At 45.8% G+C, this 72,089-nt stretch overlaps 1 long non-coding RNA gene across 1 annotated transcript; it reads right to left on the bottom strand.

Moving 5' to 3' along the window:
* Nucleotides 1-2,225: 2,225 nt before the first annotated feature.
* LOC141270977 (uncharacterized) lies at nt 2,226-29,399 on the bottom strand. The gene is made up of 3 exons (XR_012321787.1): nt 29,131-29,399; nt 5,092-5,214; nt 2,226-2,872 (listed from the first exon to the last, which is right to left on the bottom strand). It is a non-coding gene; the product is annotated as an uncharacterized lncRNA (long non-coding RNA).
* Between the last annotated feature and the right edge of the window lie 42,690 nt (nt 29,400-72,089).

Consider the following 72,089-nt stretch of genomic DNA (forward strand, 5'->3'; position numbering starts at 1 on the left):
TTTGGCTGCCAGTAATCTAAGGAGCACAGGCATCTTAGAAGGATAAGCGCTAGTCCCCACCTCCTATAAGTTACTGAGTTTCACATAGTTCTGCCGTTGCTGATGTAGGATTATAGCATTGGGCAAGGGACTTGGGCTCCTGAGGACAGTTCAGCTTATTAAAGAGGTTGTCCACTACTGTTACATTGATGACCTATCCTTAGGATAGGTCATCAATGTAAGATTGGCCGGGGTCCCAACCCGGCACCTCCTCAGATCAGCTGTTATTGGTGGCAGCCGCAGGCCATAAGTACTCACTTGCTGAGCTGCTCCGTCTACTTGTAGTGGCCACCGCTGGGTACTACACATCCGCCTCCTATTGATTTGAATAGGAAACGGATGTGCAGTACCAAGCCTCAGCCACTACAAGTAGATGTCATCAATGAAAAAGTAGTGGACAACCTCTTTACGGGTCAGGTAATGCCAGAGTATTAACAAGACTTTTTCCAATAGAAATTGGTGCCATCACCTGTATGTGGTTCTATTATTTCACCAAGCATGTACAGTACAGACCAAAAGTTTGGACACACCTTCTCATTTAAAGATTTTTCTGTATTTTCATAACTATGAAAATTGTACATTCACACTGAAGGCATCAAAACTATGAATTAACACATGTGGAATTATATACTTAACAAAAAAGTGTGAAACAACTCAAAATAAGGCTTTAATTCAAGGTTCTTCAAAGTAGCCACCTTTTGCTTTGATGACTGCTTTGCACACTCTTGGCATTCTCTTGATGATCTTCAAGAGGTAGTCACCAGAAATAGTTTTCACTTCACAGGTGTGCCCTGTCAGGTTTAATAAGTGGGATTTCTTGCCTTATAAATGGGGTTGGGACCATCAGTTGTGTTGTGCAGAAGTCTGGTGGATACACAGCTGATAGTCCTACTGAATAGACTGCTAGAATTTGTATTATGGCAAGAAAAAAGCAGCTAAGTAAAGAAAAACGATTGCCCATCATTACTTTAAGAAATCAAGGTCAGTCAGTGCGAAAAATTGGGAAAACTTTGAAAGTGTCCCCAAGTTCAGTTGCAAAAACCATCAAGCGTTACAAAGAAACTGGCTCACATGAGGACCGCCCCAGAAAAGGAAGACCAAGAGTCACCTCTGCTTCTGAGGATAAGTTTATCCGAGTCCCTAGCCTCAGAAATCGCAGGTTGACAGCAGCTCAGATTAGAGACCAGGTCAATGCCACACAGAGTTCTAGCAGCAGACACATCTCTTCAACAACTGTTAAGAGGAAACTTTGTGCAGCAGGCCTTCATGGTAAAATAGCTGCTAGGAAACCACTGCTATGGACAGGCAACAAGCAGAAGAGACTTGTTTGGGCTAAAGAACACAAGGAATGGACATTAGACCAGTGGAAATCGGTGCTTTGGTCTGATGAGTCCAAAATTTGAGATCTTTGGTTCCAATCACCGTGTCTTTGTGCGACGCAGAAAAGGTGAACGGATGGACTCTACATGCCTTTTTCCCATTGTGAAGCATGGAGAAGGAGGTGTGATGGTGTGGGGGTGCTTGGCTGGTGACACTGTTGGGGGATTTATTCAAAATTGAAGGCATACTGAACCAGCATGGCTACCACAGCATCTTGCAGCGGCATGCTATTCCATCCGGTTTGCGTTTAGTTGGATCATCATTTATTTTTCAACAGGACAATGACCCCAAACACTCATCCAGGCTGTGTAAGGGCTATTTGACCAAGAAGGAGAGTGATGGGGTTCTACACCAGATGACCTGGCCTCCACAGTCACCAGGTATGAACCCAATCGAGATGGTTTGGGGTGAGCTGGACCGCAGAGTGAAGGCAAAAGGGCCAACAAGTGCTAAGCATCTCTGGGAACTCCTTCAGGATTGTTGGAAGACCATTTCCGGTGACTACCTCTTGAAGCTCATCAAGAGAATGCCAAGAGTGTGCAAAGCAGTCATCAAAACAAAAGGTGGCTACTTTGAAGAACCTAGAATATAAGACATATTTTCAGTTGTTTCACACTTTTTTGCTAAGTATATAATTCCACATGTGTTAATTCATAGTTTTGATTCCTTCAGTGTGAATGTACAATTTTAATAGTCAAGAAATCAAGAAAATACAGAAAAATCTTTAAATGAGAAGGTGTGTCCAAACTTTTGGTCTGTACTGTATATACTCCCTACGTCTTTTTCGTGTTGTTCACGCCAATTAATCCAGAAAACAGGGATGACACAGGGTCAGTTGCAAAGATTTACTTGTGTACACAAGCACATCCAGTTTATTGGTTATTTATGGAGATTCAATTGTTATGCAGCAAACACAGTTGCTATCCAGTGAAGTGGCGGGTCTCAGAAAAGGCCCTGGTGCAAGTATATCTATGGTGCAGTGATTCCTCATCCCCTCTTATTAGCATATACTCTATGCACAATCCTTGTCACACGACTGTCTGAGACTGGGACCTTGTTTCCTCAGTATATGGGAGCTCTGGCCGCTCTCCTACCTGCTCCCTCAGCTTCTCCAGGGCCACTCCCAGTACAATGTATCCTTCCCTTTGCTGCAAGACCCAGAACTAGGTCATGTGGTTTAACCATGTGACCTTAGTTCCATATATGGATTATGGAAGGCAGAGCTGCTTCATTAACTCCTATTACCTAATGGCAGAACATAAGTACATTACTTTGTGCATTACCCATAAAGGGAGATATTAACACAGTGCAAATATAATAAGGTAGCTGACAGCTCTGCTACATCTTAAAGGAACATGGATGTACAACATTGAGGCAGCATAGCACAATTTACCCACTTTAAAAACATGCATGTCCCATTGCATCTGGAACTTCTTACTGTGTCTCGAACAGCCTATAAGAGAAAGACAAATAAAATGCAAGCAGTGAAATGTTAGGAGTCTATGAGTCTCTGGATAAGTGCTGAAATCTGGAACAAATATAACATCATCCAAAAGTCTTTGGAGGCACATCACCTGAATGTTGCATAAAATGAGGGAAATGAAGAACATGGGGACGGTTGTATCGCAGAGTCTCTCGTACTGGGTTCATTTCTCTTTTAATAGTCCCAGTGAAAGTACATAGAGTAAAGCAGTAACTCCGTCATTCAAAGTATCTTGCTGGCACACAGCCCTTGGTCACTCTCTCTGACCTTCTCAATGAGTCAATTGTGATACCTGAAGAAGGCTCATTCTGAAGGGATTCTGAGTGAATAAATTCAGTGAGGGGTGGCAGAGAGTCAACAAGTTCATACTGAGGGTAAACAGGTTGAGATATGGACCACAGCAAATAAGGAACCAATGGCCAACCAGCTGGAAGTACAGCGACTTGCGAAAGTGTTCACACCCCAGGGCATTTCATTGTTTTTTTTTTAGGGTTTGCATCAGTGTCCTTGTATACAGCATGAATACAAGCTGTGAGCATTTGGTTTTCTTTTTACTGTGAAGCAAACAACTGAAAACTTCAGTGTGCATAACTATTCACCCCCACCCATCCAACATCAGTACTTTGTAGAGCCAATTACAGCTGTAAGTCACTTTACATAAGTCTCTATGAGCTTTCACTGGGATTTTTACCCATTCCCCAAGGCAAAACTGCTCCAGCTTGTTCAAGTTAGATTGTTTCCTCCGGTGAACAGCAATCTTCAAGTCTAACCACAGATTCTCAATTGGATTAAGGTCTGGGCTTTGATTAGTCCACTCCAAAACATTTACACGTTTCTCTGTAAACCACTCAAGTGTTGCTTTAGCAGTATGCTTTGGGTCATTATCTTGTTGAAAGGTGAACCTCTATCTTAGTGTCAAATTACTGACTGACTGACACAGGTTTTGCTCAAGAATATCCCTGTATTTCATACCATCCATCTTCCCCTTAACTTGGACCGTTTTCCATGTCCCTGTTGCCAAAAAACATCCCCACAGCATGATGCTGCCACCACCATGCTTCACTGTGGGGGTTGTGTTCTTGGGGTGATGAGATCTTTTGGTTTGGCACCAGACAAAGTGTTTACCTTTGTGGCCAAAAAATTCAGACCACAGCACCTTCCTCCATACATTTACGGAGTCTTCCACGTGTCTTTTGGCAAACTCAAAACGAGCCTTACAATTTTTGTGTGTAAGTAAAGGCTTTTTTCTGCCCACTCTACTATAAAGGCCACCTCTATGGAGTGTAAGGCTTATTGTGGTCATATTGACAGGTACTCCAATCTCTGCTTGGGAACTCTGCAGCTCCTTCAGGGTTACCTTCAGTCTCTATGTTGTCTCTCTGATTAATGCCCTTCTTGCACAAACTGAGAGTTTTGGGGGGTGGCCCTTTCTTGTCAGGTTTGTTGCGGTACCATGTTCTTTCCATTTGATAATAATAAATTTTATGGTGCTCCAGGGGATCATCAGAGATTGGGATATTTTTTTATAACACAACCCTGACTTGTACTTCTCAACATCTTTGTCCCTGACTTGTTTGAAGATGTCCTTGGTCTTCATGGTGTTGTTTGGCTCGTGGTGCCTTTTGCTTAATGCTTCATGGTGTTGCAGCCTCTGTGGCCTTTCAGAAAAGGTGTGTGCATACTGACAGACGTGACATGTGACCCTTAGATTGCACATAGATGGACTTCCTTCCACTAAGCATGTGGCTTATGAAGGTAATTGCTTGCACCAGAAATTTGTAAGGGATTCATAGCCAAAGGGGTGAATACATATGCACATGCAAAGTTTTAGTTATTTGATCCCATAGATTTAATGCATCACACATATGTTACAAGGACGCTGCTAGCAGGGGTGGATTAAGGGCAGCCAGGGCCCCAAGCAGTCCTGACTGTGTGGGCCCCACCCTCCCTCATTATGTGACAGGTCATGTGATGGTCCAAGTACAGTAACGTGACCAATGTCATAATCATATACCTGAAACTGATTATTTCTGAAAAATAGCTGCTGAGTGAAACTATAACCTAACCTGGGTATTCCAAAGGGGAAAGAAGTGTTACACATAGTTGTAAGGAAGAAAGCAGTACAAAACAATAAGGGATAAGGGAGGTGACTGTATACATTAATAGGGTACTAAGCTGGCTGTCCTTACTGTGACTGGGGAAGGTGGTTTGTACAGTTCTGCTGTTCTATAGCGCGCAGCTGCTCCAGGAGCTCTGGGCGCTGTACGTACTGTTCAGCGGTTGGTGGTCCAGGTGTTCTGCCCTCAGGTAGCCTGGTAGTAAGAAAATATTTAGGTTAAATGGTTATGCAGACAAAGTTACAGTATATTAATAGGAAGACACTCATGTATGCTGTCAGACGGGGGCCAAAAGGACACTCTTTTGGCCTCTGTCTAAAGGACCCATATGCACAGTGTTTTTTAGGAGGTTCTCAGGTGTATATGCCAAGCTTAGGGCAAAAATGCTGTGACTGCAGACTTGTAAATCCTCATATGGTGCGCACTGTGCACTGTTATGATTCTGTGCTGCCGGTGGCGGGTGCGTGACTGCAAGTATGCTATTTGCATACTCCTTCCAGCCACATTCTCACTAGATTTGTGTGGCCTTACTCAATGCAAGAATATTGAGCAAGGCCGGAAACAGTCTAGGCGCATTGTGGCTGAGAGTATGCATATCGTATACTTGCGGTGACATGACCGCCATTGCCAGCACCGGCGAATGCTCACAGCATGCAGTGCATGCCATGTGAGGATTCACAAGTCTGCAGTCACATAGAGTAAATGCAGACTTGTATCTTAAGACCAGACTACCACTTTAATATCTTTATTTTTAATGGGAGAAAATGGGTAGTGATTAGTGTTGAGCGAGTATGTTCTGTCCGAGTATGCTCGGGCCGAGCTCCGAGTATTTACAGCTGCTCGGTGATAAGGTTAAATCGCTCCCATGTGCATGATTTGCAACTGTTTGACAGTTTTATTACATGTGAGGAATGTGTAAGAAATAGACATTCCTCACATGTAATAAAACTGTCAAACAGTTGCAAATCATGCACATGGGAGCGATTTAACCTTATCACCGAGCAGCTATAAATACTCGGAGCTCGGCCGAGCATACTCGCCGAAAGGGTTAATAGAACATACTCGCTCAACACTAGTAGTGATTTTAATTTTTTTTTTTAAATATATATTTTTTAGAATATTTTTTTTACTTTGTTAGTCCCCTTTGGGGACTTGAACCTGTGATTGTTTGATCACTTGTACTATATACAGCAGTACTTTTGCATTGCTGAATATAGGAAACATCACTATTGTCTGTGAAGCCTAGCCACAGAGATTGACAGTGATTAAAGAGATTAAAGAGAACCCATGTTGTTATTTTACAAGGGGGAAACATACGGATTGAGATGGGGTTGTCTGAGTAATAGACAACCCTTTTAAAAGGGAACCTGTCACGTTCCCAAACGCCGTTAACCTGCAGATGTAGGGTTAATCTGCAGGGTAATAGTGTTAGAAAGGTGCGGCTCACGGGAACAAAATGGACTTTATTCATCCCAGGAACCGCCTGCTTTCAGTCACACTGGTGTGTATGAAGCATCTACAGTTGCCGTTCACAGCACTGTGAGTGACTGCTATAAGCACGTCCTGGTAATTTGACTGACAGCTGGCTATGCAATGATGCACTGCACCGGGAGCTGTCAGTCAAAGTGCCAGGACATGCTTATGTGGCACCCCAGGGGTCTGGTTTCCACAGTAACAGCAATGTTATGTCTGAGAGCAGGTGGGAGGTCTCTTGGTCAGGGATCCTGTGCATGCCACACCTCCTGCCCAGTCCTGGGAGGGGAAGAACTTCCCCTATATAAACCTAGGGCTGAGGCAGGGTTAGTGAGTAGAGAAGAAGTAGAGACAGAGAAGCAGATATAGGAAAAGAACATCAGGAGCTCTGTGGGAGCAGTGCTACAAGGAGTCAGGGGCTGGCAGCTGCAGAGCTCGCCCTGACTGAGAAGTTATCACCAGACCCGGAGTCCGAGGCTGTGGGGACTAACTCCTATCCAACAGCAGAAACCGACCGGCAGGGGATTGCAGGTCCTCTGGCCCAGAAACCCGAAGGCACGGTCACACGCGTGGGACCAGCACCGCCGTCGTGGAGCGGAAGCTACTAGAAGGCCCCGAGTCACCGGCCATACGGGTGAGCACCACACGGTACACTCAGGGACGTGGGCTACTTATACCCGCCTCTAGCAAGGTAGCCAGAAGAGTATCGTTAGTTTGGGAGGCCTACAACTCCGCCTGGCCAGGGGAGATCCCATCTGCTCAAGGACTGACCAGGCCCCAATCGCTAGCCAGTACTCCGGGAGGGTCTATCTTTGTCACCAGTAAAGACCCTGAACTACACCGTACCGTCTCCGAGTGGTTCCTGCTACCCCCATCATCCACGTCGGCTGCCCTGAGGCCATACCCCTCCCGTTGGGGGTTATACTATCACGCTGCATAATCCTACCACCGGCCTCAGCGGTCTGCCCTGCAGCAGCAGCTCCTTAGCTATACTCAACGGGTGGCGTAGTCGTCCAACATCTACCGCTAATACAGCGCCACTTAGTCTGACTCCCTGGGCACGGACCGGATCACCGCCACGAGACTACAACCCTCAAAAGATCCGGCTCCGGGTAAGCTCCCGCGTGCGCAACGCAGCGCAACACAGGCCCAGGGGCGCGTCAACTTTTGGCGTAGTCGGCAGGATTTCGTGCCCGCAACCACCGGGTACTGCGTGCCTGAAAAAGACTGTTCAAACTTACCAGTGGTGAAGATTCCCGCCATCCGGCGCCATCTTCAGCCTTCTTCCCGCCATCGGTGAAGATTCCCGCCATCCGGCGCCATTTTCAGCCTTCTTCCCGCCTTCCGTGGAGTTTTCCCGCCGTTGGACGCCATCTTGAAGACGCCGCGCTGGAAGAAGAGGGGCGTGGACTCCAAAAGCGCGCGAGAACTGAAGCCCCGCCTCACGTACAGACGTCGCGTAAGGTCCTGGAAGGAGCCCAGCAGACGCTGACGTCACAGGAGCGCGACGGAAGGTCCTCAACCCTGACGATCCACTGCGGAGCCGCGGCCTACGGAAGAGGATCATCGCAAGGTAGGCCACGGTCCACTAGGGGGGAGAAGGATGTCGGATACGGAGGAGAGCTTCACCGCTTCAACCCCCGCCAGCGCCACCGCCGTTGCGGTCATGCCTTTCACCATGCCCTATATCCCGGGGGCAGCCTGGCTACCCCAGTACTCAGGGGAGTCACATACCCTGCATGACTTTAGAGAAAAGCTGGATAGCCTCTTCCAGGTGTATCCCCTCACAGAGGAGCAAAAAGTGAGCATCCTGGTGGCCCAATTAACCGGGGCAGCCCAAAGGGAGGTAAAGTCCTGGCCACCTGGGAGGAGGACTGTCGCAGAGATACTAACCCGGCTGAGGGACACCTTTGATACCCGCACCTCAGCCGAGATCAAGCTTAGATTCTACGGGTGCAAACAGCGGGCACATGAGAGTATAAGGGACTATGCCCTGAACCTACAAGAGGCCCTGAGAGCCATTAAGCAGACCGACCCTGACGGCGTGGGAGACGAGGACAGGCTGTTGACTGAACAATTTATAGAGGGTTTATATTACAATGCCCACCGAACCCAGTTGCGGGCAATGGCCTTACAGGACCCTCATCTGGGATTTGCACAGTTCAAGGACAGAGCCATCCGGGTGCTCCGAGAACCAGCACCAGGTGGCGTTGTGACCCACAGACGCCCCACTACCACTTACCACCAGGAGGCGGCGCCCTTGTCGGCAGGGCCTGTGGGAGCTGATGCGCAGGCTTTGAACAATGACCCGGCTCCAGACCTGCACCATTAGGTCCAAGAGCTAGCTAAAAGCGTTGCTGCGCTAACCCGAACTGTGCAGTCTTTACAGGTTTCCACTCCAGGGAAGATCCAGCTGGCATCCGGACCGGAGGACATCCCGTGGCGTCGACCAAGGAGGACCCCACCGGCCAGAGGAAGACCCAGCGACCGATACAACGAGGACGGACAACCCATCTGCCGCCGCTGCAATCAACCCGGACATATGGCAAGGTACTGTCCTTTAAACTGGCACAACCTGGGGTAGAGGGCCAACCCCCAGGAAAAAGATCATCAGGCACATCGAACTGGTGCGACAGATATGTGGGAGGACGTCCAGTCTTGCCTGTGGTACTGGATGGCATCCCTATGAGTGCCCTATTGGACACCGGGTCACAGGTCACCACTATCCCGTACGTGCTCTTCAAGCAGTACTGGAATGACTCGGATATCACCCGCTACCCTGACGACGACTTGAGTATCATCGCCAGCAATGGTCAGCCCGTGCCACAGATTGGATTTAAAGAGGTGACCATTAAAATCGGTAGAGTCGAACTGGCAGCACAGGGACTGATAATTGTAGACATTGACAAACACGAGAGTCACCCAAAGATAACTCTAGGAACTAATGTAATTGAAAATTGTCTTGCAGAGGTGATTTTCCTTTTACAACAGGTTGCCAAGAACGCCAGCTCCGGCCAGCAGCGAGTGCTCCAGAAAGAGATCCGGGCACTGATGCGACGGCAACAGATAGAACTCTCCGGTGGTGAGATTGGTAGCGTAAGAATGTGTGACCCTTTCCCTATTGCCATGCCCCCAAAAAGTGAAATGATGATTTGGTGCCGGGCAGCTATTGGTCTGAGAGGTAGAGATTACCAGGCAATGGTAGAACCAGTTTACTCAGACAGTAGGCCCACCATTTTGACAGCACGGGGGGTGGTCAATGTACGCCATGGGAGGGTGCCCGTTCGCATAATAAATATCGGGAAGAGGGAAGTGTACCTGCACCGGTATGCCACGCTAGCCAAATTGTATGCCATCAATCAAAATTCCATACAGTCCGTAGAACCCTTGCCTCCATCTTCCCCGGAGGATGATAACGGCTCTAAGGAAACAATGGAGGACTGGTGTCAGCAACTACATTTGGGTACTGACTCCACTCCCTCACACCAGAAACAGGGAGTCTATCGGGTGGTTCAAGAGTACGAGAGAGTGTTTAGTAAACACCCGTTAGACTTCGGGCGAGTCAAGGGGGTAGAACACCGCATCCCCACGGGAGACCATCCTCCAATAAAAGAGAGGTATCGACCCGTACCCCCTGCACACTACCAACACGCCAAGGGGATGCTTAGAGACATGAAGGAGGCTGGGGTAATCAGGGATAGCTGTAGCCCCTGGGCAGCTCCACTAGTCTTAGTCAAAAAGAAAGACAACACCATGAGGATGTGTGTAGATTACCGGAAAATCAACCATATCACACACAAGGATGCGTACCCCTTACCAAGAATAGAGGAGTCTTTGGCTGCTTTAAGATCTGCTAACTTCTTCTCTACCTTGGATCTCACTAGTGGGTACTGGCAGGTTCCTGTAGCAGAGGCGGACCGGGAGAAGACCGCATTCACCACCCCGATGGGACTTAGCGAGTTTACCTGCATGCCGTTCGGACTCTGCAATGCACCAGGAACCTTCCAACGATTAATGGAGTGCTGTCTGGGCCACAGAAACTTCGAGACGGTCCTGTTGTACCTGGACGATGTTATCGTATATTCCAAGACGTATGAGGACCACCTGAAACACCTGGCGGAAGTGTTCGAAGCTCTGGCAAGCTACGGCCTAAAGGTGAAACCCTCCAAGTGTCACCTCCTGAAACCAAAGGTGCAGTACCTGGGACACGTGGTGAGCGCTGATGGAGTGGCTCCCGACCCTGATAAGATCACCGCAATTAAGGAATGGCCAAGTCCCTCCAGTGTAAAGGAAGTGCGGCAGTTCCTCGGGTTGGTAGGCTATTACCGCAGATTCATCCCCGGTTTCACCAAAAAGGCAGCTCCTATGCAGGACCTCCTGATAGGCCAGTCCCGGAAGGCCAAGAACCAGAAGCCACCCTTCAGATGGGAGAAGTTAGAAGAAGAGTCCTTCCGCCAGCTGAAGATGGCCCTCACGGGGGATGAAATCCTGGCGTACCCTGATTACAGCCAGCCCTTTATCCTCTACACCGAAGCAAGTAACATCGGGCTAGGAGCCGTACTGTCCCAGATCCAGCAGGGGAAAGAACGAGTAATCGCTTACGCCAGCCGAAAACTGCGACCCACCGAAAGAAACCCTGAGAATTACAGCTCATTTAAGCTAGAGTTCCTGGCAGTGGTGTGGGCAGTCACCGAACGCTTTAAGCACTACCTCGCTTCTTCCCGGTTCACCGTGTACACGGATAACAACCCGTTGACACACCTGGACACGGCAAGACTCGGTGCCCTAGAGCAGAGATGGATGGCCCGTCTGTCCAACTACGAGTTCACAATCAAATACCGGGCAGGACGCTCCAATACCAACGCGGACGCCCTGTCCAGGATGCCAAACCTACCGGACGTAGGAGAAGATCCAGAGGGACTGGAAGAAGTCGAACTCCCCGCGTTCCACCGTCATGGGACTGTCCAGTATTCCCATCGGGTAAGGAGTAAGCAAGCCGCTACGTTTAACCCCTTGCCTCACTACAACTGGGAGGAAACGCAAGACAGTGACCCTGCCGTCCGGCTGGTGAAGGAGATGCTGACTCGGCCAGAGGCTCGCCTTGACCCAGACGCTCCGGAGGAAGCCAAGCAACTGTGGGCTGAGAAGAGTCGACTGTTCCTTTACAAGGGGAAGTTGTGCCGCAGAATGGTTAACTCCCGGACGCATGAACTAATCTGGCAAGTAGTGGTGCCACGGAGAGACGCAGCCATGGTGATGGAAGCATACCACGACGGGGCTGGACACTTCGGATGGAAGAAGCTGGAGTTCCTGCTGCGTGGGCGGTTCCACTGGGTAGGCATGAGGGGAACCATCGAGAGGTGGTGCAGAGACTGTGGCCCGTGCAACCTAAGAAGGAAGGACCGTGCCAGCCAGAAGACTCCCCTGCAGTCCATCGTCACCCGGCAGCCGTTGGAACTGGTAGCCTTGGATCATGTAAAACTGACCCCAAGCAGAAGTGGCTACGTCTACGCGTTAACCATTGTGGATCATTACTCCCGGTTCTTGGTTGTCGTCCCCGTTAAGGACTTAACGGCTCAAACAGCAGCTAGAGCCTTCCAGCAGCACTTCTGCCGTCCACACGGGTACCCGGACCAAGTGCTGACGGACCAGGGACCTGCCTTTGAAGCGGAGGTCTTCCAGGAATTCTGCAATCTGTATGGCTGCCGTAAGATAAGGACGACACCCTATCATCCGCAAACTAATGGACTTTGTGAGAAAATGAACCAGGTGGTAATGGATCTCCTGAAAACGTTGCCCCTGGAAGAACGCAGTCTGTGGCCTGAGAAGCTGCCCGATCTGGTGGACCTATACAACCACATCCCGGTAGGTTCCACCAACTGTACCCCGGCTTACCTAATGAGGGCGAGACCTGGTAAGTTACCTGTTGACCTGGAAATGGGAGTCCTGACACCCGAGGACACTTCACCAGAAGCAGACTGGGACACAGAGAGGCAGCAGCAGTACCGGAAAGTACAGGAGAGCGTGGAGCGAAGTCTCTGTCAGGCTAGGGAAAGACAAGAGAAAACTTACAACCAGTATGCTCCCGCTGTTCCCCTGGTACCCGGAGAGCAGGTCTTGAAGAGGAAAAGACGGCTCCACAAGTTGGACGACCAGTGGGAGAAGGACCTGTACATCGTACTGCCCTCAAGCCACGAGAACCCGAAAGTCTGTACCATCAGTAAAGACGGAGGGGAGACCATAGCCATTGTATCCCGGGATCACCTGAAGAAGTGTCCTGAACAGCTACGGAACCCTGAAGAGGAACAAGAAGACCATCGACCCGTAGAGGAAAGGGAAGATATGGTTAGTACTGTGCTCGGAGACTTCCCTCGGTCCTGGACTCAAGTCAATGGTGCAGTTGTGGTACCCGTCCTCACGTTCCTCCAACCAGCATCCCAAGTGCCTACGGAGCAACAGGTAGAGCTGGAAGAGCAGCCGGTCCAGGAGGCAGAAGACTCCACACAAGCAGAACAGGAGGATCAACCCTCTGCTTATAGTGAGCCTGCCGTACCCCTAGTGAGCCAAAGAGCCGGTAGACAGCTGCCCAGTTTACCCTTGACAGCTCCTACACCCTGTAGTTCAGGGCTAGACAGTCAGCTCCGTAGGTCCACTAGGGCCACTAGAGGCCAGTTACCCGCACGTTGGAGGATTTGAAGTGTATAAATTGTTTTATTTGTGGTTACCTGTTTTTCTTGTTGCTTGTGTATAATTATGTGTTTCTAGCTATTTATAGGAGTCCTTGGTGGATTTACCGGGAATCCTTGTACAATTGGTTGGAGCGTAACCCAGGAATGGACTAAAGACTGTTAAGGAATCGGGGCAGGACAGACCCCTACCTGGTTACGTCTCCCTGTTTTGGTGAAATGGACACCTTTGTTTTCTTCAAAGACTGCACCCGGTTGCGGACACGCCGTAACCATCTTTATGTGTTTTTCTTATTGTATTATTATTGTTTATACCTTGTTATGTTTTTCTAAAAATATGTTTAGTCCCGGAGTACTAAATTTCACTAGGGGGGAATGTGGCACCCCAGGGGTCTGGTTTCCACAGTAACAGCAATGTTATGTCTGAGAGCAGGTGGGAGGTCTCTTGGTCAGGGATCCTGTGCATGCCACACCTCCTGCCCAGTCCTGGGAGGGGAAGAACTTCCCCTATATAAACCTAGGGCTGAGGCAGGGTTAGTGAGTAGAGAAGAAGTAGAGACAGAGAAGCAGATATAGGAAAAGAACATCAGGAGCTCTGTGGGAGCAGTGCTACAAGGAGTCAGGGGCTGGCAGCTGCAGAGCTCGCCCTGACTGAGAAGTTATCACTGGAGTCCGAGGCTGTGGGGACTAACTCCTATCCAACAGCAGAAACCGACCGGCAGGGGATTGCAGGTCCTCTGGCCCAGAAACCCGAAGGCACGGTCACACGCGTGGGACCAGCACCGCCGTCGTGGAGCGGAAGCTACTAGAAGGCCCCGAGTCACCGGCCATACGGGTGAGCACCACACGGTACACTCAGGGACGTGGGCTACTTATACCCACCTCTAGCAAGGTAGCCAGAAGAGTATCGTTAGTTTGGGAGGCCTACAACTCCGCTTGGCCAGGGGAGATCCCATCTGCTCAAGGACTGACCAGGCCCCAATCGCTAGCCAGTACTCCGGGAGGGTCTATCTTTGTCACCAGTAAAGACCCTGAACTACACCGTACCGTCTCCGAGTGGTTCCTGCTACCCCCATCATCCACGTCGGCTGCCCTGAGCCATACCCCTCCCGTTGGGGGTTATACTATCACGCTGCATAATCCTACCACCGGCCTCAGCGGTCTGCCCTGCAGCAGCAGCTCCTTAGCTGTACTCAACGGGTGGCGTAGTCGTCCAACATCTACCGCTAATACAGCGCCACTTAGTCTGACTCCCTGGGCACGGACCGGATCACCGCCACGAGACTACAACCCTCAAAAGATCCGGCTCCGGGTAAGCTCCCGCGTGCGCAACGCAGCGCGACACAGGCCCAGGGGCGCGTCACTTATAGCAGTCACTCACAGTGCTGTGAACGGCAACTGTAGACACTTCGTACACCTGTCTGACTGACAGCCGGCGGTTCCTGGGATGAATAAAGTCCATTTTGTTCCCTTAAGCCACACTTTCAGTTCAGCAGTCGGGCACCTTTCTAACACTATTACCCTGCAGATTAACCTTACATCTGCAGGTTACTAGCGTTATCCGACATGACAGGATCCCTTTAAAGGGGTTGTCCACTACTTGAACAAACCCATCGCAATCTGTATGCTTCCCCCTTGTAAAATAACACATACTAACTGCTGGTAACGTACTAACAGCACTGTTGATATGGTGGCAATGGTGAGTATAAGTGTTGTTATTTTCCAAGGGGGAAATATAGGCATTGAGACGAGGTTGTCTGAGAAGAGAAAAACCTCTTTAAGGAGTTAGCAGTCGCTGGAGCTCAGCTCCATCCACAGCTGCGAGACACAGATCCTGGCTGTAACCACGCTCCGGCACTGACAGCCCGCTCAGCATTAGAGACGGTAGTCAGTCAGGGCAGGAGCGCTCACCTGCGCTGCGTCCAAACCACTGAGTTGTACATTACAAGCACAGTGGATGGATTTATAGAAATCCCATGCCCACTGTGCTTCTATTTGCCGCTCGTAAACTCACCCGTGGCGCTGGTTTACGAGCCGGAGCATGTCAATTTTGTGCTGCAGAGACACTATCTCCACAACAGAAATGTCCCCAATACAATGTATAGGATGCGGATTTACCTGCGTGATCGGACGCAGCGAAAATAGGCTGCGTTCAAAGTATAGCCTTAGTGCAGTGGCCGCACGACTTCAGAAGGCTATTAGCCTGCAGATTAACACCATATCTGCAGGTTAATAGTGTTATTTTACTAGCAGATTCCCTTTAGGGTATGTTCCCACGATCAGGATTTTCAGTGGTTTTGACTCTGTGTGTTTATACAGTTCCAAACCTGCAGCGTCCAGATGTTACAGCATAGTGGATGGGATTTCTAAAAAATCCCATGTCCACTATGCGTGCATCTAAGGCTGTGGATCACCCGCGGACACGGACATGCGGCGCGTCTTTCAGGACCACAGCATGTCAAATTCTCTTGCGGAGTCGCTAGTCTCCACAACAGAAATTTGACCACTAGTAAGTATTCAATGTGGTAAATCTGCAAGGTCCAGAGAACACATGTGGATTTACCCTCGTTCAATACAACGCAGCGTTTTGGACGCAGCAAAAATATGCCGTGTTCAAAACGCTGCTACGTCCGGAGCGTGGGCACAGAGCCTTAAAGGGCTTGACTGGTTTTCTAACATTAATATGCTGCCACGCTATGTGACTGAAGACCATGAAATAGTGACAGTAGTATGAATGTTTAGAAGCAGAATTTGCAGCGACGCTCTGTATCTAAGAGCAAGGGGTCTTTTATTGTTGTGTATAAAATGTGGGGGATGGGAGTAGACTGAAACTACATGGGGAAAATGCCACTGCACACTGTGCCCTCCACCTTGGAAACTGTGCTAGCACTATTTCAAATGCCCTTGCACATTGTGTGCCCCTCCAGCTTGGAAACTTTGTTTGTATCATGTATGTATATAAATACATGATGCAAGCAAAATTTTCAAACTGCAGGAGCACACAGTGTGCCAGGGCATTTGCTCCATGTAATTTCAGTCTACTCCCATCCCTCACATATTATACACATTTTAAAAATTACAATAATGATCATTAAATACATAATGCTGCCACATTATACATACTTGTACTGGTAGACTCAGTGCAGGCAGCAGCTTTACAGGATGCTTTAGGAGGGAGACCTGCCAGGCAGGCGCAGCAGCTTGTCCCTCAGTCTTCAGGCTGCGCTCGAGCCGGCAGAGCTGACAAGCTTCTGGCCAGCAGACCAGACAGTAGGCATGGCTTCAGCAGACGTGCCCGAGCTCTGCATGCTAGGTACGTCCTGCTGAAAGTCATGCTGACCGTCCAGCATTATTTAAAGGAGCTGCGGCCACGGCGGTCATGTGCACTGCGGGTTATAATGAGGGCAATTACTTTTAGGACCATGGGCCCCCTGGAGCCCAGGGCCCCGGGCTGTAGCTCAGATTGCCTCTATTATAATCCGCCTATGGCTGCTAGGTTCAGATAGGGCGAGACGGGTTTCATGAATTCATTGGAATCCTGGGGGAACCGTTACTCAGGGCGACCTTAGGCTGCAGCTTCTCTCAGGCACACGATAGATTCAATTGCTGACCAGACACATCTGACAAGAGTCTTTTTCAACAGTTTAACAGTGGAATTTAATCGGATGCACGGCCTGTACAATTCAGGGATATTACAGCAACAATCTTCATTACAGTACAGTCTGAGTTTCTTGAGCAACTGGCTCCAGTAACAATACAGTACTTTCTTCACAAGGCACAGTATTACAGTTTCTTCAGTAGCACACTTCTATGCATACACAACCACAGGCTTTTCCTTCACAAGGACACAATAGTACACAGCATTCTTTATCCTGCATGGAGATGGAGTGGGAGAGGGTTTGATGAGGGAGATGATCCCTGTGACACAATTCCTTCCAGTCCTTATCTTTCTGCCCAATAATACTCTGCACTGTTAGTTCAGGGAGTTTATCTGATCTGTGTTTAGCTTCTCTCCAGATCTGAATCCTGTTCAGTTGCCTTCTGTCAGATCCAGATAACACACCACCACCTTTCTCTTCGGCTTCAGCCAGACTACAATAGCAAGTTCCCCACAATCCCACTGGGGCTCTGCTAAAACACTCCCTGTCTCCTGTGACTGTGTTAACCCCTCTAGTTACGGGATGCTTCTGAAGCACAACATTTCCTGTCTACTGTGCTTATGTTATTTGTAACAGTTGCTGGATGCTTTGGAAGCAGCAGGACTACTTCTGCATGTCACACACAAATCGGATTACAAAAATATTTAAACACAGGCTGTAATGTAACAAAATAGGTAAAAAGCCAAGGGGGAGAATACTTTTGCAAACCACTGTATATTATCTTTATGTCTTGTAGCTTCTCTGACCTTTTGTCAAGGGTACCTCATCTGGAACAGCACTCTCTACTGGATTCTCCCTGGGATCAGCTCTGTAGTTGTTCTGCTGATGGTTAATGATGTCATCTCCGGTGTCATCTCTGTAGGGATCTTGAATGTCATCTGTCAGGCAAAGCTTTAGCTGACTGCGGTGTACCACCAAGGTTGTCTTTTCATTCTCTCTAGAAATCTTATAGATTTCTACTCCAAGTAGAGGGATAGTTTGAATGATGTATGGGCTAGTCTCCCACTTCTCATCTAGCTTGCTGGTGCAATGATTCTTCTTAACCCAAACTCAATCTCAAACTATCAGGGATTTTGCTTTGGCATTCATGTTGTGGCTCTCCTCTTTTGTTTAACGTGCAACTTTCACTCGCTCTCCACAATGACATTAGCTTCTTCTAGTCGTTGCTGATATTCTGAAATCCAATCTGTGTGTGGCAGAGGATTAACTGAAACTCGCACATTCAAGGCAACATCAGCTGGTAGTCTTCATTGTCGACCAAACATCAGATAATAAGGCATATATCCGGTAGAACAATAGACATTGTTATTGTAGAGATAGATCAGCTCTGACAGTAGATTTGGCCAATCAGTTCTCTGCTGAGCAGGTATGGCACACAGCATGTCAATTAAAATCTGGCTCATCCGCTCACACAGGCCATTACACTGTGGATGATATGCAGTTGTTAGCATTTTCTTAAGGCCATAGAGGGAATACAGTTCTTGGAACAATTCAGATTCTAATGCAGGACCTCAATAAGTCAGGATCTTTTCTGGATATCCATAAGGTTGTACAAAGGTCTTCCAGAAGATTTTGGCTGTTGTTCTCGCTGTAAGGTCTTTGACTGGCACTGCCACAGCAAATGTTTGTATAGTGGTCGTTGATAGTCAGGGCATGGGAGACTCCACCTGTACTAGGCTTTAGTTTCAAGTGATCCAATGCAACCAACTCCAATGGTTTGCTAGTGACTATTGGGTGCAAAGGTGCTTTCTGGTCAGAACTTTCTCCGCTTCTCAAGATACAAGTAGTACAATCAGGACTGTCTTAAAGATATTGTGACCTAGGCAGTATTCCATTAGCCGTAGGAAGGTCCCTAGGGCATTGCACAGACAAAATAGCATACAATTAACTTCAAATAGACCCATAGGTGTTGTGAAGGCAGTTTTCTCTCGGTCTAATTGGACTACAGACATTTGCCAATACCCGTTAATCATGTCCAGTGTTGAGAAGAATGCAACTGATTTTAATGCTGTGAATGACTCCTCAATATACTTCTATAGTCCACACAGAAGTAGATGTTCCCATCCTTTTTCCTCAATTGTACAAGTGGAGCTGCCCAAGGACTGTGACTGTCTCTGATGACATCTGTGCTCAGCATGTATTGGATTCATTTCTTCACAAGCTGGTACATTGATAGGGGGATGGTGTCACGGGTGTGTCAGGTGTAATAGACAGTCGCTCTGGATCTGTCTGTAGAAGGTCACTGCTCTTGGCATTACAGACGCCTTCTTAATCCTTCTTCCTTTTGGATCCAGCGGCGACCTCCCTCCTGCTGCTGATTGACACACCCTTGCCTGGGAGTTAAAAACATTCAGTTTGCTCCAGGGAATCACTGGTGATACTTCTATGTACCTTTGTGCAGGCTTGGAGCATTAGCAGTCGGCTAGCTTCTTCTCTGATGCCTTTGGAGGACAGTTGGCATTACTCCTCTGGTGTCTGCTCAAGCTAAGTTTATCACCTTTGTTTGTCTACCTTGTTGTCTTTAGTTTGTAGTGGAGCCTGACCAGTGCTTACCCCTACCCCTCCCTATCTAGGCCTAAGCTCTAGGGACATCGAGAGCTTAGGGTCCTGGTCCGCGATAGGTGTGGAACCTATATAGGGACAGTATGGTAGGCAGGGTGATATTAGATCTGCCTAGGGGTCTCTACTCCCTCTTTCCCTAGTGTTTGGGCTTCCTCCCCCACTTCCCTTCGTGTTGCACTTAGTCTTTCCCACACCTTGCATGACATTATCACCGGCTGACATTTGGTTTTATTTGTATGTATTTTTTTTTTCGGGTGTGTTTTTTTTTCTTTCTCCTTTGGTTCATGGATCCTGTTGCAGAGCTGGCAGAGCAGCTGTGCAGGTTGTCTCTGGAGGTGACTGATCTCCGCTATGAAGTTCAGCAGCAGGAACAACGGCTGCAGGTCCCTAATGTTGGGGACTCTGCGGGTAGGCCGGTCCAGCTTGAACCCAAGGTTGCCCTCCCAGACAGGTTTTCAGGAGGTAGAGACAAGTTTTTTGTGCCCAAGGAAGCTTTCAATCTGTATTTTAAACTTTGTCCTTACTCCTCTGGAGATGAGGAGCAGCGAGTGGGGATTGTGGTCTCACTACTTCAAGTAGATCCTCAATCCTGGGCTCTCTCTTTGACACAGTGTTTGGTTTGTCTTCAGTCTGTGGAGGGGTTTTTCAGGGCTCTAGTCCTCATCTATAATGATCCTGACCAACTCTCCTTGGCTGAGTCCAGGCTGCATCACCTTCAGCAGGGGAATCGGTCAGTAGAGACGTAAAGCTCCAAATTCCGCACATGGGCAACTGATACAAAATGGAATGACCCGGCTCTCAGAAGCCAATTTTGTCAGGGCCTTACTGAAAAGTTGAAAGATGCTTTGGCAGTGTATGAAACCCCGGAGTCCTTGAAGGCTGCCATGTCTTTAGCCATACGTGTTGATAGACGCCTTCGGGATAGGTGGGTGAGACCGCCTTCTCCGGAGCCCTCTTTTCGGGGTAATGCCCCTTTGCCGGGGGAGCGGCCTGGGGGTGAACCAGTACTGGGGGAGGTGGAAGAACCCATTCAGTTAGGGGGTGCCTCTGCATCGTACGTTTCCCCTGAGATCCGCAAAAAAAAGGGGCGTGTTTTTTTGTGGAAAAAAAGGGATATTTTTTGGGGGCCTATCCCTGGATTCCTAAGCTAAAGGAAACCCGATTAACCCTTAGTAGTCTGGAGTTTGATAATCAAGGAGTGCGTTTATCATCACCCTACAGTTCTCGGTTTGTCCTGACAACAGAGGTGGTACTAGAGAGCAAGACTGAGAAAATTTGTGTGTTTGTTGACAGTGGAGCTGGAGTCGGCATAGTTGAAGCTGAGTTTGTGAGAACTCATGGTCTTGCTTGCTATACTTAAGCTAAGCCCTTTCCCATCTTCACCATGGTGTCAGTGCCACTTCCACGGAAAGCTCTAACTCAGATTGTACATAATGTAAGACTGAGGGTGGGGTTAGTTCAGTGTGAGATAATCCCCTACTATATCCTGGATGGTCTTCCCACTCCACTTGTACTGGGTCTGCCCTGGTTGCTGAAACATAACCCGATAGTGGATTGGCAATCCAGAGAGGTCATTGAGTGGGGAGATTACTGCCATGAGAACTGTTTAAACATTTCCCTTTCTACAGTCTCTACAGAGACCTTATCTGACTTTTTGTCTGGTTTTGAGGACGTTTTTTCTGAGAGGGGGTGTCAGGATTTGCCCCCTCATCGTGCATATGACTGTCCTATTAACCTGACCCCTGGAGCTAAACTACCAAAGTTCAGACTGTATAATCTTTCTGGCCCTGAGAGACAAGCCACGAAGGATTTCATTGAGAAAAGTCTGGAGAAGGGACATATCAGACCCTCATCTTGGCCCATGGTGGCAGGGTTCTTCTTCATGAAGAAAAAAGATTGCGGTCTACGTCCCTGTTTAGATTTCCGGGAATTGAAAATTACCATCCGAGATCCGTACTCTTTTCCTCTGATTCCAGATGTGTTCAGCCAGGTTATGGTAGCTAAGGTGTTCTCCCAGTTGGATTTAAGGGGATGAATAGAAAACAGCGTTCAGTACCCCTGAAGGGCATTTTGAGAGTCTGGTTATGCCTTTCGGCTTGACCAATGCACCAGCGGTGTGCCAACATTTCATTAATGATATTTTCCATCATTTGGTGGGCAGGTTTGTGGTGGTCTATCTGGATGATATTTTGGTTTACTCACTTGATTTTGAGACACATCGGGGGCATGTTAAACAGGTGCTTCAGATATTAAGGGATAACAAACTATATGCCGAACTAGAAAAGTGTGTTTTCGCCATCCAGGAGGTGAAGTTTTTGGGGTACCTGTTGTCATCTTCAGGTTTTCGGATGGATCCGTGCTGTCCTTGATTGGGACCATCCTGAGAACCTGAAGGCTCTACAGCGTTTTATGGCCTTTACTAATTTTTACTGGAAATTATTCGGTAATTGTGAAACCCCTCACTGACATAACAAGGAAGGGGTATGATCTTTTTAAATGGTCGGATGCCGCTCTGCAGGCTTTTTCCTCCCTAAAGAGCTGTTTTGCCACTGCATCTATACTCAGTCAACCCTATGTTTCCCAATCCTTTATTGTGGAAGTTGATGCATCGGAGGTGGGGGTTGGAGCTGTGTTGTCTCAGGGTCCATCCCCCGGTAAATGACGTCCATGCACTTTCTTTTCTAAAAAATTATTTTCGACTGAGAGAAATTATGGCGTGGGTAATAGGGAACTTTTGGCTATTAAATTGGCGTTCGAAGAATGGCGACATTGGTTGGAGGTGGCTGTCCGTCCTATTACTGTCATCACAGACCATAAGAACCTGTCATATCTTCAATCGGCTAAACGTCTCAACCTTAGCCAAGCTAGATGGTCCCTTTTTTTTACTAGGTTCAATTTTGTTGTCACTTTCCATCCAGGAGTCAAAAAAGTCAAGACTGATGCTTTGTCCCGGAGCTTCCCTGGTGGTGATTGACGCGCCCAGGGGATGGGGACAACTCGGCGCCCGGGCCTTGTTCTTGCCTGATCTTGGGGGATGTCGCGGTGGTCGGCTCCCAGGCCCGTACCCTGGCGTCACTCTTAAAAGAAGGGGGGAAGTTATATGGGATAGGGAATGTTCGTGACGCCACCCGTGGTGACTGGTGAGGATCACCAGCGCTGCGACAGTCCTCTGAGGCCAGTGTTTAGGCAGCTTAGTTGGTACGACTCCCCACAGGTGGAGCGGGGCCTCAGGGCAGTGTAGGAGAAGGATACAGGACAGAGGGGACCCAGCCGGGTCAGAGGAAGAATAGGCACACACAACAGTCCACTTCAGTACCTTTACTGGTGGTGTTTCTGGCACGGTCCAGGGTACTTCAGGGTGAAGGGTGCATATCAGGACTCTCCCCAGTGAGCGGGTGTGGGGCCTCCTGTTCCTTGCCTTTCCTTGATAAGTTTCTGACCTGCCTGGAGCTAGGCCTAACTTGGTCTCTGTCTTGCACCTGCTGACCTGGTGGTAGGGCCTTCTGTTGGCGATCACACTCCCTGGTCTCTTGGGCCTCCGTGACTCCTGACCCTGGTACGTAATCAGCTTTTGGTGTTCCTGGGACATATAGTTCACCAGGGGTTCCGGTTGTTTCTGCTGGATGTAAGGAATCCCTGCAGACGCGGACCCGGTGTCCGGTAAATGGTTTTGGGGTGAGCTGGTTAAGCTCCTCTGCCCCCTATGTTGCTTGCTTACTCCACTCACCTTCGGCCACGCTCGGGGTCCTCTCTAGGCTCCACACGGGCAGTAGGCCTCGCTACTCTTCACCGCTCTTTTGGCATCGGCACGCCCTAGGCTCACTAACTCGAGCTGAGTCTGGACTGAACTGACTGAGCTCCACTGCAGGCTAGCTTCTGCAGGAGCTCCTCTCAACAGACTGTGACTGAAACCAAGACTCAGACTTCACTGAACTGCTTGGCTCCACCTTCCCTTTAAATATCCCTAACGGGCTCCCTCTGCTGGTCTGAGGTGGAAGGTGGAGGTGTGTGAATGCTATGAGGGCCTCTTGTGGAAAAGTCCGTCCATGCACCCCTCTGGGATCTGTGGCACCAATGCGCAGCAGGGTGCCACATGGTGACCATAAGAGCCCTGCCCCTATTTTGCAGAAGGGGTAGTCATTTTGGCATTGTACCCTGAACTGGAGGGTGAGGTGTTGGAGGCTCAGGGGGACGCCCCTGCCTCCAACCCTTCAGGACGGTTATTTGTACCATCTAATCTGCACCGCAAAGTAATTAGGGAATATCACAACTCTGTGCTTGCTGGTCATCCAGGTGGTAAAGCAACTGCAGACCTCCTTTCTCATCGTTTTTGGTGGCCGGGGTTGCATCAGGATGTGATTGAACACGTGTCTGCTTTGTGGTGTCAGATTGGGGGACCCAGTTTGTTTCCAAGTTCTGGAAAGCGTTCTGATCTCAACTGGGGGTGCAACTATCCTTTTCCACAGCCTTCCATCCCCAGTTGAATGGGCAGACTGAACGCATTAACCAGAATCTGGAGACTTACCTCAGGTGTTTTGTCTCCGGAAACTAGGAGGATTGAGTATCTTGGGTATCGGTAATGCTGGCAGAATTTGCTATTAATAATCATCACCAAGAATCAACCGGCAGGTCACCGTTCTTTGGTGCATATGGCTTCCATCCACAGTTTGGTACTTTTAGTGGGATAGGGACTTCGGGATTTCCTGAGGAGGAACATTTTGCTTCGTCGCTCTCCTCAGTGTGGTGGGGGGGTTCTGAGTAATTTGAAGATCATGGGAGACAGGTACAAACATATGGCTGACAGGAAATGCTTGCCAGGTCCGGACCTGAGTGTGAATGACTTTGTGTGGTTGTCTACCAGGAATATCAAGTTGAAGGTTCCTTCCTGGAAGCTGGGACCTAGATTTATTGGTCCCTATAAAGTAATCGCTGTCATTAACCCAGGAGCGTTTTGTCTTGAGCTACCTCAGGCCCTTAAGATCCAAAAGTCTTTCACAGGTTTCTGCTCAAGAAGTATGTAGAACCTCTTGAGTCCTCTCCCCTACTGCTGTCCCCAATCATAGTTAATGGTAATTTGGAGTTTCAGATTTTGAGAATTGTAGATTCTCGTCTCCAGCATCGTTCACTACAGTATTTGGTGCACTGGAAGGGTTAAGGTCCAGAGGAAAGGATGTTGGTTTCAGAATCAGAGGAGAATGCCCTAGGTTGGTTTGTGCACACCTCTTATCCTGAGAAACCTGGTCCTGAGTGTCCAGAGGCCACTCGTAAAAGGGGGGGGTACTGTCACGGGTGTGTCAGGTGTAATAGACAGTCGCTCTGGATCTGGCTGTAGAAGGTCACTGCGCTTGGCATTACAGACGCCTTTTTAATCCTTCCTTTTGGACCCAGCGACGACCTCCCTCCTGCTGCTCTTTGACACACCCTTACCTGGGAGTTAAAAACATTCAGTTTGCTCCAGGGAATCGCCGGTGATACTTCTATGTACCTTTGTGCTGGCTTGGAGCACTAGCAGTAGGCTAGCTTCTTCTCTGGTGCCCTTGGAGGACAGTTGGCGTTACTCCTCTGGTGTCTGCTCAAGCTAAGTTTATGCCCTTTGTTTGTCTACCTTGTTGTCTTTAGTTTGTAGTGGGGCCTGACCAGTGCCTACCCCTCCCCCTCACTATCTAGAGTCAAGCTCTAGGGACATCCAGGGCTTAGGGTCCTGTTCGGCGATAGGTGTGGAACCTATATAGGGACGGTAGGGTAGGCAGGGGGATATTAGATCCACTCCCCCTTTCCGTAGTGTTTGGGCTTCCTCCCCCTCTTCCCTTCATGTTGCACTTAGTCTTTATCACACCTTGCGTGACAGATGGACCAGTATCTTTACCAGATAGGTGGATATGAATCAGTAGGGATGGTGTGCTGGATGATCTCCACTTTCCCAAAATCCATGGAATTCTTACTGAAGACTTGATGTTGTCCTTTCACAACCTTCAGAACTCTGCTCCTCCACTCATCTGGAGTGTTCTAATCTCCCACATGAATCTCTTCCCACCATGAGTTTTCACAGGACTACCTTCTGTCTGGGCACCTTGTTGGTAGTTCACCGCCTCTTGACTCAGGATATCTTAGAAAGACAATATTGACAGCTTGGCAACAGTGCAACACTTTCTCAGCTTTACTTGTTGATTACTGAGATTCAGCAACTATAGCTAGACTCCTTGTTACCAGAATTGACAATTCACCATTCAGCGGGACAGATTACACCAGGACATCTCAGTTTTGATCTTACAGTCTTACTCAGGTTTTGCACCAAATCACAGTCTCAATACCTGCAGGTAAAAAGCTGCGATATCTACTCACCACCTGAGTTATGCAAATTGCTCCATCTGGGCCAGCAAACCTTTGTTGCCCATTCAGCAGGCAGGTGGTCCTCTAAATCACTTCTCTCTCTCTCTCTCTCTCTCGAGATGAATCCAGAGTCAATTTGGGCTTCAGAGCATCAAACATCTTTTCCAGGCTGTTTTACAAAATGTTCATTCCCAGGACAACAGGGAAAAATCCATCTTGGATGTCAACAACAATTACTGTAGACCTTGTCTTGGGAGTTCTGCTTGGCTGATATTTACGTTGGGTTGCTAGTAACCTTGCTGGGGAACAGTTTGTCCATTGCTAGAAATAACATTAATCCAGATTTCTGTAAATGGGCAGTATTCCAGTAATGTTCATAATAGGAGGCTTGGATGATTTTGACTCGTGAGCCTGTGTCAATTAAAGCTGCAGAAGGAATTCCATCAATTTCAATGGTAATTACAGGACACCTTCCAATGTATCTAGGGGTCCATTCTGGGTGGTCTGGACCTAGACATTCTTCTCCCGATTGCTGGTCCTCTCCCTCGGGGTTTTCCAGTTTAAACGTTCGCACCCTCATTCAATGTGGCCACTCCTCTAGCTCTTCCTGCAAACAGGCCTTCCTTGAGAGTCAAACTAATCTGTTGGCCATCTTCCAGGATTACCATAGCCACTTTCTCTAGAATTATAACACCATCTCTCCCTTTGAGACCAGTAATCTTCAGGATTTTGATATTGCAGCTTTAAATCCTTTACCTCCTTACCCATTACTGTCAGTCTCTTGATTAACTCTGCAAATTGCTCATGCATGTCTCCTGCACCATCATGGGCTTGAACTTGGGCACAGTTGGTAACAGTCTCTTTGAGGCCAGTTGGTGGCATTATTCTGGGCTCAGGGAAAGCACTATTTTGATTCTTAGGCTGGTCGCATGGGTTACTAAAAGTAAGAATTTGGCTGGAAGCTGCCACCATTTCCAGAACTCTAATGACCATCTCCTTAAAGTTCAGGACCGAACCATCTGGGTTATGTAAGGAAGGACAGTATTCTCAGCTGAGACTTGATGGATTCTGTCCTTGCCCCTTCTACAAACTGGTTACTCAGGGTGGTATGCGCATTCAGACCTTCATGAGGGTCTATCTGACGGAAAGCATGCAGTGCCTCTTGCAAGCTAAGAGCAAAATCTCTGAGTAACTCATCAAGTTGCTGTTTTTTGCCAAACTTGATGAGTCAATCAGTTTTAAATCTGAGACAGTTTGGGTATCAAAGGTGGCACTCAGTATGTTTGTTCCTCAGTATTGCGCCAGGACTTCACCTCCCTTACAGCTGCTTCACTCAATTTCCCAATTAATATTTCCACTTTCTGCTCTGTGGACACTGGATAAAGTCTAAATATAGCCTGCAGCTTTTCTCTGAAGTCTCTTAGTTCATGGGCATCCCCTTTATAGCTTGGGAGCCATGGTGCTCCAAGAGTGAGACTCTATATGGGAGCTATGGCCATTCTGCTACCTGCTCCCTCGTCTTCTCCAGGGCGACTCCCTGTATAATATCTCCTTCCCTTTGTTTCAAGGCCCAGAACCAAATCATGTGGTTTAACCATGTGAACTAATTTTCATATATGGAAGGCAGAGCTGCTTCATTAACTCCTATTACCTAATATCAGAACATAAGTACATTACTTTGTGCGTTACCCGCAAAGGGAGATATTAATATAGTACAAATATAATGAGGTAGCTGACAGCTCTGCTACATATTAAAGGCACATGCAGTACAACTTTGGGGCATTATGTGCCTACCAAAATAGCCAGTTCAGTCAGAATGCACTCGTCCTGCAATGTCCTATCTCCTCCTGGGAACACGCTCTGCCAGGCCTTAGCCTTTCTCTTTCACTTCTCTTTCAGACAATTTCTCCTCTGTAACTCCTGCTCACTCTACTTTATCTCTGCAACTGATCCAGAATGGCTGGAAACCTGCCCTAAATAACCTAGGTTCCCTAGGGACTCCCCTGTCAGCCGGACTCTTTGTGAACTGTAGAACTCTGGGGAGGAGAGAGAGGAGAGAGAGGCTTGAGTTTTACATTCACTTCCATTATACTTGCTACTCAAGTTGAGCACATCCGAGTGTCCGACGTGCTCAAGTACCGAGCACTCGAGCATTTCAGAGCTGGATCAAACCTACTGAGCACATATGCTTCTGAACTCAATAATAAAATGGCAACCGTTGTTCTTCTAACATCACTGGTCTGTGACCCATAGACCTCTGCCTCTCGACACACACAAGAATTCTCTGTATATGCCTTAATGCTGTACACCACACACATCATGCTAGTGCAATAAAACCATTAAACATTATATTATGTAATACATAGTTGATATTGTGAGCAAAATAATAAAAATATAAAAAATCCAACTCCATAAGATTGCCTATGGATATAGAATGAGATGTCATAAAAGCTTCTCTTGGTATAATGTGTAGGTGTTCCAATAATTTGTCCATAAAGTGTACATTATATAGGGTTTTTATGTAGAAACAATAGTGTTTTCATCTTTAGTAATATAGCTTTATTAAAAGTGATGATGTCATTGAGCAGGATCATGTCATTGAACTTTTTTCCATTAGTTTTATACCATAGTGGTCAATTGGCCACCCTGACATCGGGCCCCATTGCAGCTGCCACCTCTGCAGCTTTTACAGTTACACCACTTATCGCAAGTGCCACCAATGTCCGGTTGGTGGGGAAGCACATACTTTTCCCATAAGACACTAACACTTCCTTTCAGTGCAGAGGTCAGTAGAATTAAGTAAGTGAAAGTACTGGGAAGTGTTGTAAAGTAGCTCTCCCAGCAACATTTGTATTCCCTAACCCCTTGTGAATTTGTCTTCTCTGGTTTCCAACGCTGCTCCGGTTCTCTTCTGCACCACGTGACCTCAAATCAGTCTAGCCCGCTCACACAGGGGTTTATGTGTGGACCAGAAGTCACTTTCAAAATGTAAATCTATGGAACCTTATTCTGCATCTCATGCGTGTTACATGCATGCCGCTAAGGTTAGATAGGGGCGAGACAGGTTTCATGAATTCTTTGGAATTCTGGGGGACCTGTTACTCAGGGCGACCATACGTTGCAGCTCTCTCAGGCACAAGATGAATTTACTTGCTGGAACAGACACACTTGACAGAGTCCTCATGAACAGGTGAACAGTAGGATTTAATATAGCAGTATGTCCAGTACACTCAAGTCTTTTAAAGAAACAGGCTTCATAACCATAACAGTTTCTTCACAAAGCACCGTAACTAACAGTCTCTTTAACAGCACAGTTCAGCACACCCATGATCACAGTCTCTTTAGTCCCACTACTCAGTGCACCCAACATCAGTCCCTGTCCACAGTGCCACACGCTTTACCTTGGAATGCAGTGAGGTACGGGGGGGGCCGGGTAGATCGGAAGGATGAGTCCAGTCCTTAGATGTGGTGTTCAGTCCCTTCTTCTGCTTAAGAACAGTTAACTCCTGCTTCAACTTCTTTCTGGTGTAGATACTCCTAGCAACTAGCAGGCAGTCGCCGTAAGAGAGTTCCAGGACCCTCATCAGCCTGGAGAAGAGGTCTGCATACTTTAAGCTTGCTCTTCAGCTCAGCACTGACACTACCCAGTCCAACTGGGGCAGGCCTGACCACTCCCCTTAGCTGCACCCTGTTAACCCCTTTAGATGCTTAACAACATTATATGCAGTATCTACCCATCACATACACTTACATACAAATGTTACATTGCCCCACACATTAAGCCCTATGTGAGCCAGCAAAGCTGAAGAGTGGTCACATGTCAAGAAAAGGCCTAGAGCAACGCTGGAAACAGGGGAACATGGAGATAACTGAAACTATTTTAATAAACTTACACTACATTACCTACATATATATGAGGAAGTAATAGAAAATTACTTGGGACAGCAAAGACATGGAGTATTCTGAAAAGGTATGTACCATAGAGAAGAATAATAATGCTGCTGTACGGCATCGGACGGAAGTGGTGGTCAAGGACAAGAAGGACTCAATTATTAGCAAATTAATGGCTAGTGAATTGGTCCAAGGGCCATAAAAAGGGAAACAAACATGAGATTCTTCTGTCCAGCGTGGCCAAAAACCGCCAGTTCATGCCACTTTGATCCATGCTATGGGACCCCTTCTTTATATACACCACTGCCCCCCATTGGGTGGAGGTAGAATGGCCTACTATAGCATTACATAAGGCAAAGGCTCTTCCTTTCAAAGGCTTTCAGAGTGCCACTTGTCTAAGGACAAGCAAAAGGTCAAATTGGCCACAGACGAGGAGCTCAGCATATAACAGATTTTACATTAGGGTCAGGGGACTTCATATTACACCTTTGCCTCTTGTAGCACAGTCACCACTGTCTATCCATTCTTGTCTAGTACAGTTATATGCCAGCATCATGATGTTTGCGGTATATGATTGCCGATAGGCTGTGTTCAATAATATTTCCAGTTTTTGGTAAGTGTTTGAAGCGGATTGCATATATGGTTCAATAACTACTGGTTGTTGATATACTGTATCTAGCACTCAGATCCAGATGTCTCAAGATAAAGCATCTTATAGTCGCAATATTCATCAACGTCTAACTGCTGGTCTATAGTTTCTTCTATATTCCCAGTAGTAGGGTGCATGTTCAGCTCCTTATTCCTATTGACCAGTGATTCCATTACTAACTTCACCATGTAAAAAATACATGTAAGATATATAGATTTCATAGTGTAGTTTAGGGAGGGATAAAGGTGCTATTTCCGGCCCTCCTAAATCCTTAATCGGCCTCTCCCTATCTCGCTGCAGGGGTTGGCACTCTAATAGTAATAAACCAAGTGGCACCCCACTTCTCGTCATCTGGACCTGCTATGATCAATTATTGACCCTATTCATTAGCAGTCTAAATTGGCAATCAAAAAGAAATTGTGATAGGAAATAAATATGCAAGTGCAACAATAGCCTCACACGTTAAAGTGCACAACTATTGCAACAATATATCCAGTTATAGTTTCATAGTTTTTAAGGTTGAAGGTAGACTTGAGTCCATCAAGTTCAACCTATAGCCTAACATGTTGATCCAGAGGAAGGCAAAAATCCCAGGGGGCAGACACTAGTTATGCAAAAAAAATGCCTCACACATTAAAGTGCTCAGTTGTTTTAAGCCACTAATGTATCCACATATATATGCCTAAACTAGATAAATAATGGTGCTTGAAAATACAGGATCTGAAACAACGGATACTGGAAACCTGTGCTAGCATTTCTTCTGCGGTGTTGCTATCAGTGTGTCAAGAGTGGGAGAAGAGGGTTGCATTGACAATCCAACACAATGGGCAGCACTTTAAACACATTTTATAAGTGATCATAAACTTGTAAAAAACTCATGAAAGAATAAAGTTATGTTAAAACCAAGCACACCATGAAAGTCTGAATAAGTTTGATGTGTCACATGACCCTCTTCCCACTGAAAAAAATAAAGTTGGATCCAAAATGGCCAACTTCAAAATGGCCACCATGGTCACCACCCATCTGGAAAAGTTTTCCCCCCTCCCATATACTAATGTGCCACAAACAGGAAGTTGATATCACCAACCATTCCCATTTAATTTAGGTGTATCCATATAAATGGCCCACCCTGTAGTTTAAAGTGCAAATACGCTTTGTGCAAACAAAAATTAACTAACAATATAGATGTGCACAATGCCTCAACTATCCCTGTATACTCATGTTAGTCTGCAAAGATAGGAAGGGATTGGGGGGGGGGACAACTGAAACAAAATATATGTTCAAATATTTTTTTATTAAATTTTCAAGTAGAATGAAAATATATATATATATAGATTTCATACAAACAGTACATATATAGTGAAAGAGAGGTACACAAGTAAACAAGGTGAATACCGTCGTAAACCTGAAATTATTCGGTTGGTGATATGATTCATAGCTTTAGATACGTAAGCTATATCTTATAGGTGCATTTTATAGACGGGTAACTTGGTTGATTCGTTCATAACATAAGTTGCCAAGGTATACAAACATAACTATTTAAATATATGGAAGTACACAGAAATGTTTCAGGAAAACAAGGGGGAAGGGAAAATCGGATGGTGATATTAAGACACGATATGCCCGCTATGACTATCCTGTAAGTTAGATACAATTAGATGAATGAGGATGATGAGTCGAGTTAGACTGAGAAGACTAATATAGTCTTAAACAACGCTAAGGTCTCTACGGTGAATGTTTTGGAATCATAATAGAGTTCCAATCCTTCCATTTTCTGAAGTATTTTTTAAAAGATTGTTTCTAAGGGCGTATGTATATTCATACGTGTTGTGGCATGCTAATTTTTCTATCGTTTTTTCCACAGTTGGGGGAAGAGGGTCTTTCCAAAGGGCGGCAATATTGCTTTTTGCTGTAAGGAGTACAGTCATGGCCAAAAGTTTTGAGAATGACACCAAAATTATATTTTCACATGATCTGCTGGCCTCTGGTATTTATTAGTGTTTGTCTGATGTTTATATCACATACAGAAATATAATTGCAATCATATTATGAGTACCAATAGGTTATAGTGACAGTTAGAATGAGTTAATGCAGCAAGTCAATATTTGCAGTGTTGCCCCTTCTTCTTCAAGACCTCTGTAATTCTCCCTGGCATGCTCTCAATCAACTTTTGGACCAAATCCTGACTGATAGCAGTCCATTCTTGCATAATCAATGCTTGGATTTTGCCAGAATTTGTTGGTTTATGTTTGTCCACCCGTCTCTTGATGATTGACCACAAGTTCTCAATGGGATTAAGATCTGGGGAGCTTCCAGGCCATGGACCCAAAATCTCTATGTTTTGTTCCATGAGCCATTTTGTTATCACCTTTGCTTTATGGCAAGTTGCTCCATCATGCTGGAAAAGGCATTTTTGGGCGCCAAACTGCTCTTGGACGGTTGGAAGAAGTTGCTCTTGGAGGACATTCTGGTACCATTCTTTATTCATGGCTGTGTTTTTAGGCAAGACTGTGAGTGAGCCGTTTCCCTTGGCTGAGAAGCAACCCCACACATGAATGGTTTCAGGATGCTTTAGAGTTGGCATGAGACAAGACTGGTGGTAGCGCTCACATCTTCTTCTCCGAATAAGCTGTTTTCCAGATGTCCCAAACAATCGAAAAGGGGATTCATCAGAGAAAATGACTTTGCCCCAGTCCTCAGGAGTCCACTCCCTGTACCTTTTGCAGAATATCAGTCGGTCCCTGATGTTTTTTCTGGAGCGAAGTGGCTTCTTTGCTGCCCTCCTTGAAACCAGCCCTTGCTCAAAGAGTCTCCGCCTCACAGTGCGTGCAGAAGCACTCACACCAGCCTGCTGCCATTCCTGAGCAAGCTCGGCACTGCTGGTAGTCCGATCCCGCAGCTGAAACAGTTTTAAGATACGGTCCTGGCGCTTGCTGGTCTTTCTTGGGCGCCCTGGAGCCTTTTTGACAACAATGGAAGCTCTCTCCTTGAAGTTCTTGATGATGCGATAGATTGTTGACTGAGGTGCAATCTTTGTAGCTGCGATACTCTTCCCTGTTAGGCCATTTTTGTGCAGTGCAATGATGGCTGCACGTGTTTCTTTAGAGATAACCATGGTTAACTGAAGAGAAACAATGATACCAAGAACCAGCCTCCTTTTAAAGTGTCCAGTGATGTCATTCTTACTTAATCATGACTGATTGATCGCCAGCCCTGTCCTCATCAACACCCACACCTGTGTTAATGGATCAATCACTAAAACGATGTTAGCTGCTCCTTTTAAGGCAGGACTGCAATGATGTTGAAATGTGTTTTGGGGGTTAAAGTTAATTTTCTGGGCAAATATTGACTTTGCAAGTACAGTAATTGCTGTTAAGCTGATCACTCTTTGACATTCAGGAGTATATGCAAATTGCCATTACAAAAAATGAAGCAGTAAACTTTGGAAAAATTACTATTTGTCTCATTCTCAATACTTTTGGCCATGACTGTATATGAGTGATGATAGGTCTGTATCTGCATGGGAGGGTTTCAAGGCCCAAAAGGAGGACCACCAGTTCTGGTGAAAGATGTATGTTTAAACCTGTGATGTTGTTAATTAAGGATTCAATTGCAGACCAGTTACAGCTCCAAAAGATGTGAGTCAGACTGCCAGTAGCATTACAATTCCTCCAGCAAAGGGGGGAGTTAGTGTTCTGAATTTTATGAAGTTTAAGCGGAGTAAAATACCAGATGGCAGCTGTTAGAAAAGCTTAGATGGCAACTGTCGAGGGACTTAAGATGGCGGACGAAGGCATGAAAACTGAAGGAGGCTCCGCCTGTCGTCGTCATCATCTGTGAAGCAAAATGGCGCGAAAGCCCATCCAGCCCAAGATGTGGTCTGCCTGGAGAAGAAGTTCCATCAAGAGTGGTGCCCACCCCAGATGGGCATGGAGGAAGAAGAATAAAGCTTGCCCGTTGCTGCGAGTAACTGGAGAACGAGTGGGGACTTGCACATAACGGGCAGGTGAGCATGAAGAAGCCCTTCCCCGGAAGAGGCAGAGCATTGGAAGAGTGCGCCTCAAGCATAGCGGGCCGGCGCCATTGTTGGTGAGAGAGCAGAAGAGTGAGCAGATAGAGATGTAGCATCATGGATTTCCTCTGGAGAGAATCAGCCGGCGGTATGGCCTAGCACACCGTGGGAAACCAGGAAGGTTCGAATGGAAGCGGCAGCTGGCGCAGCAGTCAGTGGAGATACGGCCCATAGGACTTAAGAAGCTGGAGTTCCCACCAGAGGTGCCGAGTAAGGAGCAGAACCCCAAGGTAGAAGCGGCCGTGTCGTTGTGGCCGAAGACCGGCAGCAGGGCGGAACGTCTGAAATCCCTGATGGCGACATGGTCGGTGAGTACCTCACAGCCCCCAAAGAGGTAAAGGTCCAGGAATCCGTGCGGCCGCAGCCGGAGGCCTCCCCTCAGGCGAGAGCCACCTCCCCTAGGCCCCAAGACACAGTTCCCCAGCAGGCGGCACCAGAGGATGTGTGGCGCCCATGAGGGTTCAGTCACCACAGAGTTACTGCATCTCACCCAGAGGTGTGGTATCTCACTCTCAGGTAAGGATAGAGTGCTGCCCGGGACCCTAACACCTGCATCCAACACATCCACTTCAGTAGGGCAGGGCGAGATTGCTCCTAAGGGAGAGCACAGTCCCTGGTCCCTGGCTGGAGTGGAGGGGAACCAAGTGAGGGGGAACCATGTAGTGGGTGTGGGTGGAGGACGTAGTTCAGAGGAGCACAGGAAAGGATGTGATATAAAAGAGGGAACCATCTTGGGAGTTGAGTTCAGTCAGTCAGTGGAGTTGAAGGGAGCAGGAGCTCTGCACAAGCTCTGCTCCAGAGGAGGGCCTAGCAGAGAGGCCCAAGACTGAGAAGGAGAGAGGAGCAGGAAGGAAGGCTCCAGGAAGAACGAGGGGATCCTAGGGGTACGGGCAGTGCTGGAGGCCACCAGTACGCCCGAATCTACCAGGTGTGGAAGGATCAAGCCGCAGAGGGGACCGGCCCCTAAACTAGTGGAGAACTACAAGGCTCAACTAGAAACCGGAGGCTTCTGTACTTTTAGGGTGCAGTTGCCACAGCCACAATTACATCACCGAAAAGGTGTTCACAGAGGGTCCAGGGGACTGCAGGTTGCCCGAAAAGACCCGAGGATACCGGATTGGGACACTGATTGTGAGGCGCAGGGCAGGAGGGTGAGAGCCAGCGCAGGAAGACGGCTGAGGAAGGCACACAGAAAGGGGTCCCGTTAAGTGCTCTGGAATTACCTGAGGGATTGCTGAACCCCTGCCTGGTGAAAGGAGTGCGACGTGGGAGGCTGTAACCTGTACAGTGCAACCTGAGGAACTTAACAACTGTGAGTAAACTCTGAGGACTGCACCCCACTGTCTCTGTGAATTACTGCTGTGCCATCACCCCCTGCACTACACTACCCAGTATCATATACAACAACTATAACAACATCTACACTACCCTGGAGCTAAGCTCTACCTGTGGAGAGCTAAACCAACTCTGCTGCATCAACAACAGCTCCAGAGGATCTGCACCGCAGTGGCACCTCCACATAGCCGCATACCACAGGTGGCGTCACGAACTATATATAAAACTATAAATCCTCTGTAAATTTTCCCCTTTTGATTGACCGCCCTGGGTCACGGACCGGGTCACCGCCACTGTGACATCTTCCCTAGCAACGACCGGCCCGGCACCAAGTACCCCACGGGCCCAGGGGGCGCGTCAGATGCGCCTCCAGCAGAGGCCCAAGTGAGGGCCATACCCAAGTGGCAGAGTCAAACACTCCCCAGAGAGAGAGTCCTGAGTGTGAGTGGGGAGTCAACATCCAGTGACTCCTCTACGGCCACATTTAGCATCTGCCAGTGCCCGGGAGAGGCCACCTATGTCAGCCGTGAGTATAATAAAACCCTTGTGTAAGTACGACCGCTTTAAAGTGGCAATTTGAATTTTGCAGTTGTGCTTAACTGCACAGAAAAATAAGAGTGGGACTGTTCTGCATCCCTTAGGGCAAGAAGCCCTGAATGTACCAAATGATACCGGTACTGGCCAGTGTGGCCAAAGTTTTTGTTTGTGTGCAGTAAATTGTCCCCCCCCCCCTCCAAGTTCGTTTAGCGCACGTTTGCACACCCCCTGCTGTATTTCGGGACTGAGACCCTTACAGGGTCAACCACCCTTTGTGACTGAAAAGGACTGTGTGTAACTACCCCATGGACTTTGTCCCAATGTGCCATGAACTTTGCTTTTATCTAACCTTGAACTTTCTCCAGGGAGTGATGGGCAGCACACCTCTCTTTTAAAGGGACCGTACTCTACGAAAAGGAGGGAGGGGAAAAACTGTACAGGAAGACCTGAGGATCAAGCTGGGTGAGGACTGCACATAGAGAGGAGGCCATACAGGGATGATGGGGATTAATAGGAACCAGAGGAGGGATCAGGGCTAAGTGTAGGGAGGAGGGAGCTGGGGTAGGAGGTGGCCATATAAATACCCTGGTTATGTGCTAGCTGGCAACCATTTTAGGTGGCCACTGACACTGATCTGATCTCCCACCCTCCTTTTTTTGAGATTTGTCTATTTTACAGTTCTGGGGAATTATTAACGAGGAGTCTTTATTAGGCATAAGAATTATTTTATTAATAATTCATTACTGTTTATTCTTTAAATTGGTCATGGCAGCTTGGCATGGGGGGAATTCCTCGAAGTTGGTGGAACTAGATAATGGTGGAACGGAGGGGGGGGGGATCTCATGAGGTTCTGGACCCCCCCTAGTGTAATAGAGTGGTGACGGGTGTTTAAAGAATCCCGGCGAAGGCATTTCCAGGGCCCGTGGCTAATGGTTATGTTCAATGGCCTGGTTATTCAATAGGTGCCTCTGAACTGGTGCATAGCGGCTATAGGTAAATTATGACCTGGGGGCCAAGGTGGGCTTATGGGATTTGTTTGTATTATGGTTTGTTGGGGCTTCGAGGACCACCCATCTTTACAGTTGTTATTTGTTTACTGTTTTGTTATTGTTTGTTAATAAACGGCTGCTGTGGCCATTTAAAATCCATTTTGGCGTATTGAATTTTGTTTCGCAGGTAATGGAAGGGGAGGGAGCTCCAGGGTTTGCCAGTAAATGGGGTTGTTTTTTTTTCTTATCTAGTCACATGACTCGCAATTACCCTTGTTATGAGCTCCTGGATGGTAGGAGCTGGTGTAAGTTGGCCAACGGGCCTGTTTTGTTTAAAAATGGAGATGCAATGTCAGGGTCCCTGGAGCAGTGGGACTGGGGTCATGCAACCCGTGTTTAAAAGGAACTTGGACACTTTGTGTCGGGTCCCTAGTTCTGTGGGACTGGGGTCAAGCGGACCCATGTAACAAAACGTACGACCCGATGTGTGTTTATGCGACTATTTGTGCCGGCCAAGGGGCTGGTTTAATAAAAGGATTTGAACTTTGTCGTTCCGGGGTCAAGGTTGACCAATAAAGGACTCTAACTAAGAGACCATTACATTTTATGTGAATTAAGTGTAAACATGTCCGCTAAAGTTTAAGTATGAAGGTCTGAATGTTTTGGTGTTTTACAGGTGCCGTTATGGTCAGGACGGACATATTTTAGGAGGGAGGAATGTAAGAGGAATGTAAGAGTGTGACCAGAATGGTCATGTGCTTCTCATTTAACAAGAAAATGGTTATAACATGTGTATGGGAAAATCTGTTTTATCATTCATAGAACCTTATAAGCACCAAGGTGCATGGTAACTGTATTGCTATAATATGTGGATGACTCAATACGTTCTGATAAATGTATTAGATATAGGGAAAGGATGAGATTAGTACATAGGACAGAGATTTAGCTATGAGATAGGATTGGGTGGCAGAGATTATAGTTAATGGGGGGCACAGTGCTGCTCATCACTTTATATTTTGATTGGTGCGTGGCTAATAGTATATTAATGGTGAGTACATATACATATCTGTATTCAGGGGTGCAGTGCGGAGGAGACACATTTATCTATACAATATATGTGACCTTGTTATTTTCAGTGCGGCAATGATCATCGTGACAACACGAGTCGTGACTGGAAGATGTCAATATGAAGGTCTGACCAGATGGAACACAGTTGTCACTCGCTCATAAGAACCGCCCTGTGCACCTTACACAAAGAGCATCATGAAAACCGAGGAACACACCAGACAAGTCAGGGATAAAGTTATGGAGAAGAGTAAACCAGGTATTGTGCTCCCTAAGTCAGTAATAATGCCTCCTGGGTGCTCCCATAAAACAAATAACAACATGTGGGTGCATATTAAATGTACATGTGGTGTCCCTGTTAGAATTCAATAGCACATGGTCAGCACACTGATCCTTGCTCAATAACTCCCACTCTGTGATGCACTAGCCCTCCCTGGGAAATGGGGTACCCGGAGCCGGGCCTCTTGCTGATGTTGAGGGGGATGCAGTCGTGGCCTAGACCCGTTCTGTGCCCAGGGCTGTCACATGAAAATAATGGGCTTCTTTTAGGATGAGTGGTATTTCGACTACGCCACCTGTGGTGTCTGGTGAGGGCCACTAGCGCTTAAACAGTCCACTGAGGCTGGTGTTATGGGCAGCTGAGATGGGACAGCTCCCCACAGGCGGAGCAGGCCTCAGGGCAGTGTGAGAAGGGATGGTGGGTGCAGTGCCGCGCAGGAAATAACAGGCTGAGGCGGTGTGTGAAGTTATCCAGTTCTTTACTCACGTTAGATGAACTCTAGCCGCAAAGCTTCCCTCTGCTACACACGGCGTACTGCGGCCACCAGGAAGGGGGTTCAGCACTTCCCAGGTAGATCAGGAGCACCTGTCGAGAACCCTCTGGTGTGTGTTCCTCTCCTTGGTAAGTTCTCCCACTAAGTCTCCTCCTGACTGTGTGTGGAATGAACGTGGTGTAAGGCCGGGTCCCACTGGATGAACGCAGGTAGAGAGGTATGGGTGGCGTAGGCCGCTACGTCCGTATCCCCTTGGGATCCACTAAGCCTCCGGGCTTTTCTGACAGAGACGTGAAGTAACAAAGTCAGATATCGGGGGCCGGTCACCCCTCTTGCAGCAGGAATCCCTCTGACTAGGCCAGAGTAAAGAATACAGGTGGCGACTCCGCTCCGTCCGTATGCCCCTGGGATCCTTTTGCCTGTGGAGCCTATCTCCTCTGCTCCCCTCCGAGGCCTTCTTAGGTCAGGACCTTGACAGGGTAGAGACAGTGGTTAACTCTGACCCGCTCCTCGTCTCAAGGCCAGAGTACGAGGACCGTGTATCTTCAGTCAGCTGCAGACTCTATCTGGACTCTAGCAGAAGGCCACAATCAAAGACGAAGATCACAATCAAAGACCTTGAACTTAAGATGGCTGTTGGTTATATATGAATCTATAAGTGTTTCCTAAAAGTGTGTCCTCCACCCTCACCCACTACATGGTTCCCCCTATCTTTAGTTCCCCCCATCTCTTCTATCCCGGGACGGGGCAGCACCTTGGTGCATTTAGGCCCCCTACAGGACCGGAGTGGTGTAGTGTTGAGTGGTAAAGTGGGGTCCTGAGAGATGCTCCATCCTTACCTGGAAGAGGAGATACCACACCTCGAACTGAGGTGCAGTACCCCTGTGGCGACTGAACCCTCAGGGGCGCCACAACTCCACAAACCAAAAATGGAACTGATCAGCAGGACATTAACCCCTGTGTTCTCTGCAGCATTTCTACAAGACACAAAAATACTCGAGGTTAACGGTGAGAGCAACTACATTTCTTGTTTTCTTTATTCATTTTCCGGTTTAAAGTTCCTTTCGGACCCTTCCTACAGACTGGTATCTCATAGCCATTGAAATTATTACAATTCACTTATCAGCAGAGAAAGAGGGCCGCAGGAAGCCTCTCACCAAGGAAAATGTACCAATACAGCCCTCTAGTGTTCGGAAAGGAAACTACATGTTCTAAATCGTGCCATCAGGATGTGATCCGCAGATTGTCCCTTACCTGCCTTTTAGTGTACAAATGTTTCATCAGTGACCGGTATAAATGGCACTGGATCATCACGAACTAGACACTTCATCCTTGGGTTACTAAGATTAATCATAAAATAACTATTAACAAGAAGCCAAAACAACTCCAATGATCCACCAGGCATGCAAAACTGTGGATTACAATAGATAAAAGTCACTATTGAGTGAGAAAGGTTTACTGAGCCAGTAGAGACCAGATATAATGGCACTAAGCCACTGGGGACAGAATAAAATGCTACTGAGGCACTAGGGACTAAATACAATTCCACTGAGCCACCAGGGACTGAATACAATGCTACTGAGTTACTAGGTACTGAACACATACCTCCCAACATTTGAAGAACATGAAGAGCAAATTTTGCCACACCCCAGTCCACACCCATTTACTGTTTTTTTCTACCCTGGCAGGAGGAGATGTCAGAGGGGCGGTGGCCATGAGGGACATTTAGAAGATGCCCGAGGCTGCAGTGCATATATCCAAATCCAGCATTGTCAGGCAGTATCCGGGACAGTTGGGACTAGAGATAAGTGGATCGATTCACTGGACTCCGGGGCAGCATCCAGGTCAGTGGCACCTGGTGGCTAGACAGGATGCCCATGAATCTCTTACCTTCCGACATTCCCGGCGCAGCTTTTGATCACCCATATGTCTCTGCTTGGGCTTTAAACCTACAATGTATGGGCTGGTAGAGCTAGTTAAAACCACCTGGTCAGTTTTTTGCTTTACTTAACATTGAGGTTTGACAGCCTTTTTTCTGACCATGTATCCCTCCCACTCATTCACAGGTGGTTTTAACTAGCTCTACCAGCCCATACATTGTAGGTTTAAAGCCCAAGCAGAGACATATTGTCCATACAGGCTTACAGCCCAAGAGTGGCATATCCAGTGGTAGCGTAATTACCCATCAGACGGAGGTTACCTTGTCATGGTTGATGGGCACACATGAATTGGCCAAATTATGCGCAAAAAACCTTCATTTTGTAAGTATATTTCATTAAGTGACAAATTAGTCTAGATGCAATATTTCCTATGTATTCATGTATTTTGACCTCTAACACAATATATTGCCGCTGCTTTTCCATTATATAGTGGGAGCTATATTGATCATAATGTTACTGAGTATACAAGGATGACCATGGTCTACTTAACCCCACCAGAGATTAAAGGGCCTCTGTCAGCTGACTAACTATTTAAACTAAGTTCTGCCACTCGGTGCTTCACGGTGGGGCCAATCATTCTCCACCCCCTCTTCTTTGATGATAGAGATCGAGGTAAACCAAGCAGGTGGGAAGGTGTGTATATAAATGATTGGCCACGCTGTGAAGGACCGAGCGCCTGTACTTGGTTTGAACAGTCATTCCATGCTTAAAGTAACTCTGCCAGCACTCCTACACCCCCAAACTAATTATATGTGCAGGTAGCTCTTTCGAAGACAAATCCAACAATACCTTTACATGGCCAGTCCTTTCCTCTGTTACTGAGAAATCATTGTTTTAATGGACATGAAAATGAGGCTGAAGTGCTTTGGACATGTGGAAGCTCTTCCCAAACCTCTGTAACTCCAATTGTATTCCCCATCCAACTTCTTGACAGTCAGGCTCTATGTTGTGACTTTATGCAAAGGAGTCATCAGTCAAGCAGGAGGAGGCAGCACTAGGCAGGGATTAGAGCTGGAGTGACAGAAGTTTCAGATCTATAATAGCTCTTCAGCCTCATCTGCATATCAATTCAAACGTTGATTTCCCAGTAAAAAAACAGAATGGACATGTAAAGATATTGCTGGACTTGTTTTTGAAAGAGCAACATGTACATATAAATAGTTTTTTTGTTTGGAGGGGGGAAATTCTGCTCATAGATTCCCTTTAAAATGTTATTCAGTGTGGATCAGACCACTGTGCTGTCAGCTGTTACGGATCCAGGTGGTGGAACCTCTGTGCTGCGGTGCAAGGAGAGACCAGAGGGGCGTAACTAGGTATCAACTCGGACTGACCAAGGTCGCACGGTGGCTCAGTCGACTCCGTGAACCAGGGAAGGACCGAGCAGAGGGACCAGGTGCAACTTTGGACCAGTCCTTGTATGAGAGCTGGTGAGTCTCACGGGTCAGAAGGCAGGGACTGACCGGTACAGCGGATGAGCACGGCAGGCAGGCTGACAGGTGATCCGGGTAGATGGACTGGCAGACACCACGGGTAGCTGGCAGGAGCCTCCATGTAGGGTGGCTGGTAGGCACGGCAGGTAACTGGTACGTTCTCCGGGTAGGCAGGCAAGCCTGGCCCATAGACAGACTGGCTGGTTTGGACCGTAGGCAGACCGTCGGGCTGGAGAGTGTACTTGGCTGGCGGAGACAGGTAGCAGGTAAAGGCTTCGGATAAGTGGACTGGCCAAGCCCATAGACCGACTGGCGGGCTGGGCTGTAAGCAGACTGGCGGACTGGACTGGTAGTCAGGCTGGCGGACTGGGCTGGTAGTCAGGCTGGCGGACTGGACTGGTAGTTAGGCTGGCGGACTGGACGTCAGACTAGCAGCGGGACCTGAGGGCTGAAGCAGAGTTAGTACACAGAGCTACAACCTTGCACGGGCACCTCCATTTTGGAGGAGGTGCCTTTTATATGAGAAGTCCTCCGGCCATTGGCCGGGGACTCCTTAGGATGGCGCGCGGCCCCTTTAAGAGGGAGGGAGCGCGCGCGCACGCACCCTAAGCACGGTGCCCGGGAAGCAGCAGCAGCAGGAGAGCCGGAAGACGCCGGGCCAGGAGCGCGGCGGTAAGGGGGACGGCGTCTCTGCCTGTCATGGGGCAGAGACGCCGATGCTACATCAGCAATCCAATATATCTTCACTCAGTTCTATGATGCTGACGAGGCCTCGTGGCATCACTTAAGTCACTGCCAATATGATTTTTAAAAAAAAAAAAAAATCTGAAGTGAATTTGATTTGCCTTGAATCAATTCCCTCATCTCTACCCATATATTTTACACTAAAAACACCACTAAAAAGAACACTAGTAAAACAAAAAAATGAAACACTAAAAAAACTGATACGCTGTGCTATGTCAAGTGCAGGTCTGCGGGGATAAAGCATGGCAGATGGAATTATAGCACTTCAAATCTGTGCCTCAGTCCCTGTACAAGGCATAACAATTGTAACAATTATAGGCTTGCCCTGGTTACTGTCAGCATGAGGGATATAGTATGAAAGCCTATGCAAAAGTTAACTGTACAGTAATAGAATTAGTAATAAAAAAAAATCACACTGAGCACCTAGGATTTCTACTTCGAAATTTCTCTCTAAATGAACCAAAGCAAGAACTGAGAGCAGTTATCACAGAACTTCTCCTTATCAAGATCTCCCCCTTGTGGACACTACTATTATTACAATTGTCTAAACTCAATCTTTTTTTCAGTGGGACATCTACAAGCAGAACATGGTGATGTCTGGGACTTACCACTGCACCAGATCTAACTAAAGACCTAAGCGGACTGAGACTGTGAAAGCAATTTCTTCCTTCCACTATGCTCTCCATGTGGAATTACTAGTACTAGATGCTGGTTTTTATGAAGATTTCAGATACAGAGAAATGAAAGGGATGTTCTGGGGAATAAAAAAAATATATACAGCTTCTGTGACCTTTTAAAAATAAATTCAATGAAATGACACTCACTCTCCCTGATCCACCCCAGGTTCAGTTCTAGCTCACACCTTGTTCCTGTTGGTCTCTGCATCCCAGTCCTGTCCTCCACACCGCGGGAAAAGACGGAAACGTACGATCAGGCAATTGTTGGCCGCTAGGGTCGCCTGCCTCAGTAGATTGTCTATTTATAATCTCACAAAGGAGAATGCTCCCCAAAATTCATAATTGTTTCTAGACAATAAAGTAATCTACTTTTCTATATAAGCGCTGGGACCTTGTTTTTTTGTATTATTATTTATATATTTTTTAAATATACAAATAATCAATATTTCACATTTCCAAACATCAAAAACCAATGAAATGAAGGCACATACCTGGAGGGACCTGCTCGTTTTTACTAAATTCTGATGTGATTTCAGCGCTAAAAGCAGTTGTGGCGTATCACAACCCAACAAACATTTTATCTATCTTTTCAGCAGCCATGATGTTACCACCCTACATGGCGCTATGCATTATACACCAGTACTTCAATAGGAAAAGTCTAGAAATTCAGAAATGATCTTATAAGAATTAAACATTTTTCTATCATGGTAAAAATACAGGAGCCCATGAACTGGTCGATGTGATCCGGCAGGTTATACCTTAGGGTATGTGCGCACATTCAGGATTTGAAGCAGAAATTTCTGCAGCGTTTCTGCATCTCCTTGGCAGGAAAACGCTGTGGAAAAAACGTGCAGTTTTGCCGCGTTTTTGACGCATTTTTTGAAGCGTTTTTGTACATCAATGAATACTTTTTGGAGCTAAATAAAGTTATTTTGGTGGGGCATTGCTTTAATCATTGGATTACCGTCAGAACGGTGTTGAGTATATTGGTTAATTTAAATGATTAAAGAATGTGTCTGTTGTATTTCAAATAAAGTGTTTACTCTGGGTCTGTGTGTTTATTTAACTCTTTACTTTAATTAGGTTTAGTGATGAAAGGGTCTGATTAACACCTTGTCATTACCAAACAAAAGAACTAGGTGTCAGCTAATCCTATATACCCAATCTTCATTAGCATTCCCATTCATGTAATTTCTGGGGCAGCTGTGAGCTGCTATTTTTAGCCTAGGAAGGTGCCATTAGGCAAACATGATCCCTGGCTATTATTAACAGCTCACAGCTGTTTTGTTAGCCACCACGTCCCCACAAACAGCAACAAGCAGCGCTTTGGACGCAGCGTATTTTTGCTGCGTCCAAAATGCGGTGTTCTAATGCTGCACTTTTGTTGTCGGTACATGTGAATCCACCGCATATAATGACACTTCAATCAGTCAAAATCTGCAGCGGAGACTGGCGTGTCCACTACAGAAATTGATCTGCTGGGGTGAGTTTGGGTACGTGGCCACGATCAGGAGCCACTGCAGGTTTAACGCTGCGTGTTTATACAGCGTCAAATCCACAGCATCCAGATGGTACAGCATCGTGGATGGGATTTCTAGATGTCCACTATGAGTGCATCAGAGGCTGCGAATCACCCGTGGACACTGACATGTGTTGCGTCTTTCAAGACTGCAGCATGTCAAATTCTCTTGCGGAGTTGCTAGCTTCTGCAACAGAAATTTGACCACTAGAAAGTATTGAATGCGATAAATCCGCATTGTTCAGTCAACACATGTGGATTTACCTACGTTCGATAGAACGCGTTTTGGACGTAGCAAAAATATGCATCCAAAGCGCTGCTACGTCCGTAAATTTTTTAAAAAAATGGCATGGGCTCCCGCGTCATTGTTATAACCAGCAGAGGGAAAGCCGACCACTGGAGGCTGATATTAGTAGCCAGGGAAGGGGCCATTAGCCAACAATGTTCCCTGGCTATTAATATCAGCCCACAGCTGTTTGTTTAGTCTTTACTGGCTAGATTACAGGGGAGACCCCAGAAATTTTTTTACGTAGGGTCCCCCTATAAAATCTAACTAGAAAAGGCTAAACAGACAGCTGCGGGCTGATATTAACCGCCAGGGAAGGGGCCATGAATACTAGCCCCCTCCGCGGCTAATAATATCACCCCTCAGCAGTCCCAGAAATGACGCTTAGCCTCTGCACTTCCCACTGCCCTGTAGCGGTGGCAAGTGGGGCAATGGGGTTGGGGTTCATGTCTGCCTTGTATTGGTGGCTGACGTGAAGAGGTTAGTAATGGAGGGCATCTATAAGACGGCCCCATTATTAACCACATAGTAAAGTTTTCGCTGCTATTTCAATAAATACACGGCCAGAATAAAGTATTTTAATGAAATAAAAAACACACGGTTTAAAAAAAAATGTTTATTAGACTCTCAGTCCCCAAATCCCTTGATCTACATAAAAAAAGTAAAATAAAAAACAACCATATCCCTCACCTGTCCGCCGTCACGATGTAGTCCACGATTGTCCCTCGGCGATCCGGGTCACTTCTACAGCAGTGACATCAGCAATCACTGATGTCACTGCTGTAGAAGACAGCAATGTATACTGACAAGAGTGTAAAATCACTCCTGTCAGTGTACATGCTGCTGCAGGAGTGAGGTCACGGGTTCATTAGCTGAAGATCAGCTGATCAGCCCTGGTGACCTCAGCACCAGTACTGGTGGGAACATTCTTCAAAGTGTTCCCACGCAACACCAGTGCCGTAAATTGAGGTCATGTGAGCTTTCAGCTGATCTTCAGCTGAGAGCACATGTGACTGCAGGTCCTGGCAGTGCAGCACACTGCTGGGAGCGAGTGCGCTCCCCGCAGTGTACCGCCAGGCTGAAGACATCGCCGGGGAACATCGCGAGGACCGGGGGTGCCCGAACAGGTGAGAATAAGGTTTTTTTCATTTTTTTTTTTACTGCATGCAGTCCTGGCTCGGCTGAGGGGACTACTGCTCTCCTCAGCCGCCCCTCTCTCGCTGTTGTCAGCGGGAGCGGTGGTTGGATGAGGGGAGTAGTAGTCCTCTGCCAACTCAGATACCACTCGCAGCGTTTCCGCAGCGTTTCACCGCCCATTGGCTTTAATTGAAACGCAGCAAATCCGCAGGTATAATATTTATACCTGCGGATTTGCTGCAGTTCAATTAAAGTCAATGGGCGGTAAACACTGTGGATACGCTGCATAAAAAGGACAAGCTGCGTTTTTTTCCGCAATGGCAATCCTGAGCAAAAATTCTCGCATCATGTGCACAGCACATCAGGATTGCCATTGCAATAGCTGGCAGACCGATTACCAAGCGTTTTCGAAAACGCATCAAAAACGCTACGTGTGCACTTAACATAAAGGCATAACCTGCCAACACATGTAGACAAGTTCATGGGCTTCTACATTTTTTGATACCTTACTTTAACCATGATGGAATAAAAGTTGTCATATCTATATTGCTGGAGTTTTTCAAATTTTTATGAGATATAGGGAGCGTTTACATTGGGTAATAGGAAAAGATATAGGGGAGATTATATGGAGTAATAGGAGGAGATATAGGGAGGTTATATGGAGTAATAGGAGGAGATATAGGGGAGGTTATATGGAGTAATAGGAGGAGATATAGGGGAGGTTATATGGAGTAATAGGAGGAGATATAGGGGAGGTTATATGGAGTAATAGGAGGAGATATAGGGGAGGTTATATGGAGTAATAGGAGGAGATATAGGGGAGGTTATATGGAGTAATAGGAGTAGATATAGGGGAGGTTATATGGAGTAATAGGAGGAGATATAGGGGAGGTTATATGGAGTAATAGGAGGAGATATAGGGGGGTTATATGGAGTAATAGGAGGAGATATAGGGGAGGTTATATGGAGTAATAGGAGGAGATATAGGGGGGTTATATGGAGTAATAGGGGGAGATATAGGGAGGATATATGTAGTAATAGGAGGAGATATAGGGGAGGTTATATGGAGTAATAGGAGGAGATATAGGGAGGTTATATGGAGTAATAGGAGGAGATATAGGGGAGGTTATATGGAGTAATAGGAGGAGATATAGGGGAGGTTATATGGAGTAATAGGAGGAGATATAGGGGAGGTTATATGGAGTAATAGGAGGAGATATAGGGGGGTTATATGGAGTAATAGGGGGAGATATAGGGAGGATATATGGAGTAATAGGAGGAGATATAGGGGAGGTTATATGGAGTAATGGGAGGAGATATAGGGAGGTTATATGGAGTAATAGGAGGAGATATAGGGAGGTTATATGGAGTAATAGGAGGAGATATAGGGGAGGTTATATGGAGTAATAGGAGGAGATATAGGGAGGTTATATGGAGTAATAGGAGGAGATATAGGGGAGGTTATATGGAGTAATAGGAGGAGATATAGGGGAGGTTATATGGAGTAATAGGAGGAGGTATAGGGAGGTTATATGGAGTAATAGGGGGAGATATAGGGAGGTTATATGGAGTAATAGGAGGAGATATAGGGAGGTTATATGGAGTAATAGGAGGAGATATAGGTGAAGTTATATGGAGTAATAGGAGGAGATATAGGAGAGGTTATATGGAGTAATAGGAGGAGATATAGGGGAGGTTATATGGAGTAATAGGAGGAGATATAGGGAGGTTATATGGAGTAATAGGAGGAGATATAGGGAGGTTATATGGAGTAATAGGAGGAGATATAGGGAGGTTATATGGAGTAATAGGAGGAGATATAGGGAGGTTATATGGAGTAATAGGAGGAGATATAGGGAGGTTATACTGAGTAATAGGAGGAGATATAGGGAGGTTATATGGAGTAATAGGAGGAGGTATAGGGAGGTTATATGGAGTAATAGGGGGAGATATAGGGAGGTTATATGGAGTAATAGGAGGAGATATAGGGAGGTTATATGGAGTAATAGGAGGAGATATAGGGGAAGTTATATGGAGTAATAGGAGGAGATATAGGAGAGGTTATATGGAGTAATAGGAGGAGATATAAGGGAGGTTATATGGAGTAATAGGAGGAGATATAGGGAGGTTATATGGAGTAATAGGAGGAGATATAGGGGAGGTTATATGGAGTAATAGGAGGAGATATAGGGGAGGTTATATGGAGTAATAGGAGGAGATATAGGGAGGTTATATGGAGTAATAGGAGGAGATATAGGGAAGTTATATGGAGTAATAGGAAGAGATATAGGGAGGTTATATGTAGTAATAGGAGGAGATATACGGAGGTTATATGGAGTAATAGGAAGAGATATAGGGAGGTTATATGTAGTAATAGGAGGAGATATACGGAGGTTATATGGAGTAATAGGAGGAGATATAGGTGAGGTTATATGGAGTAATAGGATGAGATATAGGGAGGTTATATGGAGTAATAGGAGGAGATATAGGGAGGTTATATTGAGTAATAGGAAGAGATATAGGGAGGTTATATGTAGTAATAGGAGGAGATATAGGGAGGTTATATGGAGCAATAGGAGGAGATATAGGGGAGGATATATGGAGTAATAGGACAAGATATAGGGAGGTTATATGGAGTAATAGGAGGAGATATAGGGAGGTTATATGGAGTAATAGGAGGAGATATAGGGAAGTTATATGGAGTAGTAGGAAGAGATATAGGGAGGTTATATGTAGTAATAGGAGGAGATATACGGAGGTTATATGGAGTAATAGGAGGAGATATAGGTGAGGTTATATAGAGTAATAGGATGAGATATAGGGAGGTTATATGGAGTAATAGGAGGAGATATAGGGAGGTTATATTGAGTAATAGGAAGAGATATAGGGAGGTTATATGTAGTAATAGGAGGAGATATAGGGAGGATATATGGAGTAATAGGAGGAGATATAGGGAGGTTATATGGAGTAATAGGAGGAGGTATAGGGAGGTTATATGGAGTAATAGGGGGAGATATAGGGAGGTTATATGGAGTAATAGGAGGAGATATAGGGAGGTTATATGGAGTAATAGGAGGAGATATAGGGGAAGTTATATGGAGTAATAGGAGGAGATATAGGAGAGGTTATATGGAGTAATAGGAGGAGATATAAGGGAGGTTATATGGAGTAATAGGAGGAGATATAGGGAGGTTATATGGAGTAATAGGAGGAGATATAGGGGAGGTTATATGGAGTAATAGGAGGAGATATAGGGGAGGTTATATGGAGTAATAGGAGGAGATATAGGGAGGTTATATGGAGTAATAGGAGGAGATATAGGGAGGTTATATGGAGTAATAGGAAGAGATATAGGGAGGTTATATGTAGTAATAGGAGGAGATATACGGAGGTTATATGGAGTAATAGGAAGAGATATAGGGAGGTTATATGTAGTAATAGGAGGAGATATACGGAGGTTATATGGAGTAATAGGAGGAGATATAGGTGAGGTTATATGGAGTAATAGGATGAGATATAGGGAGGTTATATGGAGTAATAGGAGGAGATATAGGGAGGTTATATTGAGTAATAGGAAGAGATATAGGGAGGTTATATGTAGTAATAGGAGGAGATATAGGGAGGTTATATGGAGCAATAGGAGGAGATATAGGGGAGGATATATGGAGTAATAGGACAAGATATAGGGAGGTTATATGGAGTAATAGGAGGAGATATAGGGAGGTTATATGGAGTAATAGGAGGAGATATAGGGAAGTTATATGGAGTAATAGGAAGAGATATAGGGAGGTTATATGTAGTAATAGGAGGAGATATACGGAGGTTATATGGAGTAATAGGAGGAGATATAGGTGAGGTTATATAGAGTAATAGGATGAGATATAGGGAGGTTATATGGAGTAATAGGAGGAGATATAGGGAGGTTATATTGAGTAATAGGAAGAGATATAGGGAGGTTATATGTAGTAATAGGAGGAGATATAGGTGAGGTTATATGGAGTAATAGGAGGAGATATAGGTGAGGTTATATGGAGTAATAGGATGAGATATAGGGAGGTTATATGGAGTAATAGGAGGAGATATAGGTGAGGTTATATGGAGTAATAGGAGGAGATATAGGGAGGTTATATGGAGTAATAGGAGGAGATATAGGGGAGGTTATATGGAGTAATAGGATGAGATATAGGGAGGTTATATGGAGTAATAGGAGGAGATATAGGGGAGGTTATATGGAGTAATAGGAGGAGATATAGGGAGGTTATATGGAGTAATAGGAGGAGATATAGGGGAGGTTATATGGAGTAATAGGATGAGATATAGGGAGGTTATATGGAGTAATAGGAGGAGATATAGGGAGGTTATATGGAGTAATAGGAGGAGATATAGGTGAGGTTATATGGAGTAATAGGATGAGATATAGGGAGGTTATATGGAGTAATAGGAGGAGATATAGGGAGGTTATATGGAGTAATAGGAGGAGATATAGGGAGGTTATATGGAGTAATAGGAGGAGATATAGGTGAGGTTATATGGAGTAATAGGATGAGATATAGGGAGGTTATATGGAGTAATAGGATGAGATATAGGGAGGTTATATGGAGTAATAGGAGGAGATATAGGGAGGTTATATGGAGTAATAGGAGGAGATATAGGTGAGGTTATATGGAGTAATAGGATGAGATATAGGGAGGTTATATGGAGTAATAGGAGGAGATATAGGGAGGTTATATGGAGTAATAGGAGGAGATATAGGTGAGGTTATATGGAGTAATAGGAGGAGATATAGGGAGGTTATATGGAGTAATAGGAGGAGATATAGGGAGGTTATATGGAGTAATAGGAGGAGATATAGGGAGGTTATATGGAGTAATAGGAGGAGATATAGGGAGGTTATATGGAGTAATAGGAGGAGATATAGGGAGGTTATATGGAGTAATAGGAGGAGATATAGGGGAGGTTATATGGAGTAATAGGATGAGATATAGGGAGGTTATATGGAGTAATAGGAGGAGATATAGGGAGGTTATATGGAGTAATAGGAGGAGATATAGGGAGGTTATATGGAGTAATAGGAGGAGATATAGGGAGGTTATAAGGAGTAACAGGAGGAGACATAGGGAGGTTATATGGAGTAATAGGAGGAGATATAGGGAGGTTATATGGAGTAATAGGAGGAGATATAGGGAGGTTATAAGGAGTAACAGGAGGAGATATAGGGAGGTTATATGGAGTAATAGGAGGAGATATAGGGAGATTATATGGAGAAATAGGAGGAGATATAGGGAGGTTATATGGAGTAATAGGAGGAGATATAGGGAGGTTATAAGGAGTAACAGGAGGAGATATAGGGAGGTTATATGGAGTAATAGGAGGAGATATAGGGAGATTATATGGAGAAATAGGAGGAGATATAGGGGACGTTATATGGAGTAATAGGAGGAGATATAGGGGACGTTATATGGAGTAATAGGAGGAGATATAGGGGGTTATATGAAGTAAGAGGATGAGATATAGGGAAGTTATATGGAGTAATAGGAGGAGATATAGGGAGGTTATATGGAGTAATAGGGGGAGATATAGGGAGATTATATGGAGTAATAGGAGGAGATATAGGGAGGTTATATGGAGTAATAGGAGGAGATATAGGGAAGTTATATGGAGTAATAGGAGGAGATATAGGGAAGTTATATGGAGTAATAGGAGGAGATATAGGGAGGTTATATGGAGTAATAGGAGGAGATATAGGGAGGTTATATGGAGTAATAGGAGGAGATATAGGGAAGTTATATGGAGTAATAGGAGGAGATATAGGGAGGTTATATAGAGTAATAGGAGGAAATATATTGAGGTTATGTGGAGTAATAGAAGGAGATATAGGGGGGATTAGATGGAGAAATAGGAGGCGATAAAGGGGAGGTTATTTGGAGTAATAGGAGGAGATATAAGGGGTTATATGGAGTAATAGGAGGATATGTGGGGGTCATATGGAGTAATAGGAGGAGATATAGGGGAGGTTATATGGAGTAAAAGGAGATACAAGGAGGTTATTTAAGAGGCACAGGACGTTAGTTGTGGACGAGGGGCGGCTGTTCTCACACTCTGGCTCCCCACAAATAAAAGATAATGTCCTGTCTGTCAAGTGGTTTGTGTGTAATGGACAATACTCACTTTCGTTTTATGAAGCTCCATCTGTCCCACGGTCCTGGGTCCGGGCTCTATCACGCAGTTCACACCAGACTCTTGACTCATTTTCAACAGTTCAGCTTTACTCCATAGGCTCAGTTAAGACTTGATCATGGGTTCAGCACAATGTAACACAGCATTTACGGTTTTGGTCGCCTGCGTTATCCTTTGTTCTAATGGCACTTCCTGACCCAGTGATGTCTTTCCCGGCACCGCAGCTTCACAGGATTCGACTCCGACTTGTCTCTGTGGATCCCTGGCCGTTCTCCCATCAGGAGACGAAATCAGGGTAGGCTCCTCCATACCCTGTTCCGGCCGTAGGCCGCACACATTAAAGGAGGTCCCACTGAATGTTGTCGCTGCCGTCCTCATATTGTTTCTGCCGCTATTACTTCTTCCTTCAGGTTGCTCTGTTCCCCGAATGACTGTTGGTCCACTGGCCCTTACACCTTCTACTTCCCCTTACTCTCCTGCTCAGCCAGGAAATGCTTTCCCTAATATAACCCCTCTACCTAACTAGAGGTGTCCCCATAACTGTTAACCCTTACCTTATTCTAACTTAGTTCTTCCTGGACTACAGTCCCATTCCCTGTACTTCCCAATCCTAACAACACCTATTACCCTATCTTGTCCTTATTATCTATGTCCTAATTCCTCACCCCAGCACTTTCTCTAATCTTGTCACAGTATCATAAAACATGCAAGGTAATAAACATTCCACAATACTAATAGTTATAAAAACCGTTATCAAAATATACACGTTCCACAATATTACAGTTGTACCCAACAGAATAATTATAAGATTTTTCAAAAACATTTAAAGTTTTATTAAAACATTGCTAGGTGGTTTCATAATGTGTACAAATGATCATGGAAAATGTCTTTCTCCTAATAATTGCCAAGGTACGATTCTTCCAAGCGTGAATGTCCAGTTCGTTGTGGAAGTGAACGTAAAGCCATTGATTTGGAAAGGTTAACATTGAGTTATGGAGTGGGCGAGCATGGAAAGAAGGGGGAAGGATGAAAAGCTGACGACAGCTTGGGAGGGCGCTAGAATATAGATAAAATCTACGCTGTTATTTCAGGGTCATGTAGACAACACCGAACTCACCAAGGTAAGATAACATCAACAATTTACCGTATCTCAGTTTTTAGTCCCTGGAATAAGTTATAGAAATACCATTAAATGGTCATTTTTTAACTTGGCGACAAGAGAGGACAGGTGGCTAAAGCTCGTAATGGGGTCTTTGTCCTTCGGAGATAAAGTTAATATACTGTATATAATAGCCTCTAGTAGGATTAATTTAGAAAACTATCACAGTTTTAATATGCTACAGTGGGAGATAATTTGCACCTAATATATAAGTGCAAGTTATATATAGAAGGTACTGTAACTTCTGGCTTCTAGACAGATAAAGTAAGCTTACATTCTGTGTACACCTCAGTCTTAGACTCTCTTTGCACTGCCATCATGGTTTCTATCGGTAATGAATCCAAAACCCATACAAGTGATCTGTTTTCAAGCAGATTCCAATAAACCTTGATGGACTCTAATAACTTATAACAGAGTCCAACAATTTGGTTCCTTTTTTTATGGCAGCAAGAGCAGCTCTTTAGACAATGCTGTTATTGTTATCAAAAACACTGTAAAATCGAAAAGAACTATCCCTATATCTCATTTTATTAGTCCATATAACCTCTCCTTGTTGAGGTTCATAGGGACAATAAATGAAAATATTACATCCATCTTTGGGAGATAGGATTAAAATTGGTATTAATCAATACTGATAGGATAAGTGTATGTCATCCCACTAGTGTTTATTCATTTGGACCATTAGGACATATGGATGTCACACATGGGATCTCCCTCTTGTGCTTTTCCCTACAAGCCAGAATGGAGAGCTGAAAACATTAAAAAGACTCCCACTCTGATGGACCCAAGCTGTCCATGTATCATGTGGCCACTTCATTTATGATGACACCTGAAGGCAAATATTTTATTGGCCTTCAACTACACATGATAATCACAGGTTAATTCTTTCTTGCAGATGCTCAGATACTTCTCTGCTGTCTTTTTTCTCCTTCTGGCTCTGAGTTACATGTCTTCAGCTGCTCCCTACGAGCCTCAACATCCAGGAGACCAAGCCTCTCCTGAGCAGCTGGCCCAATATTACTCCGACCTGTATCAGTATATCACCTTCATCACTCGTCCTAGGTAAGAGCACTTAACCAACATTCGACCAAGGTTTTAAACAAATATTAGACAATTTAGGATTATATATAGTGGCAATGGCTAAAAGTGATCTCAATTGGGAAAAAAATTATATTGACCATGATTTATTGTGAAAAACGTACCCTTTTGTGAGATTGTCATATGTGAATGGTGTAGAGGTTAGCAATAATGTTATGCTCAATGTTCTCCTTTTGATTGTGTAATGCAAAAATTGGCTTCTCCTGAGGCTTGGCCGTGTGTATGCTTTATGTACATTTTTAATGTTCTTCATTCAATGTATTGATACACCAAATCACAGACACATTCATATGATATCCATGATAGATATCCATTGGATATAATAATTTTATTGGGTGCTATCAACAGCAATAACTTAATATGATGTTTTGTGCCTTGAATGGAAATATTAGGAGATCAACGAAGATATTTGTATATTATGTGGATGATATCAATGGTGTAGCCATACGGCTGCAGAGGTAGAAGTTTACTTTGATGACTGAGGAAATGCAAAGACCCTTGTGCCACATAGTATGACACCAGTATTATCAATGTCACATGGCAGACAATTAGCAACCACAAAACATAAAGAATAGGAATCTGGTATAAATCAAGGAAAACATATGTGAAGTCAAACGTAATGTCTAATGTTCCCAAAACAATAGAAGATCGAGCGGAGAATGTGTAAAAGATCAGAGAGAGCAAAATATGGATAAACTTCACTATTATCATCACTCCCGAGGCTGAATAAATACATGATCACTAGAGTTAAATAGTATTAAATCCACAATATATAGCTGATAACAAAGTAGTACAAGACATATCATGAATAATATCCTGTGGTGACACCTGATGATGGCAGTATGCCGGTGTACTATCCATATCTATGTGTTGAATCATGTATATTACAGTCTCACATTGACAGAAAGCAGAACAGTTATGGTTAGGAACAGAATTCCGAATGATTCTCTAATTCATTTTTCGTTGGTCTCTATAGATTTGGGAAAAGATGGAATGATGTTGGAGTGGAAGATGTCCCCAGCTATTAAACCTTGGCGGTAAGTGGAGATGATTGAATATTGTGAAATTCAAACTCGCCAGGTTCAGCAAATTTCTCCCAAAAATTAGAATTGCAGCAAATAAATTTGCCGCAAATCGCTGGTACTCCAATTGCTGTGAAAAGATGTGTATGACATTCCGAGTTCTCCTAGAACTATATTGAACCCTTATAAGCTCTTTAAAGCAAACACAGCTTTAGTAATGTTAATATATGTCTAGGGTAATTGCATAGTAACCATTTTTACTATTGTTTTGTCACACACTAGCTAGCTGTACAGTATGTTCAGAGGTTTTGGGCTTTTTTCCTCCCTATTTCTATTGGTAAGCTGTGAACTGTGACATACTCTCATTAAACAGATTCACACCAAAATAGTTGCTTTGCTGCATTCCCTGCCTTGGCTTTTATACAGGCTCTCATAGGCTGCGCTATACTATGTAATGTTCTAGCTTCAAGGCATTATTGGGAAGCATCTAAGGTCATGTGAACGTTTTCTGGCTGATGCAATCTTATGCAATGTGTACAATAGCTGCAGGCATTTTTGCCAATTTGCATAAATCGAATCGCAAATTATTTGAATTTGCCAAGATTCAACATGATTTTGATTCGCATTGTATTGATTTGTTCATCTCTATAGTTAAGTAATATATCAAAATGGCGCTAAAAATATAAAATGGGCAAATCAAAAAGAGAAATCTATTTTGCTTCCCTCTTTTCTTCCGCATTCTAGCAGTAGTTGAGGGAAAGTTTAGGGTTTTTTGTTGTTGAGTTTTTGTTTTCTCCTCTCCTTTTTCTAAGAGCCATAATGATTTTATTTTTGTGTCTATAAAACTATATGGGGGCTTGGTTTTACCTGGACAAGTTGTAATTTTGAGTGATACCATTTTACCACACAGTGTATTCAAAAACGGGATGAAGATTCCAAGTGCGGAGAAATGGCGAAAAAAAACCCACAACTCTGCCACTGTTTTCTCGGTTTCGTTTTATGGTGTATGCTGTGTGGTAAAAATGGCTTTGAGACTTGATTCTTCATGTCAATATATTAACAGAGACTCCTAACTTGTTTATTTTTTAAAATTTTAGTGGTCAAGAAAAATTCTGAACTTTGTAAAAAAAATTGCTTTATGTCACCACTTAAGTCTTAACTTTTTGATTTTATTTTACCATCGATGGAGCTGTATGAGGGGATGTTTTTGGGTGGCGAGCTGTAGTTTTCATTGACACCATTTTGGGATACATACAAGCTTTGTTTTTTTTTGCATTTTTTGGGGAGATGTGTAAACTGAAAAATGACAATTCTCAACATTTTAAGTTTTTCCCTTTTTTTGTGCTTTACGGCATTTATCATGCGGGTTAAATAATTTTATATTTTGATATATTTAATTTTTGCAGATACAGTGTTAATATATATGTTTTTCTCTCTTTATTTTTGTATTTGGAAAATGGAGGTGATTCAAACTTTTCAGTTTTTTTTTTTTTTTTAATATTTTAATATTTTTTTAAACATTTTTTGTTACTTTCCCTAAAGATTTGAATCTGCGATTGTTTTATCACTTGTACTGCAGTATATAGTAAGCTTACAAATCTCCTATGAAGCCCAAGGACAGGCTGGGCTTCATAAAAGCAGCTAAGGCCCCCAAACGCAATACCTCCATCATATAACATCCTATGATGGCATGATTCCAGGAAATCAAACAGGAAAATCCTTTGCCTTCCTGCATATGATATTGTAGGAAAGTTGTAGGGCATCTCTGTATGTCATATTAAAGATCCCTACAATGCTGATCTTGGCTTTTTTTGAAAACTCTATGGTCACGATGGCATTATGCATGCCTATCTTAATGAATGAAGCCGCTGGAGTAATATGCGCCTTATACATTAAGAGGCAGATGCCACTTCATGAATTATACGCATCTAACATGTGGCGTGCATCTATAGAGAACATTTCTGAAGTGAGTTACACCACTATAAAGGCATACATTTTCATGACCTTGACGGACGTAGCAACGCCCCATCCCACCCATGCTGCTTCCATATTGGTCAAAAGTCACAATATTTTTACGCAATTTGCAGATTTCACATAAAATATTGCAACTTATTAAAGAGGCTGTCTGGGACATTAACATTGATGGCCTATTCTTAGGATAAGGTCATCAATGTCTTATTGGTGAGTATCCGACACCCAGAACTCCCGCTGATCAGCTGTTTCCGGTTGTGTCAGCAGTCGGAACTGCTCAATTACAAGCTGTCCATTGTCGCACCCCCACCAATCAGACATTGATGACCTATCCTGAGGATAGGCCATCAATATTAAGGTCACAGACAACGCCTTTAATGTGTTTTACGCCAGAATTATAGCATAAACACCTTAATAAATCACCCGCTATATGCTAAAAAGTACAATTTTCTGTTTAATCACACTGCATTTCTTCCTCAGGTCGGGACTAATTCTCTGTGTGACATGGTCAATGGCGAGTCACTCTGAAGACTATCGGAAAGCTAAATTGTTTGTTTTATCATAATCCATATCTTATGTTTCAGTCATATGTTGTAACAGAAAACCTCAAATCATAAGTGGAATAAAACTTGGTGATAATAACTTTGATTAAAATATTCTGTGAGTACTGTGTGAGAATTTGTGTTGTTTTATCCTAGAGTATGACGCCACAAGAAAAGTCTAGGGGTGTTGTTATTTGGACCTTTTTACCCTATGCGGACATCACTGGATTAAGGCTTATTCTGATCGCAGATATTTATGACATTTAGGCTATGTGCCCACGATGCAGAAATGCTCCGGATTTTTTCCTGAGCGTTTCTGCATCTCCCCTGGCAGAAAAAAACGCATGCGGATTGTACATGCGGATTGTACATGCGGATTGTACATGTGGATTGTACATGCGTTTTTCCTGCCAGGGACATGCGGATGTGAAGCGTTCTTCACATGCATTTCCGCATGCGGGTTGACAAGCGCTTTCCAAGCGATTTTAGCATCACTTGGAAACTGCTTGTAAACTTGGTCACACTATATAAATCCATGCAAACAACATGGATTTATATAGTGTGAGCCGAGAAAATGTCAAAAAATAAAAAAATAAATATATACTTACCTTCCAATGGCCCATGCAGTCTTGCTTCACCGTCCCGGCTGCCAGCAGCAGTACACTGAAGGACCTGCCGATGTCAGCGTCGCGTGACCCGTCACATGACTATGACGTCAGCGCAGGTCCTTCAGTACATCGCGAACTGCCGGCAAGCAAGGAGGAGTGCAGCGCGGGTTGCCAGAAGGTAAGTATAATGTTAATTTTTATTTAATTCTTTTTTTTTACAGTTTTCTATGGTACCAGGGTCCAGAGGAGAGTCTCCTCTTCTCTAGACCTGGGTACCATCCGCACATTAGAACGCTTGGATTACGCATCTACATATACAGTGAGGCGTAATCCATGCGTTCTAATGCAAGTCAATGGCGGCGAAAACGCAGCACTTCCGCAAAATAATTGGTAGTGCTGCGTTTTTTCCGCAATGATAATCCGCAGCAGAAATTTCCGCAGCATTGCACAGCACATGCGGATTATCATTGGGGAACATGGCAGGCCTTCTACCATGCGTTTTTTAAGCGTTTCTGCAGCGTTTTTGCCGCTGCAGAAATGCTTAAAAAACGCATCTTGGGCACACAGCCTTATACACACACAGTAGTATCCTGATTACTGATTGAATACGGTCATAACATCTTATCTGATCATTTACATGGGGTATAGTCACAAAAGCTTTCAGGGTGAAACGTATCTGACCTTGGATATGAGACACAATTGGAGCTTTGTAATTGATTATATGGCATCTGTCAGCCACAATTTCACATTAATATAAGGTATATTTGTTTAGTAGGACTTTTAAGATAAGAGCCATTTGCCCGTTCGCTTGTTGTAAGGACACAGCTGTGTCTAAAAAAGTAGTTTTGGCCAGGAATCGGTTACATTTTGGGGTAGCATGCTCTGTATAGTCACTCATATGATGAATTTATATTCCACAGATGTTGTCATATAGAGGTCTGTATCATGTGCTCTTCATGTTTTAGATACGTGTTCTCACAGGATGTATAACTGCACCTAGGAAACACCATAAGAAGACAGATCTGACACATAACATTTGCATTAATGTTAGTGAAGGAGTTAAAGGCTATAAAAAAATCTATATAATATAGAGAAATAATGGTGAGGGGAGGTCATCATAAAAAGGCTTCGGAACGACACAGCTCTGATTGCTGTACGCAGAGCAGTGTGTTGCAAGCAGGGCTGCTTCTGCCGTGAGGTGAGATGAACACCTTGCCTAAGGCGGCGGTCTGAGGTGACTGTGTGGATATCTCACCCTGTTCCAACCGTGTGCCGCTCCTTAGTCTTAGAAATTTTTGAAAATACCTCTGGTAGTACCGATATTAAATAAAACACCTCTCTACATAGCATATGAGGTGAGTGGGTTGGCCACAGCTTTACTGAAACAAACAAGTATAAACATATATAAATTTAATGCTTGAAAACCACTTTACCCTACAAAGAGCCATCCACAGAATAAAAGCGGGCCCTTTGGGCTACAAACCATAACTCATGGGCATGGAAAAACACCACCAAGCTCTGACAACTAAAAGAAGAATAGACATATAAACATAAACATTTTCAAGCAAAAATAAACTACGGTATATAAAATAATATATGGGGAGAATGAGGGTGAGTGTTCTTGATATCAGACAAATATTTCTAAAAGTAAGAACCCTTTGAAGTTCGCCACCTATATCCCCCTTTTCAGCCTCCAGCTTCCAACTCAGGTCAATCCCTTAAATTTAACACACATTTGTTAATCCCTTCTTAATCATCCCACAGTCATAGGCCCTTTCCTTAAACAGTCCAGTGCCCCCAATGTGATTCAACGTTGGTGGAGAACAGTGTGGGGAGATAGTATGGTGAGGTGGCAGCAAGAGGGGAAGGGCACAGAGAAGGGAAAAGTGTGAGAGAGGACACAGTATGGAGAGGGGGCAGTGAGAGGGCACAGTATGGAGAGGGGGTAGCGTGGAGGGGCAGAGTGAGTGAACAATATAGAGAGATTGAAGTGTGAGGAGGGGGCACAGTATGGAGAGAGGGTAGTGTGAGGAGGGGGTACATTATGAAGAGGGGATAGTGTGGGTGGAGTATAGTGTGGAGAGGTAGTATAGAGATGTGGCAGAATGAGAGAGTACAATGTGAAGAGGGGCAATTATGTATTCAGGGGCACAGCATGGGCTGATATTTTTTATTCAGGGGGCATTATAATGACACTGTTATCTTTAAGGGCACTGTGCTAGGGTGTGCTGTGAAAGGCCAAAAAAGAGAGGAGTCTGCAGAGATGAGCTGAGGATGCGAAAAGTAATCATGGCATGTGTAGATGTCTCCAAAATGGAGACGAGAGTGATTAGAACAACCCCAATCAGAGAATACATCACTAGTAAGACGTAAATGTTTATTTATAATACTGACTGCATCTAAACAGTACTATGGTTCCTCTATTTATTTGACTCATTTACAGCGGGTACTGAAGACGTCACCAATTTTGTTAGAAAATATATTTCTAAAGGTGCCATTGATATGAAATTCTCAGCAGATGTCAGTAACAACCCATCCAATCCACACAGGCACAGAAATCAAACCATAGATGTCCATAAGTTAAGGTAGGGCAGAATGGTGGCTCAGTGGTTAGCACTGCAGCACTGGGGTCCTGGGTTCAAATCCCACCAAGGATAACACCTGCAAGGAGTTTGTATGTTCTCCCTGTGTTTGCATGGGTTTCTTCTGGGTTCTCTGGTTTCCTCCCACACTTCAAAAACATACTGATAGGGAATCTAGATTGTGAACCATAATGGGGACAGTGCCGATAATGTCTGAATTGTAAAATGCTGTGGAATATGTTGGTGCTATAAAAATATTATTATGTATGTGTAATAGTGGGAAATGACACAGGGAAACAGTATTGAACACATGAAGAAAGAGTGATGCAAAAAGCCATGGCAAGTCATGAGACCAACAGAAATCTATCAGTAATTAGAAAGCAATCCTGCCACTACTGAAGGTTCCAGTTAGCACTGTTGGGGTGATAATCTGGAAGTGGAAAGAACATAATTTCACCATAAACTGGCCACAGCCAAGTCCTCCCCACGTGATTTCAGACAGAGGAGTGAAAAAAATTATCAGAAGAGTTGTCTAAGGCTGTGTGCCCACAATGTATTTTTTAAGCATTTCCGCAGCGGCAAAAACGCTGCAGAAACGCTTAAAAACGCATGGTAGAAGGCCTGCCATGTTCCCCAATGATAATCCACCATTTCCGCTGCGGGTTATCATTGCGGAAAAAAATGCAGCACTACCAATTATTTTGCGGAAGCGCGGCGACTTTCGTTGGAACGCTTGGATTCCGCATCACTGCATCTGTACATGCGCATTCCAAGCGTTTCAATGTGCGGATGGTACCCGGGTCTGGAGGACAGGAGCCTCTCCTCCGGACCCGGGTACCATAGAACCTGTAAAAAAAAGAATAAAATAAAAAATAAATATTATATTTACCTTCTGATGGCCCCCGGTCTCCTTGTCTTCACTTGCCGGCAGATGGCAGTGGACTGAAGGACCTGCGCTGACATCATTTAGTCATGTGACGGCAGGTCCTTCAGTGTAGTGTACCGCGAGCTGCCGGCAAGCGAGGACGGAGCGAAGCAAGACTGCGGGGGCCATCGGAAGGTAAGTATAGATTTATTTTTTTATTTTTTACCATTCTTTAAGGTCACAGTATATAAAAATTTATTTGGAATTAAAAACCACTCAAGAGGTGAGTGGTTGACATATAATAGCATATAATGGCACAACGCGTTTCTGCTCTCAAGGAGCCTTCATCAGGTGCATGTTGAGCTATAGGTAGGCTCCTTGAGAGCAGAAACGCGTTGTGCCATTATATGCTATTATATGTCAACCACTTATCTCTTGAGTGGTTTTTAATTCCAAATAAATTTTTATATCTTAAACCTATGCGCTTTTGAGCAGTCACCTGCGAGCCTATTGGAACGTTTCCACTAAACTTACAGTGGAGTCTCTATCATTATCCACGGGAGCGCCTCCGGTAATCTCTTTCACAAACCCACGTGGAGGCAACCTGTCGGGCCAGGACAAGCGGCAGACCGTTGGTGGAGACCCTGTAAAACATTTTATTAAATCTCTACTAGAGTTGTGCCTGGATCTGCACAACCCACAAAGGTGAGCCTCTCCAGTTACCTTATCAAAATTCTATATGTGATGTTATTTACTGCGCTCAGATAGCGCTCAATTCTTCTCCCAGTTTTTTATCTTTCTCACTGCCCAGATTTTCATTTGCATGGATTTATATAGTGTGACCAAGTTGACAAGCACTTTCCAAGTGTTGCTAAAATCGCTCTGAAAGCGCTTGTCAACCCGCATGCGGAAATGCATGTGAAGAACGCTTCACATCCGCATGTCCCTGGCAGGAAAACGCATGTACAATCCGCATGCGTTTTTTCTGCCAAGGAGATGCAGAAACGCTCAGGAAAAAATCCGGAGCATTTCTGCATCATGGGCACATAGCCTAAGAGCCAAGGACCACCTGTGGAGAGCTACAGAAAGACCTGGAACCAGCAGGTACAATTGTTTCAAAGAAAACTATAAGGCTACGTGCCCACGATGTAGAAATGCTCAGGATTTTTCCTGAGCGTTTCTGCATCTCCCTGGCAGAAAAAAACGCATGCGGATTGTACATGCGGATTGTACATGCGGATTGTACATGTGGATTGTACATGCGTTTTCCTGCCAGGGACATGCGGAAGTGAAGCGTTCTTCCCTTGCATTTCCGCATGCGGGTTGACAAGCGCTTTCCAAGTGATTTTAGCATTACTTGGAAAGTGCTTGTCAACTTGGTCACACTACACTGTGTGCAGAATTATTAGGCAAGTTGTATTTTAGAGGATTATTTTTATTATTGATCAACAATTATGTTCTCAATCAACCCCAAAGACTCATAAATATCCAAGCTTAATATTTTTGGAAGTTGGAGTGTTTTTTTTTTAGATTTGGCTATCTTAGGAGGATATCTGTTTGTGCAGGTAACTATTACTGTCCCGAATTATTAGGCAACTTAATAAAAAACAAATATAATCCCATCTCACTTGTTTATTTTCACCAGGTAAACCAATATCAGTGCACAAAGTTTAGAAATAAACATTTCTGACATGCAAAAACAAAAACCAAAATATTTAGTGATCAATATAGCCACCTTTCTTTATGATGACACTCAACAGCCTTCCATCCATAGATTCTGTCAGTTTCTTGATCGGTTTTCGAACAACATTGCGTGCAGCAGCCACCACAGCCCCCCAGACACTGTTCCGAGAGGTGTACTGTTTTCCCTCCCTGTAGATCTCACATTTTATGATGGACAATAGGTTCTCTATGGGGTTCAGATCAGGTGAACAAAGGGCCCATGTCATTATTTTTTCTTCTTTTAGACCTGTACTGGCCAGCCACGCTGTGGAGTAGTTGGATGCATGTGATGGCGCATTGTCCTGCATGAAAATCATGTTTTTCTTGAACGATACTGACTTCTTCCTGTATCACTGCTTGAAGAAGTTGTCTTCCAGAAACTGTCAGTAGGTCTGGGAGTTGAGCTTCACTCCATCCTCAACCCGAAAAGGTCCCACAAGTTCATCTTTGATGATACCAGCTCATACCAGTAACCCACCTCCACCTTGCTGGCTTCTGAGTCGGAGTGGAGCTCTCTGCCCTTTACTGATCCAGCCTCTGGCCCATCACGAGTCACTCTCATTTCATCAGTCCATAAAACCTTTGAAAAATCAGTCTTAAGATATTTCTTGAACCATTCTTGAAGTTTTATCTTATGTTTCTTGTTCAAAGGTGGTCGTTTTTCAGCCTTCCTTACCTTGGCCATGTCCCTGAGTATTGCACACCTTGTGCTTTTTGATACTCCAGTAACGTTGCAGCTCTGAAATATGGCAAAACTGGTGGTGAATGGCATCTTGGCAGCTTCACGCTTGATTTTCCTCAATTCATGGGCAGTTATTTTGTGCCTTTTTTGGCCAACACGCTTCTTTCGACCTTGTTGGCTATTTTCCATGAAACACTTGATTGCTCGGTGATCATGCGTCAAAAGTTTGGAAATTTCAAGACTGCTGCATCCCTCTGCAAGACATCTCACAATTTTGGACTTTTCAGAGCCCTTCAAAACTCTCTTCTGACCCATTTTGCCAAAGGAAAGGAAGTTGCCTAATAATTAAGCACACCTTATATAGGGTGTTGATGTCATTAGTCAACACCCCTCCTCATTACAGAGATGCACATCACCAGATTTACTTAATTGGTAGTTGGCTCTCAAGCCTATGCAGCTTGTAGTAGGACAACATGTATAAAAAGTATCATGTGATCAAAATACTCATTTGCCTAATAATTCAGAACACAGTGTATATAAATCCATGCAAACAGCATGGATTTATATAGTGTGACCAGAGAGAATGTGAAAAAATAAAAAAATAAATATATACTTACCCTCCGATGGCCCGCGCTGTCTTGCTTCACCGTCCTGGCTGCCGGCAGTGGTAGAGTGAAGGACCTGCCGATGTCAGCGTCGCGTGACCCGTCACATGACTCTGACGTCAGCGCAGGTCCTTCAGTACATCGCGAATTGCCGGCAAGCGAGGAGGAGCGCAGCGCGGGCCGCCAGAAGGTAAGTATATATTTATTTTTTATTTTATTCTTTTTTTTACAGCTTTTTATGATACCCAGGTCCAGAGGAGAGTCTCCTCTTCTCTAGACCTGGGTACCATCCGCACATTAGAACACATGGAATGCGCATCTACATATACAGTAATGCGTAATCCATGCGATCTAATGCAAGTCAATGGCGACGAAAACGCAGCACTTCCGCAAAATAATTGGTAGTGCTGCGTTTTTTTCCGTAATGATAATCCGCAGCGGAAATTTCCGCAGCATGTGCACAGCACATATGGATTATCATTGGGGAACATGGTAGGCCTTCTACCATGCGTTTTTTAAGCATTTCTGCAGCGTTTTTTCCGCTGCGAAAACGCTTAAAAAACGCATCGTGGGCACACAGCGTAAGGCTATGTGCCCACGATGCAGAAATGCTCTGGATTTTTTCCTGAGCGTTTCTGCATCTCCCTGGCAGAAAAAAAGCATGCAACCGGCATGAATTTATATTGTGTGACCGAAAGAATGTTAAAAAATAAAAAATAAATATATACTTACCTTCTGATGGCCCCCGGTGTCCTTGTCTTGGCTTGCCGGCAGATCGCGGTAGATTTAAGGACCCGCCGACATCAGCGGTCGCCCGTCACATGACTAAATGACATCAGCGCAGGTCCTGTAGTCTACCGCGAGCTGCCGGCAAGGCAAGCCAAGGACACCGGGGGGCCATCAGAAGGTAAGTATAATATTTATTTTATTCTTTTTTTTACAGGTTCTATCTGTTAGGCGTCGGGCGTTTTCTGGATCCGAAATGGATCAAAATCATCAGTGGATTCTATGGTCTACCATTCTGGTCCAGCCAGGGCAGATGGTGCTCAGCATCATTATCAGTCCCAACACCTAGCTGGTGCCCGAGATGTATGCATTGTCTCTTGAGTCTTTGTTCCTAGAAACATGAAGGATAGGTTGCGGAGGGAAACAGGGCAGCTACAGCCTAAGTTCAGGATTCACTGCACTGAGCATGCCCGTGACATGGCGGACCGTGATTGGTGGTTTGGGAGTCAGCTGATCCGGTGACCTGGCACCGCCTGATTGGTCACGGGTGATGTCACCAATAATGCGACGGTGGGCAGGGCTTAATCTTTAAATAGCCCACCCACAAACATGGCGGCGCACTCTGATCATTGAGCTGAGATGGTGTTATTGTGTGGACGCTTGGTCGTTTGGGCTCCACGTGTGCTATTGCTGTTATAGCTTTGGACAGGCAGGTTTGGATAGGCAGCCTTAGATGGAGGGAGGCAGGTAGCTTCGTCTGACAGTCTGGCTCCGACAAGGGGGTCGCTATACACCCCGAGCAGACTGCAGACTCCGTATTCCCGGCACCACCTGTTAGCCACGTGGAGAGATACTCTTCAGTCCGGTAGCACGCCGGCTGGGAGCACGTATACGCCGGCGTGAATCACACGCGCATCCTAGCGCCTGCTGCGTAGTTCCTGGGCAGTAAACAGGGCTACGGATACATTATTTGTCACATCTCTCGTGCAGTTAACAGAGATAGTGTGAATCCCTATTCCCGTTCCGGTGTGCAGTAACACGGAAGGGATTGTTATTTCAGTTGGTTGTTTTACCTTCTTACCCGGAAGGTGTTTCGGCCGCAGTCCTCCAGCCTGCATCGCGGACCCCGGGTTCGGTTGCTTTCCATTATTAATAATGTTGTTTGCAACCGCACCCGTCTCCTCTTCTCCAAACCCGGGTACCATCCGCACATTGAAACTCATGGATTCCGCATGTACAGATGCAGTGATGCGGATTCCATGTGTTCCAATGCAAGTCAATGGCAGTGAAAACGAAGCGCTTCCGCAAAATAATTGGTAGTGCTGCGTATTTTTCCACAATGATAATCTGCAGCGGAAATTTCAGCAGCATGTGCACAGCACATGCGGATTATCATTGGGGAACATGGCAGACCTTCTACCAAGCATTTTTAAGCGTTTCTGCAGCGGAATTGCCGCTGCGGAAACGCTTAAAAAACGCATAGTGGGCACACAGCCATAGTGGTCACTCAACCTCCATGGCCTGTATGCACGCTCACGATGCAAGACTCCATTGCTGTTCAAGCACATTTAAAGTTTGCTCAACAACATTTAGACAAGCCGGTAAAATACTAGGAGAATATAGTCTGGTCAGATGATACCAAAATGGAACTCTTTAGATGCCACAATTCACACCATGTTTATTGAGACCAAAAGGGTCTGAATATAACCCCAAAAACACCATGCCAACAGTGAAGTTTGGATGTGGTAACATATGGTGTGGGGCTGTTTTCAGCATACGGCACTGGCAAACTTCATATGATTGAAGGAAGGATGTTTTGGACAAATGTATTGACACATTCTTGATAAAAATCTGTTGCCATCTACCAGGATGATGAAAATGAACCGATGGTGGACATTTCAGCAAGACAATTATCCCAATCATATGTGGCGCCCCTGAGGTTTCAGTCGCCACAGAGGTACTGCACCTCACCCAGAGGTGTGGTATCTCCTTCTCTCAGGTAAGGAGGGTGTGCTGCCTGGAACCCCAACACCCACATTCAACACTACACTGCTCCAGGCCGGCTGAAAGGGCAAGATGCATGTGCACAGTGCTGAGCCCTGTCCCTGCCTGGAGTGGGGGGAACCCAGAGGTAGGGGAAACCAGTAGTGGGTGTGGGTGGAGGACGTAGATCAGGGGAGCACTTGTGAGCGAGTGATATAAAAAGGGAAGCCATCTTAGGGTGGCAGTTCAGATCAGTCAGTGAGAGGAGAGAGTGAAGACAGTCTGGGAGCAGAGTCTCTTTAGGAGCTCTGCTCCACAAGTAGGGCCTAGTGCTAGAGGCCCAGGAGGGGAGCAGAGGAGGAAGGCTCCTGTTTATTGAAGGGATCCCAGGGGGTACGGCGAGTGCAGGACGGCACCCGTATGCCCCGAATCTGTCAGAAGACAGAGGGATCAGGCCGCAAGAAGGGGACCGGCCCCTGGACCAGCCGTGTTACTCCAGGTCTCGGCTGGAAAAACCGGAGGCTTCTGGTTTTTATAGTTCAGTTGCCAAAGCCCCATTCTAATCTCCGTGAGGGTCAAGCAGGTCCGGGAACTCCAGTTAGACAGGAGGGAATTCAGAGCACCCGAGCTGGACTGTGAGTGGGGAACCGCAGGGCAGGAGGGAGAAGACCCAGCGTGAAGTCGGTCTGGAGAGGAACACAAGAAAGCGGGGTTCCGTCAGGTGCTCCTAACCTACCTGAGGAAGAGCTGAACCCCTGGTCTGGTGAACGCAGCGCGACGTGGGAGGCTGGCACCCACGCAGTGTATCAGTGGAACGTACATGAGAACTGTGAGTAAAGACTCGGATGACTGCACCGCACTGCCTCCGTCCATTATTTCAGCTGCGCCATCTTTCCCCCTGCACTACAACGCCCAGCGCAACCAACAATACCTACACAGCCCTGGAGCTAGCTCTTCCTGTGGAGAGCCACACCATCCCTGCTGCAGTAACATCAGCTTCAGAGGACTGCTCCGCAGCGGCGGCTCCCTTTAGCCGCATTCCACAGGTGGCGTCACAAACACTTCCTAAAACTACAAACCCCTTACAAATAACATTCCCCTTTTTGATGACCGCCCTGGGCCACGGACCGGGCCAGCCGCCGTGACATGTCCCTTCTTTCTCAGAGTCCACCGGCCCGGCTGCCGAGTACCCCACGGCTCCGGGGGCGCGTCACATACAACCAAGGAAACTCTCAATTGGTTTCAGACCAAGTGAATAAAGCTGCCAGAATGGCCCGGGCAATCACCAAACCTTAATCTAACAGAAAATTTATGGAAGGAACTAAAGTTCAGAGTTCATAGAATGAACCTACGGTACCTTCAGGATTTGAGAAGTGTTTGTGTGGAAGAATAGGTCAAAATCACACCTGAGCGATGCATGCGACTAGTTTCTCCATACAGGAGGTGTCTTGAAGATGTCATCGCCAACAAGGGCTTTTGTGCGAAGTATTAAATACATTTCAGTAAGCGGTTTCAATACTTTTTCCCTGTGTCATTTCTGATTATTACACATAACTTAATTTATGGACATCAATGGTTTGATTTCTTTGCCTGTATGGATTGGATGGGTTTGTGGTGCCCTGCTGTGCATTAGTGCCACAGATCCTAGAGGGGTGCATGGATGGATTCCTCCACAAGAGGCCCTCACAGCATACACACATCTCCACCTTCCTCCTCAGACCACCAGAGGGGGCCCGTTAGGGATATAAATAGGGAAGGTGGAGCTAGGCAGTCAGTCTAAAGTCTGGAGTAAGTCTGAAGTCCAGTTTCCTCAGGGGACAGAGCTAGTTCCAGTCTGTGAGAATCCAGTCTGTAGAAGGAAGCCTGTTGAGAGGAGCTCCTGCAGAAGCCATCCTGCAGCGGAGCACAGTCCAGACTCAGAGAGCTCAGGTTAGTGAGCCCAAGGCGTGCCGACGCCATAAGAGCGGTGAAGAGTAGCGAGGCCTACTGCTGTGTGTAGCCTAGTGAGTGCCCGAGCATGGCCGAAGGCAAGTGGAGTAGCGAGCTACATAGGGGGCAGAGGAGCTTAGCCAGCTCACCCCAAGACCATATACCGGACACCGGGTCCGTATCTGCAATTATCTCTAGGACCAGCAGAAACCACCAGAACCCCTGGCGAACTATATGTCCCAGGTTAACCCAAACGATGACAACGTACCAGGGTCAGGAGTTACCAAAACCCCAGAAACCATGGAGTGTGAACTCCAACAGAAGGCCCTATCACCGGGATCAGCAGATGCAAGACAGAGACAAAGTTAGGCCTAGCTCCAGGCAGGTCAGAAACTTATTAAGGAAAATGCAAGAAACAGGAGGCCTGAAATGCACCCTTCACCCTACAGTGCCCTGGATCGTGCCTGAAACACCACCAGTAAAGGCACTGAAGTGAACTATCGTGTGTGTGCCTATTCTTCCTCAGACCCGGCTGGGTCCCCTCTGTCCTGCATCCCCCTTTCTACGCTGCCCTGAGGCCCTGCTCCACCTGTGGGGAGCCGCACCATCTAGCTGCCTGATCACCGGCCTCAGAGGACTGCAGCAGCGCTGGTGGTCTTCACCAGACACTACGGGTGGCGTCATGAACTTTCACATAATTATCCACCCTTTTAAAGAGAGGCCCAGGGTACGGGCCCGGGAGCCGACTACCGCGACATCCCCAAGACCAGGCAACAAGGCCCGGGCGCCGAGTCGTCCCCATCCCCTGGGCGCATCAGGTTGTTACTGACATCTGGTGAGAATTTCATGTCAATAGTGTGGCGCCCCTGAGGGTTAAGTCGCCACAGGGGTACTGCACCTCAGAACGAGGTGTGGTATCTCCTCTCCAAGGTAAGGATGGAGTACTACACAGGACCCCTACCACACACTCAACACTACACCACTCCAGTTCTGAAGGGGGCCTAAAGCACCATAGTGCTGCCCCGGGCCTGAATGGAGGAGTTGGGGGGAACCAAAGTTAGGGGGAACCATGTAGCGAGTGAGGGTGGAGGAAGCACTTTACCTTAGCACTTAATAGAATCATATATAACTGGAGGCCATTTTAAGAACCAGGTCTTTGGTCGTGGGTCTTTGGTGCGGCAGGTCAGCACAAGGCTGCAGCCGGCTGAGGGTCCAGGGTTTCCGGTCTCAGGCCTCGAGACGGGGGATTGGGGCAGAGTTAAAACCGGCTCTGTCCCCGGGCAGAGTACAACCAAGAAGGCCCAGGAGGGGAGCAGAGGAGAAAGGATCCACAGGCGAAAGGATCTCAGGGGGTGCGGACGGAGCGGAGTCGCCACCTGCATACCTTATTCTGGCCCAGCCAGAGAGACCCTGCCGCAAGAGGGGGTACCGGTCCCCGATTATCTGACTTTGTACTTCACGTCTCTGTCGGAAACGTCCGGAGGCTTATGTGCATCCCAGGGGGATACGGACGGAGCGGAGTCGCCACCTGTATGCCCTAATCTGAGTTCATCCAGAGGGACCCGGCCTTACGCCATGTTCTCACCACCGGTCACCAAAAAGGGCACCCAGTCAGTCTGGGAACTACACGTTACCCACAAAGGAC

This window comes from Phyllobates terribilis, unplaced genomic scaffold, assembly GCF_046119375.1.
Source record: "Phyllobates terribilis strain yellow unplaced genomic scaffold, ASM4611937v1 Scaffold_5__5_contigs__length_657084704, whole genome shotgun sequence".
NCBI lineage: Eukaryota > Metazoa > Chordata > Amphibia > Anura > Dendrobatidae > Phyllobates > Phyllobates terribilis.